The sequence below is a fragment of the Puccinia triticina genome, chromosome 6A (genome assembly GCF_026914185.1).
Source record: "Puccinia triticina chromosome 6A, complete sequence".
NCBI lineage: Eukaryota > Fungi > Basidiomycota > Pucciniomycetes > Pucciniales > Pucciniaceae > Puccinia > Puccinia triticina.
This window is the reverse complement of record NC_070563.1, coordinates 7,867,484-7,938,381: the sequence shown is the minus strand read 5'-3', so window position 1 is coordinate 7,938,381 and position 70,898 is coordinate 7,867,484. Positions and strand designations below refer to the sequence as shown.

At 45.8% G+C, this 70,898-nt stretch overlaps 7 protein-coding genes across 7 annotated transcripts; 5 read left to right on the top strand and 2 right to left on the bottom strand.

The window, feature by feature from the left end:
* Positions 1-15,948: 15,948 nt before the first annotated feature.
* PtA15_6A906 (uncharacterized protein) lies at positions 15,949-16,284 on the top strand (the record flags this gene model as incomplete). Its single annotated transcript, XM_053170660.1, has 1 exon — positions 15,949-16,284. The coding sequence occupies one exon, from the start codon at positions 15,949-15,951 to the stop codon at positions 16,282-16,284; it is 336 nt and encodes a 111-aa protein (XP_053021829.1).
* Positions 16,285-21,744: 5,460 nt separating this feature from the next.
* PtA15_6A905 (uncharacterized protein) lies at positions 21,745-26,648 on the top strand (the record flags this gene model as incomplete). The annotated part of the gene is made up of 16 exons (XM_053170659.1): positions 21,745-21,771; positions 21,889-22,014; positions 22,099-22,488; positions 22,760-22,874; positions 22,944-23,125; positions 23,232-23,720; positions 23,806-24,058; positions 24,201-24,597; positions 24,660-24,751; positions 24,861-25,018; positions 25,091-25,180; positions 25,304-25,425; positions 25,514-25,664; positions 25,745-25,951; positions 26,055-26,303; positions 26,469-26,648. 16 exons carry the CDS (start codon positions 21,745-21,747, stop codon positions 26,646-26,648), a joined length of 3,228 nt encoding a protein of 1,075 aa, XP_053021828.1.
* A 6,498-nt stretch (positions 26,649-33,146) lies between these two features.
* On the bottom strand, positions 33,147-34,657 carry PtA15_6A904 (uncharacterized protein; the record flags this gene model as incomplete). Its single annotated transcript, XM_053170658.1, has 5 exons — positions 33,147-33,316; positions 33,401-33,695; positions 33,781-33,987; positions 34,281-34,458; positions 34,551-34,657. The coding sequence occupies 5 exons, from the start codon at positions 34,655-34,657 to the stop codon at positions 33,147-33,149; spliced, it is 957 nt and encodes a 318-aa protein (XP_053021827.1).
* A 576-nt stretch (positions 34,658-35,233) lies between these two features.
* On the top strand, positions 35,234-36,508 carry PtA15_6A903 (uncharacterized protein; the record flags this gene model as incomplete). Its single annotated transcript, XM_053170657.1, has 5 exons — positions 35,234-35,392; positions 35,465-35,722; positions 35,848-36,097; positions 36,169-36,398; positions 36,482-36,508. 5 exons carry the CDS (start codon positions 35,234-35,236, stop codon positions 36,506-36,508), a joined length of 924 nt encoding a protein of 307 aa, XP_053021826.1.
* Positions 36,509-38,628: 2,120 nt separating this feature from the next.
* On the top strand, positions 38,629-40,661 carry PtA15_6A902 (uncharacterized protein; the record flags this gene model as incomplete). The annotated part of the gene is made up of 3 exons (XM_053170656.1): positions 38,629-39,007; positions 39,061-40,043; positions 40,452-40,661. The coding sequence occupies 3 exons, from the start codon at positions 38,629-38,631 to the stop codon at positions 40,659-40,661; spliced, it is 1,572 nt and encodes a 523-aa protein (XP_053021825.1).
* Positions 40,662-63,156: 22,495 nt separating this feature from the next.
* PtA15_6A901 (uncharacterized protein) lies at positions 63,157-64,018 on the bottom strand (the record flags this gene model as incomplete). The annotated part of the gene is made up of 3 exons (XM_053170655.1): positions 63,157-63,389; positions 63,461-63,563; positions 63,677-64,018. The coding sequence occupies 3 exons, from the start codon at positions 64,016-64,018 to the stop codon at positions 63,157-63,159; spliced, it is 678 nt and encodes a 225-aa protein (XP_053021824.1).
* Positions 64,019-64,367: 349 nt separating this feature from the next.
* PtA15_6A900 (uncharacterized protein) lies at positions 64,368-65,866 on the top strand (the record flags this gene model as incomplete). Its single annotated transcript, XM_053170654.1, has 7 exons — positions 64,368-64,404; positions 64,481-64,505; positions 64,585-64,617; positions 64,710-64,915; positions 65,030-65,304; positions 65,394-65,529; positions 65,607-65,866. The coding sequence occupies 7 exons, from the start codon at positions 64,368-64,370 to the stop codon at positions 65,864-65,866; spliced, it is 972 nt and encodes a 323-aa protein (XP_053021823.1).
* Between the last annotated feature and the right edge of the window lie 5,032 nt (positions 65,867-70,898).

Sequence of the window (70,898 nt, the reverse complement as noted above, 5' to 3'; positions counted from 1 at the left end):
ACCCTAACCCTAACCCTAACCCTAACCCTAACCCTAACCCTAACCCTAACCCTAACCCTAACCCTAACCCTAACCCTAACCCTAACCCTAACCCTAACCCTAACCCTAACCCTAACCCTAACCCTAACCCTAACCCTAACCCTAACCCTAACCCTAACCCTAACCCTAACCCTAACCCTAACCCTAACCCTAACCCTAACCCTAACCCTAACCCTAACCCTAACCCTAACCCTAACCCTAACCCTAACCCTAACCCTAACCCTAACCCTAACCCTAACCCTAACCCTAACCCTAACCCTAACCCTAACCCTAACCCTAACCCTAACCCTAACCCTAACCCAAAAGCCAATCCCCAGAATTCCTTAGGAAGCGTGCTATCAAGGAGTATAGTTTGGCCCATATCCTGGAGAGTGCAATTGAAGCGCTTGATGGTACCATTTTGATAGTGGTGGTACGCTACCGACTGCTCCGTAGTGATACCTTTTGAGGACAAGAAATCGCCAAGAACTTTGATGTTGAATTCACTGCCATTGTTGGAACGTAATATCTTCAAACAACGCCCAGTACGGCGCTCAAGGCGTAAGATGGTGTCTTGTAGAACACCGCAAACTTCACTTTTCTTGATCAGTATTTTGACCTCGGCATATCCAGACCCAATATCTCGGACCGTCAGTACATATAAGCCTCCATTCAGTGCCGGAACCTCGAATGGACCGACAAGGTTGACGTTCCATGCATCCATGGGTTGAAAATCACGTTGATCCAATGTGAGAGTATTCCTGTTAACACTCTTGGAAATCATGCAGGACGGGCATTGAATGTCTCCCCGAGGAAGTGTCTTGGGGAGTCCTAATGCTACGCCGAGTGACATCATCCTGCGGATAGTCGTAAGACTTGCATGTCCAAAACGTCTGTGGACGTGAAGAAGCAGTGATTCATCCGCTGTCAAATGTGGCATTTCAAACGGTTTGGAAGTGGCGACCGGAACAGAGTATTCGAAAGGAACGAAATCTTTCTTTAACGTGACAGCAGATACATTGGCGGGCGGCACAGACAAAGAAGAAACACAGGCTTGGCTTGGGACAGGTCGTGCAACAGACAAAGAAGATAGTACAACCAAGGGACAAACAGAACGAGTAGCGACAGTGGTTTGATTGGGCACAGAAGACAAAGGCACAGGGATAACAGAAGGATAAAAAACAGTAGGAGGAGATGAAATAAGTGAGTGTAACGGAGCCGGGAGTTCCCATTTCCTGGAAACCGGGTTGAGGGATGAGCGCGTCCAGAAGTGACGTCCATGGGAGATGTAAAAGGAATCAGCTTGGTATGAAAGAGAGAAACCGGCTATTCGTAACGCAGCAGGCGAGATCAGAGTATGCGCTGCATCAGGGCAATACAGGACCTCATTGATCAGTGTAGGGGTTGTAGTTGCCCCCGGAAACGTTAGCGTTCCCTTTGCTGTAATGAAACGAGGAGGGCCATTAGTGGCCACCCAAAGAGGAATGGGTTTACTTAATAGGGTGAAGTTGGTGAGGGCTAACCTGTCACCGGTCAGGTGATGAGTAGCTCCAGTGTCAAAAATAGCGGGAGTATTCGCATATGGAGCAGGGGATGCCTCTGAAAAAGATAAACTGCCAAATGAGGGTTGGTCCGGTCCCATATCGCAGTCCATGGCGTACATCTGCGGGGCTGGCTGCATCATGAACATGTGAGGCGTGTCTTGAGGCGGAGCATACATCTGCGGGGCTGGCGCGTCTTGAGGCATCACATACATCTGTGGGACCGGTTGCATGCTGAAGGTTTGGGGCGCCTCTTGAGGGGGCTCAGCAGACGCTTCATGAGCTGCCGGTCGAGGTTGAAAACCTTGAGGATACACTGGTTGATAATTGTCCGCAGGTCGTCCCGTATTCAGTGGTCGAGACGCATTTACCGAGTTGGGCATTGCTTGGTAGAAATGTTGGAAACCATAGCCCGGAACCGGAGGGGCTAGGATTGGGTAATACGCTTGATAATGCGCCGGCTGAGCATGACTCTGTCCCTGATGTACAGTCGGGGTGTTTTTCTGTACTGCATCTGGTGAGACCGGACATGCTCCGATGAGATGTCCGCTGGAGCCGCAACAAAAACAGTTACAAATCTGAGACAACGCTGGTTTGTTGAATTTAGCCGGACGACTCGCGAGGGTGTACACATTGTCGGGATGGCTTTCCACAGAGTTATTTCAAGCCAACGTAGGCTGAGGTTTGGCTTCAAAAGTAGATGGAGGAATGGAACCGCGATGTGCAGCCGCTCGACCGCAAACCTTTTCTTGGCAGTTGTTTAGCAAGTCAATCATCTCAACGAAGAGTAGTGGGATCTGACGGCGCGCTGCAAGCTCTTGGTCGACCCGGTAATCAAATTCCTGTCTTAAAGGGGATCCCTGCGCAATCGAGTCTTGGAGCATCATCCCAAAAATCAAATCTTGAGTAAGAGTAGCGCCAGATTCTTTAAGATCTAATAGCCGTCGGCGATAGGTAGCTGCTATGGTCGTGGCCGGAGTTTCAGTATCACAACCGATTGATTTTAGTGCAGCCCACCGATTGATCTGGGCCGCGCGGCTGAAGGTTGTGAAGCGTTGCCAAATGGATATCATGATGGCATAGCAGGAATCGCAATGGTTGATGTCTTCTTTGATTTCATCGGACAAAGCAATACAAAAGATAACACGAGCAATGTGGTCAACCGGGTGACAAGAGAAATCTTCAAAATAGAAGTTGCGATAGTCCAGAGCGAAATCCGCAAGCTCTTCCATCTTCATGAGCCAAGTACGAAAGTTGGAACCCGACGGGACGAGCTTTTTAGACTCTGGAAAAAGATGGTGAGCATGCTTGATAATCTGATCCTTGTTCCTGGGGTCCAACGCATACGAGAAATCCGGAGGCGCAGGAGCATCGTCCTCTGGGAGATTGACAATAGGAGCGCGTTGGCGTGTCTCCTCTCGAGGTGCCCTGACGGTGTCGATTTCATCGTCCGAGGTTGGAGGTGGACTACGAGCAACTCTCTTGCCGGCCGCGTTGCTGCTGGAAGCGGCCGCTGCCGCATTGGTAGAACGAGTTGCAATGGAGCTCGGAGATTGGTTTACAGGGGCCATGTCGAGAAGAAACGGTTTGGAGAGTAGGACGAGTAGAGAGTTATAAACAAAGTGCTGGGATAACGGAAAAAAGGTTTAAACACTTAAGACGATGAAAGAGCACAACACAAAGATGACCACACTACGAGTTTCACTATACTATTGCACACACACGACACAACTCGGCACAACACTAAAATAGACTTCAAACTAACAATTTATGCGGAGGAAAAACTGATATAAGACTCTTAAAACTTTGTAACCAGGGAAAAGCGAGATTTAAATGCTCATAACAGGACCCTGGCAAGCGCGGCCAGAGGGTACGCATGAAAATCAATTCAAAAATCGTGGGATTCATACATTTTTAAAAGTCATTTTTGGCTTTTCTTGCCAACATTTACCACATTTTGAGGAAAAGTTAGCAGTACATTATTCTCCCTTTAAGCCTACATGTGCCCATCTTTTCAGAATCCATTTATCATGTTTGGTTGTGAGCCAAAGTGGCTTTAAACATTCATACATTTTCATGTGTACCCTCTGGCCGCGCTTGCCAGGGTCCTCTCATAACCTAATAGAACCTGACAGAGAGAGAGAGTATGTATTTCGAGAGAATGAACCAAGAGAATGGAATGAAGAAATACAGGCTATATATATACATGCTATGAAGTATGTATGTAATAGACTAGTGCTGTCAAGTAAAAGCATGGGAAAGTCCCATGTCTACGGTAAGTCATGACAGTATGACTTACCCTGGACAGGTAGGACGTAACGTACACCCGGGGAGTCCGTCCACGGGGAAATCACGCGGAATCCACGAGGACTCCACGTGGTAGCCGCGCGCGAGGTCGGACCAGCGGCTTTTGGTCCAGGGAATCACGGGATCACCACCGGGAGGATCACCCGTGGATTCCACGGCAGATTTCCCAATCGCGTGGAATCCCCGTGGATTCCCTGTGATCCCAACGTGAATGTTGGGCCCACGGGTGGATCACGGGTCCTTCAACCGTGGACTCCTTGAGGACTCGCCGTGATACCCACGCACGGGTCGGGCCCACAAGATGTGGTTTGGTTAGGTAACCCGGGGGGGGGGGGGGCGGAGCGGATCAAAACCGCGGGTAATATTGCAGAATGTGGTACCACCAGGGTACCACAACTGCATTGCATATCAAGTAGCTGTGGAATGTAAATAAACAAAGTAAAAATAAAATAAAAACAATAATATGCCAGACAAAACGAGTCGGGAAAAACAACAAGAAAACAAGTTAAGAGTGTGAGAGCACAAATGATCAGGAAATACAGGCAGAAAGGAATTTCATGGATTTTAGGTGGAGGTCCCGGCGGAAAGCTCTGAGTATGCGTACGATCCTTCTTGATCTTGATCAATTTTTTGTTGATTGGCCAGGCCGGGACCCGCCTAGAATCGGTACTACTAGACAGCAAGAGGCTTCGCGCAAGCTGGAGGATATTGGCGGCCGTCCCAGAGTCAGATTCTGCCAAGCCTTCATCCAGTACTTTGGTCTTCCTCTGTCTCCTTTTCACTTTGAGGTAACAGAACAGAATCCCGCCAAACAGTAGAGCCAAGATGACTCCAACGACAGCCAGGGCTTCGATGAGATTGGGGGGGATCGGATGGTGGGCTGAGGATTGCGACTCGAAATCGCGGCCTGGCAAGTGAGTGATAGGCAGGGGCGGTGCAGACAGTTGGGGCGAGGAGCTGATTGGAGGGTTTGGGGGAAGCGTGCTTCCCGCCAAGATGGTGTGATTGTTTACCCCGGGCACGTCGATGATCGTCTCAGAGCTCGGGGCCTTTTGGGGCGAAGTGGAGGGCAGGGAAGCGGGCGCACGGGTAGCTGGAGCATCGGTTGCCAAGGGTGTCGGAGAGGGGCCGGGGGAGGGAGAGCGGAAGGGACGGCCAGAGCCGTAGGTGTCAAAGGGCGAGCATCGGGGGTGAGTGGAGGAGCAGCCTGGCCGTCCCCCCGTGGAGGAGTTGCAGCCGGACCACTGCCAGTGGGCTCCGCTGGGGATGGAGCAGGCGTGAAGAAGGAGGTGGACGATATGCCGGCAGTGAGCTGAGACACAGTTTGCGGGATCCCTCTCCCAGCTTGCTGTCTGGAATGGCACTGGCTTGCAGCGTGTTGAGACATCTTGGCTATGTTGTTGGCAGTCTTCTGCGGCGCGGAACTAGATAGATGTCGCTATTCGAGCAGCTTTTCTGGTATAATCTGCCCGAGTTTCAGAGCCAATGGTGGGCATGATTTCAGTATTTTGATGAATGAGGGGTCGCCGCTCCAGGCGGCAGTCGATGGCAGCGGGGAATGCAAGAGTAAGGAAAGGAACAACCAGGATGAGCAGGCCAGCTGCGAATGATACTTATAAAGCTAGCGCGTTTAATCAGCGCCCGGGGGGGACTCACATGTTAGCTGAGGACAATGCCGGCCCACTGCCCCAGACGCAGGACGGCGCCGTTTGCCGGCGACTCAATCGTTATTTGCTGCCCGCACGCTTGCCGGATCCAGCTGAGGCCCAGGAGGAGGAGGGGCAAGGGGCGGCCATGGTGGGTGGGAAGAAAGGTGTGGGGTTGATAGTGTGAAGGTGAGCCTCCAGGGGCCGTGAAGAAGTGGGACTGAAGGGTCAGAGGGCGGGGTGGCGGGGCTGGGGATAAAGTCGTCACTTCCCTTGGGAGCCGTTGAGTGTCCTCAAAACGCACACAAGCCAGCCGATATCACTGAAATAACCCTAACACCGGCAATGCAAGGGCATCCGTGGGTTCCTCGTCGTTGAGAACATTGAGGAACTCACGGGGACAGTTTCCACTGGGATCCCTGAGGGAGCCGTGGATTCGTCATGTTTCTCCCCACCGGAATGACGGGAAAATCACAGGCGGGTGGAGACAACGGGAAAGCCCGTCGTCTCCACGCATTTTCCACGGGAGGATGGAGACAACGGGGGGAGCAGTGAAATCCACGTGGATTTCACAGAGCCAGTGATCCCTGTTGTGGCGGGGCTATGGGTTTATGGATTATCACATATTTCTCATCACTTTACTTCATACATACATACTATTTACTTACATATATATACATAGTTCTAGTATTTTCCTTGACATACTTTCTCACCAACCCAATTACATACTTGTAAATACTATAAATACCGTACTCCTATGGCAATATGATTTTCCCCTTTGGGGGAGTTTTCCTATTTTCTATCAGTATTATCACCTCTGCGCTCTACAGGTTATGAGCCCGCGCTGTCACCAGCGGCGGATAGCAAGAATAGATTAGGACTTGGATTTTTCAGAATTTTGCTGATATCCGCACTCTCTGACTCGGGATCTTTCAAGCTTTGAATCTTGATATCCTCGGTTACGATTAAGATTTTTCAATTCTATTGATATCTCAAGAAGGTTCCTATTTTCTTTATGGTTCATACTTGCTCCGAACGCCTGCCAACCATAACGCCGGACTTCACTACTCGAGTAACCCCCACCAAACCCATTCGACCAGAAGAAGAATCGCCGAACATGTCGGAGCACGAAGAATCCAGAAATCCTTTCCTGCCCGGCCTTTATCCTCACCAATCTCCGCCAGCTCAACCCTCCGTTGGTCCTTCCAAGGGCAAGTCACGCGCTCATCCCAACCCGTTTGAAGAACCAACAGTCCACAAGTCGGATCACGACGCTGAGTCGCCTAAGCCAGACGTCATCCCGGAGCCTGATTTCACCGCCATGCTCAATCAAGAGATTATCCGAAACGGTCTCTCCAATTTTGACGGCGATATGCTCAAACTTCTAGTTATCAAGAATCTGACCGTTTCTCAATCGGCCGTCGTTAGAAACCAACTCGAATGGCAGAAACTAGGGAAAGAAATCAACCCTCAACTCTTGATTAACGGATCGAATTACCCTCACTGGGTGGCCTCTGTCAAGGACACCGTGGACACCGTCACCAAGAAGCCCGATTATTTCAGGATCGACCGTTACGAAGAAAATCCGGATGTTTCCTGTGGCGTCCTAGCGGTCATCAAGAATTCAATCGATTCGGCGCTGCGCTCATCGCTCAACGGGATGAATGCGCACGGGGCTTGGACTTCTTTGGAACGGCGATTTGCCACTCCCTCCTGGTCGCTTCTCGTCAGTCAATGGTCTGACATCGCGCTGGCCCCGGATGCCTCAGACTCACCTGCTGCCAGCTATGAGTCTTTGAAGAGGAGCTGGCTCGACTTGGAGAAGTGACTGGGGGGGTTAACAACAGATAAGTTGTTATCCCTCTCTTTCCACGCCAGCTTGAAGCGTTACAATCAGACGCTGACCGATGCGATTGATTCCCGTCTGGCGATTGACCCCAAGCTCAAAATCGAGTCTTCCGAGGTCCTAAACATGGCTTCTCGGCTCCATCAAGTGGGATCGACTTCGTTGCTGATGGGCATGGCGTCCCAACAAGGGTCTGGATCTGCACAAGGTGGAAGAGGTCGGGTGGTTTTGCGTTGAGAGGTTCGCGAGGCCGTACTGGGGGCCAATCATCGTCAAATCACAAATAACACGAGGCCGATTTTTGGGGCAAGAAGTACCTCACGGCCGAATTCCCTTGCAACGTGTGCTGGGAGTGGGGCCACTGGGTGCAAGACTGTCCCAGGGTCAAGAAAGGTTTGCCTCCCCTCAAAGACCCTCAAAAAAAAACTCCAGGTTGGCAACCAAAGAAGTCTTTGGTTCTTTCAAATCGTCTTGTGGTTTCCGACGGCACTCTGGCGTCTGTCTTGGCCAATCCGGAAAATGCTGGGTATATTCTTTGTGATACAGGGGCGACGAACCATGTAACGTCGAGATCTGACTTCTTCACCTCCTTAAGACCCGCTAATATCCGGCTCCGTGTTGCTTCCGAAGAATGCATTCCCATAGAAGGCATTGGGGATGCTCGAATTCCGACGGCAGAAGGCATCTTGTGTCTCAGTAACGTCCTCCTATGCAAACACGTCCGCGGAACAGTTCTTTTGGTTGGTTTTTTTGACAAGTGGGACGGTCAGGTCACTTTTGCTGATGGCGTTTTCCTTTTCAACCAGGATCATCATCAATTTTTGTCATATGTCGATAACTACCGATGGTTCATCTCGACAAAAGTTCCCACCACCCCTGTTTCTTCTCATCTGTCTCCTCATAGTCATGTCTTGTCCTCCCTATCATCTCACGTTTGGCATACTCGTCTCGGTCATCTAGCGATGTGAACCGTAAATAAATCCATTGTCAAGAATGCCACACTGGGTCTGCCTGATAAACCTATCAGTCAACCGCGGAATAAGTGTGACTCCTGCTCCCTTGCGAAGAGCACGCATGCGCCGGTTAAGTCTCCTCCCAGGAACATTGCTGATAAGCCGGGTGCAATCGTGTCAGTAGATTTAGTCGGACCCTTCCCTCCTGCATTAGACGGCAGTTGTTACGGACTTGTGATACACAATATTTTCTCTTGGATGACGTCTGTCGTTGGACTTAAGACCAAAGATCTTGCGGCAAAGGAAGTCATTTCGTGGGTTGAGAAATTCAAGAAACACTGCTCTCACGATGTTCTATGTATCAGGTCGGACTGTGGAGGAGAATTCATCTCAAAGAAGTTCAACGATTTCCTCGCGAAGCACAACATTCGGCATGAGATGTCTGTCCCGTATGAGCATCATCAAAATGGCAGTGTGGAAAGGACCAATCGGGCGCTTCTAGATATGGCCAGGACATTTCTGATTCACGCTAAGCTCCCAAACTCACTATGGTTCCTTGCATTCAAGCAGGCGGCATTCGTTTACAACAGGATCGTTCACAATGATGCCGAGAAGACCCCATATGAGATCTGCATGGGAAAGGTTCCTTCACTGGACATGGTCAAGGTTTTTGGATGTCGGGCGTATCTCCACAACATCAAGTACCCTAAAAAGTTTGTTCCAAGATCAACTCCTCTAATTCACGTAGGAATTTCGGACACGTTGCATGGCTGGATCCTCTGGAATCCGGTTTCCAAGAAACTCAAAGTTGGGGCATCAGTAATATTTCACGAGGACAATCTCCCTTCTCAGATGACTAACTCCGGCACGCTGAACGCTGTGTTAAACTCCATACAGGCTCTTCACCTTGGTGAATTTGCTCAAATCCGGGAATTCAAAATTCAGGACGCTTTTCTCGCTTCAATAGCGTCCCTTTCTCCTTTTCTGTCGGACGCTCCCAAAACGTATCAGCAGGCCCTCAATTCGGATCTCCGGGTGAAATGGATGAAAGCATGTGATGCGGAAATTCATATGATGCTGTCGCTGAACGTCTGGGAAGAAGTCTCAGCCTCGGATGACTTCGAAGTTCTCAATTGTCAATGGGTGTTTGCTCTCAAACGGGATCAGGAGGGAGAAATCACCAAATTTAAAGCAAGAATCGTCGCACAGGGTTTTAGGCAGGTTCATGGCGTAAATGTAGGAGAAACCTTTGCCCCGACTCCCACTTTTCCGTCCCTTAGGTTGCTCTTAACAATGGCATCAAGATTCAACTGGCCTGTGGCGTCATTTGACGTCAAGTCAGCTTTCCTCCACAGTGACATCGATCATGACGTCTACATCAGGCCTCCTCCTGGTGTCAAAGTCTCTCCTGGCTGTGTTCTCAAACTGCACAAGGCGTTATACGGGACAAGGCAGGCCAGTAGGTGCTGGTGGCTTCATCTGAAGACGAAGCTGGAGGCTATTGGTTTCACTCCAAACCTGGAAGATCAATCTACCTATATCTACAAGTCGGCAGACGGCATGGCGTTCCTCTGGGTTCATGTGGACTATGGGCTTTTCACTGCTAGCTCGCAGGCACTGATGGACTGTTTAAAAAAGGCCCTGGACTCGACTCTCGACCTGAAATGGGATGCTCATCTCTCCAGTATCGTGGGCGTTCGAGTTCGAGAAGTCAACGGTGGTTTCACACTCAATCAGCCCATGCTTGTTGAAAAGATTCTCAGCTACAGTCCTTCCAACATCAAGACACAGTCACCACTCCCATCTTCGGATCTAGTCTCAAATCCCTCCTTGGGGATGGATCGTGAATATCTATCTAGAATCGGTTGCATCCTGTATCTGGCGCAAGGCTCGCGGCCTGATCTTTCCTTTGCGGTTAATTATCTTGCTCGTTTTTCCATGGCTCCGGACCACACTCATTGGGATTCTCTCAATCATCTGATATCCTACATCCGTTTCACCTCAAAGTTGTCTCTTCCAATCAAGGCTTCTGGAGACCAGTTGGACTGTATCAAGACCTTCGTGGATGCGAACTGGGGCGGCAAAGGATGGCGCTCGGTACATGGTTTCATAACCACAGTCTGGGGCGCCCCGATCTCTTGGGCTTTGAAACGGCAGTCTTGTGTAGCGCAATCAACGTGTCAGGCTGAGTACATGGCGTTATCATTTGCGTCGAAGGACGCATGTTTCATCCGTTCCCTCTTATCTGGATTTTTCTCGGTTCTCCCTCCGCGCATACTTTCCGACAACAAGGCCGCAGTCTACATAGCAAAGGACTGTGGAACAAGAAAAGAACATTGACACATTGACCGAGAGTTTCATATCATCAATGAACTGCTATACACCAACAAAGTCCGCCTTGAATGGATTTCCACCGACAATCAGCTGGCCGGCATCTTCACCAAGGCCCTTGGCTGGCAAAAAGTTTTGGATTTCTTGTCTCAGACGGGTTTGAGGGCACCGTCTTACACCTTGGCAAGTATTGGGGGGGAAGTATGCGCTGGCTGCGATGATCATACACCCCCCGCGATTGTTCGTCTCTCTCCGGATGCTGTTAAACCTGAAATTGAACCAGGAGGATGATTGGTTCGACAGAATTTAACCTCCATGTTTTTATATTTTGTATGTCGACTCCAGGATTCACTCGTGGCGGTTTCTCACTCATCAATCGGCCGTATTGGATCCATTTCTTTCTTATGTGTTTCTTTTTGTACCTTTAAATCTCAATTCCTTCCGTGGTCATTCCAATACTCTTTTATTTTTGTCTCAATCTTTGAGCTTGTTTACTTTTTTACTTTACTTAATTGTTTTCTTTCAATTTTCTGCTGTTTTTTACTTTATCTTCTTATTTTCACCTTATCCTTTTCTTTGGGGTTGTTGAGGGGGGGAGTGTTGTGGCGGGGCTATGGGTTTATGGATTATCACATATTTCTCATCACTTTACTTCATACATACATACTATTTACTTAAATATATATACATAGTTCTAGTATTTTCCTTGACATACTTTCTCACCAACCCAATTACATACTTGTAAATACTATAAATACCGTACTCCTATGGCAATATGATTTTCCCCTTTGGGGGAGTTTTCCTATTTTCTATCAGTATTATCACCTCTGCGCTCTACAATCCCGTTGTCTCCACAAACGCGCGGGCCAGGAAGCACCCCCGCCGTGTAATGCTAACTTAACTAAGTCCCTCTATTGGAGGGGGGACGCCGTCCCGCAGGGACCCTCCGAAGGAGGGACTTATGCGCTATGTCGACCCCGCGGCAGTAGAGAATTACAAAACTCCAACTTTTTTTTTGATCCGCCATAGCGCCCCGGTCTGTTATTGTACAACTACGAAGTTGCCCAACAATCAAAGGGGCTTATCCAGCAGATTAACACTATCTAATTCTTGAGTCTGTGAGGTCCTTCCCTGCTTTGCTATACAAGGATTTGTGATTTCTTTGCTCCGAAGTGATTTCTCGGCTGAATCTGTACTAGTGCCTCACGTTATGTACAAACAGTTCCGCATGAAATACAGTAAAATTCTATAGAAAAATAATGACACTGCGAACATGATTGTGATAAACCAACATACATAACAACATCTTAGGCATCTGTGATGGCCACGTAAGAAAAACCTCAACTCTGACCGCCTTGTGTTACATACCCGGAAGACTGCTCAAGACCTTCGCCCTATCTGCAAGAGCCATGGAAGTCCTGCAGAAAATACCAGCCAAGCCAAAGGCCAACAAACTCCCTGAGGCCCTGGCACAGATGACAAACAACTTGCTTTCCAAACATATCACCGCTCAATCAATCCAGTTGTATCATGATCAGCCAAAAGATCTTCAAGTCAAAGCAGTATCTTCGCTCGTTCGTGGCAAACATACTTTTGTGCACGCTGGGACTGGGTTTGGGAAAACTAGGATGTCAGAGATGTTTTTTGGGCTATTCAAAAAGAAGGTTGTTGTTCTGGTGTTAAACCCGCTGGATTCCTTAGGAGATGACCAGGTTGATAGATTTTCCAGATCCTTTTGAGACATTTCCAACACTGAGATGGCAATTGTATTATTCATATAGGTCCGAGAGAAAAAACTTCTAAACATAACTGCGATAAACCTCAATAAGATGACTTTGAACTATGACACTGTCACTAAGATAAAGAAGGGGGCATTCAGCTTTGTTTATCTGGTAAGTCCTGATAGTACATTTCCAAGATGCCCGCAATTGGCTGACTCTGCATCATGGCAACAGAGCCCGGAGGTTTTTCTCAATAACTCACTTTTCACCGAGCTGTTCTTTAGTCAAGAGTTTCAAGACATATTATTGTTGATTGTTGTGGACAAAGCTCACATGATTTACTTGTGGGGGCTTGTGGCGTCCAAACGAAGCAAGTCGCTAATCATATTTGCCCGCATTGAAGATTGAGCACTTTTCCGGCCGACTTATGGACACATCGGGACCCGCCTCATGGCTACAGACAATATACCCGTTCTCCTACTCTCAGCAACCTGCCGCCCTGTTGCTGTGTCAGCAATAACAACCAGTTTGATGCTTCGACCTACAGATATCAACATGATTGATGGGGAACTCACGCGGCCTGAGATTTGGTTCATTCGAATCACAATGAATTTGACTCTGAGTTCCTGCGATGATCTGTTAAGGATATTTGCACCTCACACTATTACCTCACAGGCTTGTTGAAATTACTCAGGTGTAAAGAATTGTGTGTTGTGTGATTTGAACCCACAACCTTCTACGTTCATGAGAGCTGCTCTTATACCACTGAGCTAAACACACAGTTGGTCTTACTGGTGATATTTGGATATTAGATCATATAGCTTGGCCCCTCAAATGGAGCTTGAAGCATATATTCCAACAAGGCTGAATCAGTTCCAATGATAATCTACTCAGGAACCCGGAATCGCACCTTCCAGGTTATGAAGGTTGTTAACGAAGCCCGTAATACTAAGAAGCACGAGTACAACCCTCAGGATCCTTTCATCCGGCGGTATCACTCAGTTACAAGCAATGAAGACAAGTTGCGTACCATGGAAGACTTTGGGAATGGGAAGGTCCCAGTGATTTCTGCCACAATGGCGTTGGGACTAGGTCAGAATCTCAAACGCGTGCGGTGTGTAGTCCACATGGGACGGGGAGACCCTTCGGCCATTGTGCAAATGGTGGGGAGATGCGGTCGAGATGGGAATTCTGGGTTTGGTTTGTTGTTCATGGAGCCAACACGCAAGAATGGCAAGAATGCTGCGGCCAATTTTGAAGAGGGTGCCATCCAGAATGACAATGATAGGATGGATGCACTAGCGGTCACAAATCTGTGTTTGAGGATAGTCCTCAATATAGATAACACGTATGTCTTTTCACCCTATGAGTTGAACCTTCATTTGCCTTACTGAAATTTCTCATTAGGCTTGGGTACATTCCTCTATCAGCTGACGACCCAAACTTCTTGGCGGAGAAGGCGCGGGAAGAAAGCCAATTATTTCGCAAATGTGATTGCTCAAACTGTTCCCCAGAGGATGCCGATGCTCTTGTGAATGTCATCCAGCAGATGACTATCTCCAACTTTGATCAACTTCTCAATGACCCATCCTCTATCCCAAAAGATCTCTCAATAGTCACGATGACTCGGCAAAGAAAGAAGGGGGCGCCCAAGGGGACATGCAGATATCCACCACATGTGGCTGAAGACCTTGAACAACACTTGCTGCACAGCTTTCAAATTTTCTACATTGACTTCTTGGGGACTCCGAAGCCAGAATTCCCACCGTCCACCTTCTTTGGGATTCAACATGCAAAAGCAATTGTTGGTTCTATTGATCAGCTTTGCAATGGCAAAAATCACAACACATATCTTCTAGAGAAACTGATAGGTGGACGTTGTTTTGATGGGCAGATTGAGTGTTTGGACCTGGCCATAACGGATGGGATGGATAGTGAATTCTATAAACTTCACTTAGATACGGTTGCCAAGCTGGATGGTTTCATAGAAGCCGAGGGAATTTGTGTCCGTGCCCAGATGGCTGCTGGGCTTGCCCAGCTTCAAATGAACGCAGCGGCCCGTTGAACAGCGGAGAAGGAGGCTAAGGTAGCCGCCAAGGACACGGAAAAGGCATGGGTTTCTGCTGAAAGGGTTGCCGAGCGACTGCGCAAGGCAGAAGACCGGGAAGCAGAGAATGAAAGGCTTAAGGAAGAGAAAGCGGCAGATAAATTGCGCAGAGACAAAGAAAAACAGGCAAAAAAGATCCGCAAGGCACAAGAACGAGCAGAAATAAAGGCGGCAAAAAAGGCTGACGCGGCAAAAGAGAAAGTAGAAAAAGCAAGACTCTTGCAGATAGGCAAAGACCAGGCCCCGGTGTAAGACTCAAAAGTGGTTGCGAAACCCTTTTGCTGAATGGAGAAGGGGATGATGGAGGTGCAAACTCTGCCCTTCTATACTATCAGATAACAAGACCCACCAAGCTAAGCTTGGCAAGTTTTAATCAAGTGATAGGTCTGGTCTAGTTCCAGATGAAGTTGTCCAATGACAGGTATGTGAGATTCGAGAGGTTTTATGATGATGGAAAGGGTGAAAGTTGACTTGATGTTTCCGGTGGGGTTTGAACACAGGTCCTCGAGCGGGTGATATAAAAAGTTGAGAAGAGTGTCTAGACTGAGAAGGGTATATGTCTCAGTCAGGAGTTGAACCAGGAACCAGGTAACTTGTGACAGGCACGTGATATGTTAAGCAAGAGATATGAGAGATATGAGAGTGAGCTCAGTGGTTATTTGCAAAGTAAGGGCTGTTATGAGGTGTTATAAGGGTATTTATAAGGGTAAAGGTAAAGCTATGGGTGGTATGTAAATAACTGGGGAATACTGAGCTGAGGGAAAAACAACTGGGGGGGAGAGAGCTCCTTATATAGACAAATGTGAGGGATTTTAGCTACAAGGGGGACCCTGGATGAGGGATTTTAGCTGGTGGGCTGCGTACAAGTGGTGTCAGAAGATACTAAATACAGGCAAAAAGTGGGGTGAGAAATGAAAGATGATGTCATACTAATGCAAGGAGTGCATAAATGAAGCGGGGAAATGTCAAATACAGGGGTACTTCATGCAAGGGGTGCATGAGTGGTGTCAGACTAATGCAAGGAGTGCAGAAATGGGGTCAGAAGACTGCATTGGCTGCAAAGGGGTGCATAAATGAGGCGGGGACATGTCAAATACAGAAGAAATGGGGTTGGTCCCCTGCATAAGCAGTGGAGATAAGAGGGATAGAAAAGATTATGTGTTTGTCTGGGTCTGAGTATGTGTATACCTGGGAAAGGTGACTTGAGGGTTGTGACAGGTTGATGACTGGGGCTGGCCGTGTCCATGAGGGTCCCAGAGGGTGTAACTTCCAATCCAGCGGGGTTCCAGTGACGCTTCCAGTGGTGAATAAGGGTAAAATTGGCCGTAGAATCCATTTCTGAGGTCCATTTGGTAGTATCTTGAGGCGTATTGTGAGTAAATATGTAGTATAGAAAAAACTTTTGATTTTTCACTTTTCCGTCTACCACACCGGCAATACAACCTCTTCAAAATTATTCAGACGTACATGCTCTGCAAATGGCCGTGCAGAATGAGCTATCTCGGGCGCGGGTCTCAGAAGAACAAGCCCTGGTGCGCAAGAGGATGGCGGAAGAAAACAGGTTGGATGATGAGGAGAGGGAGGCCAATCGACAAGCACGACGGGCAGCCGCAGAGGCGTCCAGGGTGGCGATCAAGGCGAAAGAAGATGAAGAAAAACGGCTGCGTCGAGCGGACATAGAGGCCAAGAAGGTGGGAGCTCAGGCTAAACGAGTACAGCGGAACCGGCAGCAGATGACCAAGTTAAAACATGACTTTCAGAATCAGACAGCTTTTGACGAGATGCGGGATCAATTGGCCAGGGGTGGAGGATGAAGGAATGATGTAATTGATAATAACTCACATGTTTATATGTCGAGTGAATCTAAACTTTCAGCATCTGTTGCTTCATCACTGAGATCTTGATGCTCAAGGCCTGTTGCAATGTCTTTTTCCATTGCTACGTCCTGCTGAACATCATCTTCATCATAAATTGACATGATGCCTTGAGAGTATGGCTTGAATCGGTCAAGTCCGCTCTGCAAGAATTCCTTCTGCATTTTGACAATCCCCGTCAAGTAGAAATCATTGATGGCCTTGTCAGTAGCTCCATCTGGCGGAGTTTGCCCCAATCTCTCGCTCTCGGCCATGCAACGGAAGTTGTTGATTGAGTCTAAAGTCAACACATTCTTGTGTGACTGGTGTATCACTTTGGAGCCGGATTCCATTTTGATGAGCTGTAAAAGATATTGAAGCTGAGTGGCAATGAAAATGTGGGTTAATAGCCAAGCAAATGCGCAGGGCAGACTGATTGAGCTCACCAAAGATATATTACTAGAGAATACTTCTTTCAACCTTTCAATGTCGGTCCCAATACCCGAGTGGTTGAAGAAATATTTCAACCAATAATTTTGCACCTCGAGGTAGAAGTCAGTGGCCACAAAGTGTCCTGGCCTCCCAGTTGGTGAAAAAAGCAGGGTATTGAACACTAATTGCAATAAAGATTCTGGCAGGATGTGATTCAACAGGACAATAAGTTTGGGCAGGTGTTTAGAATAATGGGGCATTCCTCCAATGCCTTGGCTCATCACAGCCCATCTCTGCCACATAAACATGAGGCGACCATAATCACCATCCTTCATCGCCCGATTGGCCTCCACAATGGTTGCAAAGTCTTGTATACGCAGGAGGAAGTTCTTGTGAGCCGGGCAGGTTTGGGCCAGTTTGGATTGATGGGCTTTGCCAGAGCAGAATCTCTCATATGTGCACTCAACCCAATCATGTATAGTTTCACTAGAGAGCTTGAGGCGGTCAGCTGATAATGGCACGTGGGCTCGGTTTGCCACGAGTCTATGGACCCCAAGAAAAGTATTCATCAGCTGGTTTGTCCATGTTCAACATGAAAGATTGTCAAGACACTCACAGTACACAATACAGCAGGGCGACCTCATGAATTTTCTCTATGTGCGAGAGCATCAGGTTGAAGTCTTTCTTTGTCACCGGCTTCTCAGTAGGAATTCCTAGTGCATGAAGCGTCCGCCAGGCCCCGGTATCACGGGCACACTTTTCATTTCCCCAGTGGCCGAGAAAAATGGCTTGAGAGAGGTTCCACAGGGTGTGTGCGGCACCCGGAATAGGTAGAATATTATCAAGGCTATTGTGATTTCCCACCGCAGGCATCCTCTGCTTCCTGAGACTATCAAAGATGTTGCATGATCCTAGGTCGCCTTCTATGATCTGGAGCCGAGAGTGGAATTCCTCCACAGTTAAACCACTCTGCTGAATCACCCCAGTAAATACTTTGCCCACCCCAAGAGCAGAATTATCTGAAGCAAGCATCAGTTTCAGCATTGAAATGTTTGGGTCAACAGGTGCAATTGGATTGACTTCAGGAGGCGATTTTTCTAGCTTGACTCTTGCATCCACGGGTGTGGCTATGTACGTAAGAATGACATGGGTAATCTGAGATTTAAGTGTTTTTTCAAAGTGGTTGGTGGTCTCGGCGGTCGGTGTAAACATGTCTGGTCGTATAATGAGTTTGGTGCCAGCGTGTAATGCTTCATTTAGGGCATCAATGGTGAGCTCAGTGGGATCCAGTGTGGGTAATAAGCTGGGAGGAATAGAGTGTATGTATCCCCAAGTGCCGTGAAACATTGTGCTAGTGTGGCCAATGGACTTCATATGTACTTTTTCCTGAAAATCCAAGTTGTTGTAGCATAAGAATTGCCAGGAAAAAAAAATAGTCACTTGATGACAAGTGACATCATGCCAGCTCCAGCAGGCTACCCACCATCTACCCATCATCTACCCATCATCTACCCACCATCTACCCACCATCTAACCACTTTCAGAATTTCCACAGGAGATCCTCAGTTTTCACTGGGCACCACTGATCCCCATTTATGGTCAGCTGATACTCAGCTTTCGCTCCAAGCTTATGCTCAGCTTTGTTGCCCAGCTCATGCTCAGCTTTGTTGCCCAGATCAGAACCAGTCCTGGCCCAGCTGCGTTTCAGCTTTATTCCACTCATGGCTCATCTTAGACTCATACTAGGACTATCATTGGCCCAGCCAATGCTCAGCTTTGGACCAGTATTGGCTCAGCTGATTTTCAGCTTTGGATAAATCTTGGCCCAGCCAATGCTCAGATTCTGAGTCTGACCATCCCTGTAACAGCTTATGCTCATCTGTGGACCAGCCTTGGCTCAGCTGATGCTGAGCTGTGGACCAACCTTGGCTAAGACAATGCTCAGCTGTGGACCAGCCTTGTCCCAGCTGATGCTCAGCTGTGGACCAGCCTTGGCTCAGCTGATGCTCAGCTGTGGACCAGCCTTGGCTCAGCTGATGCTCAGCTGTGGACCAGCCTTGGCTCAGCTGATGCTCAGCTGTGGACCAGCCTTAGCTCAGCTGATTCTCAGCTGTGGACCAGCCTTGGCTCAGCTGATGCTCAGCTGTGGACCAGCCTTGGCTCAGCTGATGCTCAGCTGTGGACCAGCCTTGGCTCAGCTGATGCTCAGCTGTGGACCAGCCTTGGCTCAGCTGATGCTCAGCTGTGGACCAGCCATGGCTCAGCTGATGCTCAGCTGTGGAACAGCCTTGGCTCAGGTGATATTAATCTTTTTAATAGTCTCAAAACATCTGATACTCAGCTTTAGAACAGCCTTGGCTCAGCCAATGCTCAGCTTTGTACCAGCATTGGCTCAGCTGATGCTCAGCTTTTGAAAAGTTTTGGGCCAGCTGGTGTTAATATTTGGAACAGTATTGTGCCAGCTGATCCTAAGCTCTGCACAAGCCTTTTCCAAGATGATGCTCAGCTTTGGACCATTGTTGGCTAAGCTGATGCTCAGATTTGGAATATTCTTGGTCCAGCTGACACTTGGATTTGTATCAGGCTTGGAATATCCAATGCTCAGCTGTGGCCCAGGCTCAGCCAATGCTCAGCTTTGGCCCAGGCTCAGTCAATGCCTACTGCTCAGCTTATGATGAGCATCAGCTGTTCCTGGGAAAAAATTAGGATCAGCTGACTGTGCCACATTGAGTGCTCTGGTGCAGTCCTGCAAGCTCTACAAATGCTGGTGGAGCAGACTTGGAGCAGCGCTGGAGTAGCTCTGGAGCAGAAAACAAAGCTGCATCATGTCACTTGCCATCAAGTGACTATTTTTTCTTCCTGGTGAATGGGGCAATAACTGGGGATTCATCAAGTTTGAATCTATTTTTCAATTTTTCTTCAGCCTCCCGACCCAGGCTCTTGAGGGCAGCATGAGCAGTCCTTCGTGATGAGCTTACACCTATATAATTTAGGTACGCGCTCACCCGCTTGGTAACTCCTGCGGCGATGAATACCAGAGCATTACTCAATTGAAAACCATTTTGTCGGCGGTTTCCTCCAAAGGCAACCATAGCACAGATGGTACAAGCAATCTAGTTTTCAAAGGAAGCTCTTGTAAACAATCTGTATTGTAACTGATTGAAAAACACTTACTGTCTCAACACGGTTTTTTCTCCTGGTTCCCGGGTCACGTGCTTTTTTAAGGAATGACCCATCAAAATCGGGTATATCATCTGATGGATCAGATATATCCTCTTCATCGGAGGCTTCCTCAACTGGATCTGCCATTGGATCCACCGGCGACTTGCTGATTGGGTAAGGTTTATTCCCCTGGATTTTAGCACATAGGAGCTGATATAGAAAGGGCATCTGTTCTATGAGCTCCTTGTTGCGAGCTGCGTGTTTGTCCTTGGAGAAAAACTTTGCAGACGAAGTTGAAGAGTTGTGATAGGATCCATTTGGTGCGATACCACTGCGAAGATTTTGGGACCTGACAATCTCAATAGCCTGCATACACGTAAAGGTTTTTTCAACAAACAAGGATGATCAGTGAACAATGTAGTAGCAAATATTGCGCACTTGAGACAATATAAACTGCTCCCAGAATGCACGCCCCTCCATGTGAGCAGAGATGTGTTGCTTGAGTTTTAAGAGCAAATCTTCTGTAGTGTCCCAGCCAACGTTGGCTCCCCACAGGCGGCGTCTGAATATCACATAGTCGCTTTCATGCGTGAGGAATGCCACCATAAATTGCTTGGGTGTTAAATTAAGGCTTTCCATCAGAGCGCAGATTTGCTCGAGCTTCTCATTCATAGCAACCCGAGGAGCTCTAGTGGACGGTTCGGGAGCGTCGGCGGTTTGTATATCCATGAAACGGGTAATTTCTCTCAGTGACTGGCAGGATAGATCTTGTTGGTAAGCTTCACGATTTCATTGGCACTCGTGAACTGTAACAACTCGGTGAATATTTATGATGAATTACGCTGATAATTGTGCTTCATTATATAAGCTTTATTCAGGCTTATCGGGATCGGAGTTCTGTTGTCGTCATTATGGGGAAATCCGATCTGCATGATTGATGACGTATTTCTGAAATCTTGTGTCGTCATCGGAAGTTGTTCGATTTCTCATTATATGTTGTGCTCCTCTGAGTTTATTCTTCTCCTCTCTTTCCTTCTTTTTCCCATCGGGATATTCCATGTTATAGTTTCCTCATCATTTATATACTACTATCAAAAACCGAGTAATTCATCCTCGGAAAGAAGTCTATCAAAAACCTTATTACCAACGGAGACTATCTAAATCTTAACCTTACTATTCAAGCATACGGCAAACTACCCTCTCGGGTAAGTTTCAGAGCCACATAGTGAACTGAGTAGTAGGCAGATCCTCACATGAACGACTTTACTACAAGTTCCTTACTCGTTGGGTGATATCGAACTGTTATCCAGCACACATAACATGTTATAAGATGCCATGGGATACAGTAGGCAAGACTGCATACTATAGAGTACATATGCATACATAAACTGATGCGTCGAAGACATTGGAAGGTGGTTTTATGCCAGATGACGGACTCAAAATTTCATGAATGTTACAATTTGGATTGGAGGGCAACAAGAGAGGTTGAGGGTATGAAAAAACAGTAGAAAGATGGGGACAGCTTGGGCCATCCGAGAAATGAAAACTAGAACAAAAAAGGTTCAGACAGTCAGACGTAAGAACCGTTTTAAAAAAGTCCCCACCAAAAGGGCTAATTCTCTACTGCCGCGGGGTCGACATAGCCCGTAAGTCCCTCCTTCGGAGGTCGCTTCGCTCCCCCGATGAGGAGGGAATTAGCTAAGTTAGCGTGTAATGGCACATTACGTAACGGACTACAACAACTTTGACTGTCCCTGCGCCCACGGGCGCCGGCTAGAGGCGGCTGCCCAATTTTATGAAATTGAGCTGCAACAACCCATTACCAAGATGTCAACCAACTTCTTAACTCGGATTGTCCAACATTCATCCAAATTTATTATCTATCAACCACCTCTTCGCTCCCTATTTGCGACGACGACGGCGACGATCAACAGCGACGAGACAAAACAAGCAGTTCCAACCCAACCCCAGCCTATCGGAACTATCGAAAAGATCATCAATCAGTCATTTTTTCGCTCCCTATTCGGCACGATTACTAGTCACACACCAGATCCTGAAGCTCCAACCGAATCCAAGTCCATCCCAAATTTGAAGCAGGTGAGTGAGATTTGTTCCACTCAACTGCAAATTATCAGAGTCTAATTATCGTAGTGGCTGGAAAAAATCTAAACAATTTTGAAGGTTACAAAACCAATCGAACAAAAATTACAGAAGCCTAACGCCAGCAAAGCGAAGAAAAAGGCTACGGCTACGAAAACTAGTGAAAAGAAAACCAAAAACTCTCAGCGTAAAGCGGACTCCAAAGAAGACGTGACCAGTCCCGAAGAAAAGGCCGCGGATACAAAAACTAGTAAACAGAAAATCGAGAAACTTCAGCGTGAAGTGGATTCCAAAAGGACCGTGAGCAGTCCCAAAGAAAAGGGCGCGGATGCAAAAACTAGTAAAAAGAAAACCGAGAAACCTCACCGTGAAGCGGATTCAAAAGAGGCCGTGACCAGTCCCAAAGATGGTGGTGATAAGGCGGCGACTCAGAGTCAACAGAAGGTGGAAGCTAAGAGCCCGAAGGCTAAGGTGTGCAGAGACTCCCCCCTTTCTTTTGCTTACATCCACCCTCACAACCATCGATCGGTTGGCTCTCTACGTCAAAGAATTGATAATTTGTAGCGAGAGATATACTAAGCTTACGCTACCGCGACTTTTGAAGCCCTTGTATCCAACTACTTCCTCATTTTTGAGAATATGATCCGCTTCTTCTCCATTGTCTGATTTGCATCTGCGCACTATTTAGCGGAATGGTTCAGAGTACTGACCGCCTTTTTCTTTTCGAGAAATCAAATGAAAGGCCAGTAGCACTCCTACAAAAACCAAGAAAACAGCCTCCCAAGCTCCAAAACCTACAGTCGCCAAGAGTCTGGAACCACTACCCCTCCCAAAGACAAAAACGACAGGAAGCCAAGGTAAATGAGTGGTATTCGTATTATCGACTGTATCTATTCCATGGACCTAACGCATCACTAATTCTTTAGTAGGAAAGAAGACCCCTACAATCGATTCTAGTCTGGTTCAATTCGATAAATTTGTCACCATTGGTTCTCCGCCTTCTCAAAATCCAGGACTCTATACAAAGAAGATTGCAAAATTTATTCTAGATAGTCGACTGAGATTTCCCGATGCAATCTTGCTGACATGTGTGGGATCATTTTATGAAGTTGAGCAATCAAGTTCCTCCGGATGATATGCCAACCAAACTTGAAAGTAATTTAATTTTGGGACGTTTGATAGCTGACTAATTCATAATTTCTCATGAACCAAAGGCTTACTTCGATCAGGCTGTAGAGGTGGCCCAGCTTTTGAACATTAAAGAAGCCAAATATCAATTTTCTGGACAAGCATACCCCTTTTCGGGATTTCCAATAGCATCGCTTCAAAAACATCTCAAAACTCTCGTCAATGAGCACAATCGGATTGTGGCAATTGCGGAACAAATTCCCACTGATGAAGACCTCGAAAGAAGGATTGTTCGCATCATTACACCTGGTACAATCACCGACGAGAATTTGATCGAGGACGAGTCGTATAACTACTTGCTCGGAATCCACGAAAATCAGCTAGCTTGGTTGGATGTATCTACAGGCAGTTATTTCGTTACAACCTGCGAGGGCGGAGAAAGTGAATTAATAGATCAAATCTGTCGAATCTCACCTAAGGAAATCATAATCTCCGCCAACAGCTCGTTTTGTGTTCCTCCTAATTCCAAGGCTGCCAAACTCTCCATATTGATTACGAAAATCAAGCCAGATAATGTACAACTTTCCTGTTTATCATAGAATCATTTGAAGAGCCATTGACGACGGATTTATTCATCATTCCTGCTCATCCAATCTGTAGTCAATCACCGCTGAACAATTAACAGCTGAAAAAATAATCGGAATTTATATCAGGCAAAACCTCCTGCCTTCGCGAGCAGCGACTCAACCATTATGTGTCGACGTTTCCCGAAACCTCAAATTGGATGCCGAGGCCATTGACAGCTTGGAGATCATCCGCACTCAAAACGGGAAGAGTTCAGCTGGCAGTTTACTCTCAACTATTTCACGGACACTTACCTCACCTGGAAAAAGATTACTCCGCGATCGAATCAGTTGAGTAATAAACAATCGAAACCATCAATGTTTCGAATTTAAATCCTCTAACGATCTCCGCTTTTATAATTTGATTCTACGGAGGTATCATATATACTGATGTTTGTTGTGATCGCTGATCTGGATTTGATCCGAATATAGTGAGTCCTAGTAGAGTTCCAGCCGAAATTCAAGCTCGATTAGATCTCGTAGGACAACTTGTGATAAATCATATCTCGAGAGAAGACATACAAGACACATTGAAAGATATTGAAGAGGTTGATTATGTCAGGCTATTACAAAGATTCAACCTGGGGCAAGGAACAATCCAAGATTTGATTTCGATCGTCAGAATTTTAAAGGCCATTAACACAATCAGCCCAATTCTTAGTGATTTAGGTATCCCGTCTCGATTAGGATGTCACTTTGGCCTTGAAGAAAGTCTATGCAAATCCGTAGGTGATTCTCCGCAAGCATGCGCTGAGATCGCATCCGAAGAGTCCTCGATTGAGGAAGCCAAAGACTTCTTTTCTCCTGTTATTTGGAATGTACGTTCCGAGTAAGACCATTTGACTCCTGTTTACAGTAGCGCGAGCGACATTGACCGATTCGTTCCATCAGTCTTAACGAAGAATTAAGCTCTATGCACCAGAGGATGAAAGCTCTTATGGACAAAGGAAAACAGCTCCAGACCGAATATCGTACTGATTTTGGTAAGCTTCCATAGTGGCAACACATAGTAATCAAGTTCACTCTGCTAAATTAGTCCGAATCGTATTCCTTTGGCCATAACGGATGCTTTCTCCAACAAATCACATCCAGAATCGAAGGATTTGAGGCTGCAAGTCGTAGCTAAATTGGGCGCGGTGCTGATTATCAACAAAGCCCGTAAGCCGACCATTGAGTTGAAAAGCAAGGTGGACAAACTCAAGGGCCAAATACTTGTGGATAACGGATCGCGTTTAATGGTTGCCATTCCGGTGGGCTCCGAAGAAAGAACAGTCAATTTGAGCTCAGTCTTGCTGATCGGAGAGTATTGACCTTAATTCTAGGAATGGACAAAGATGCACGCTTTGATTGAAAGGCTGCGACAGGAAATAACACGGGCGGAACAGCGAGTCTTAAAAGGTCTATTTGAACAGGTGAGTTCTTGCTGGTCCCTAAAAATGAGTACATTGAAAGTTGCATCCATCCTGCAAATCAATTCTTGTCGTTTAGATGATTAAAACTAAAGTGGTTGAACAATTGCGAGTTTAAACTCTTAGGTTGCATCGAATCATGACACTTTAAACCCATCGTTCCAGGGCCTTGCGGAACTGGATGTTGCTCAGAGCTTCGCAACGTTTGCAGTGGAAACAAATTGCGTAAGGCCGTCCATCGATTCGAAGTAAGAACGGTATCGCTATTAATATCATCATCCAGTCGCAACTGCCAGGGAAGCTCTAAACTCGATAACTTTAAACTCCCTTAAACAGTAGAAGCACATGTATCGTCAATGGCCGACATCCAATTGCTGAGCGGGCTCTATCTTCAAGTGCAAATGGGAATTTCATCCCAAATTCGATCGTGATGGATGATAACGATGGCCTGGTTCAGATCATCACTGGCCCGAATAATGGGGGGAAGGTGCGGACTGACCTTCAATTTTCAAATTGAATAAAACTTATACACTTCAGCTAACGAAGCAAACTTGACACTGTGACCAGTCAACCTATCTGCGACAACTCGCGATCATCCATATCCTGGCTCAAGCTGGAAGTTTTGTACCTGCCGAGAAGGCTAAATTGGGACTCGTTCATCAAATCTTTACTCGATTTGGATCGTTTGATAACGTCGTACTTGGAAAAGGTACCTTTTTAATCGAAATGGAAGAAACTTGTAAAATTTTGAAATCTGCGGATGAAATGTCTCTGGTAACCACTTTCCAAACCCAAGATATGAAAAACAAGACACCAGAATAATTTGGCTAACTAATATTTAATTTCCCTCGTTGTTTCTCATTGTGAAAACATCAAGGTTTTAATGGATGAAGTAGGTAGAGGCACTGGGGTTGAAGATGGGCTATCGATTGCATATGGAGTGCTTAAGTATTTAATCGAGAAAAATAAGTGCAGAACGCTGTTCTCAACACATCTACCCCACGTGGGATCGCTATTACTTAGGGAGCAGATGACTACAGATAGTAATAATACCCGTGGACTTAAAGCCGCAGACTATCTGAAAGTTGCCAGACTGGGATTCTTCTGTTTCGGCTCTTCCAAGATTGTAAGTGGTGGTGTTGTGCCTCAGCTTCTCTATCTAGCTTGTCATCATCAATTGGAAAAGTGGACAATGTTGCGCCGGGCGCAAAAAAAGTACTGATGATTCTCCTCCTTGCTGTGAATACCGACACGATCGTGCAATAAAACAATGGCCATAACCGTTATTCAGAGTGGCGAGGGGAAGGAGGAGATTCTGAATTTTCCTTACCAAATCCAACGAGGCTTGAATCCAGATTCAAGTGGGATAGATATTGCTAAACTGGTTGGTCTACCTCAAGAAGTCATCTCACATGCCACAACGATTAAGCGCCAGTTGGGGAATTACAGCCTAAGATTTGAGCAACATTGACACACTCAATGAGTGTAAAAAAACAAAGTGATACAGGCTTTTCCATGTTATTCTTCAGTTGTTGACTGTTTATTCTTAGATTTGATCCAAACTCAGATGGAAATGAAGTTGTTCCAATTAGTACACAACTGCAATAGGGGTGTTCAAAGTTGACTTGCATAAAATCATAAAATTTTAATTTAAAAAAAATATATGCAACACCCAATCACCCCAAACAGAGCAATAATTCTAAAATGATATGTACATAAAGAATTATCACTCAGAAGTGTTATGATTTTATGATTTGAAAAGTGTATCATTTCAACTTTGCCCACCCTTAACAGCGGTGGGTAGTTACTTTACTTTACAATATCTGCATGATTTCTGTAAAGTAACTACCCTGCCGTTACTTTTCCCACCGTTATTGTTAGCAGTAAGGTGCAAAAAGCAACATGACAAGTAATGTAACAAGCCTCTTTTTTGAGGCTGTTACTAGTAGACAAACGCGTTATCCAGGGGATAACATGTTATTGAGCAATAAAAGGCCAGATTGGCTCTATTTTGGCCTTTTATTGCTTGTTATCTTGCCCGATATCTGACGCTCTGCGCAAAGATATTGTAACGGCTGTTGCAAAAAATTATCCCCTTGGTGTGATATAGTTATTACACAGCCGTTACCAGTAACAATAACAATAACAATGAAAACTCATTACTTTATTGTTATGTTAAACTTATGTGTTACTGTAGTGATAACTGTGGGTAGTGTTGCCCTTAATACTGAAATTAGTTGCAGTATTTTCTGCCAGGTATTTGTTGGAGCAGGGGCAGTCTGGCCTAAAACAATGGGTTAAGCTAGAGGTGCAGTGGTTGCTAGATCCTTTGGCATACAAATTGTATTCATTAATATGACCACACTTTTGACCTCCACAGAAGGCTATCAGGGTGGTTAAGAGGCTATTTTTATGCCGCAGAAGACTCAACTCACTCTAAGCCTACCTCAGGGATTGAAAGTAGGGTCATGCTTCCCGCACTACCAAAAAATACCACACGCACCCCAAAAGGTGGTGCATTTCACGCACTCCAAGAATCTTGGAGTGCACAGTGCAAAAATCCAAAAATGATGGAGTGATCCTTTTCACACTCCAAAGGCAGTCTATCCTTGGAGTTCCCAAAAGATTAATACAGCAATTTCAAAATGTTGTGTTGAAACTGCAACTGACCAGGTTTACATTTCTCTCCCTGTCACACATCTTTCACTCATTTCTCCTCCCTCCAGATGAATATGTTTGATGGTACAAGAACTAGGAACTGTGAGAGTACCTAGGTCCATGAGCGCAAGGAGCGGACTGTTCTGGGGCAGACCAGGAGGTCAGTCAAAGAAGAGAGAGGTCCGAGTGTCTGCCACAGACTAAGAACAAGTGGATGGTTATATGAAGTCAGCACGGCCTACTTTGCCTTTCCTCCACATTCCAGCTCGACAAGAATTTTCTCCACCTCACTATGATTCATTTGCGCAACAAACACGCTCAGCAAATCAATCCGTTTCAAAACCGTCCCACCCTCCCTTCTTTAAAAAATATGTTTTTGACACAAAGAGAGGGGGAGAAATTGGTTTGGCGGAACATAACAAGGAGGTTTTGCCTTGCTTACCTTCCTCATTTATGTTCAAAAATAATGCAATCTGCGTATACACTTCTAGCCTGATTGAGTTTATAAATCTACAAACTTAATTTGTCCCTAGACTCAGGGGGACTGAGAAAACTACCAGTTTTCCTATACACCCTAGAGGAAATGGTGTTTGAAGTTTACTGATCTAAATCAACACAATTCTACACATTTCCTTGACACCAGTACTAGAATTTTAGTACCGCGCGCAGAATGGATTCTGCCCACAACGTGTCCCCCAGTTGTAATAGTTTATAAAATCTGCTTTACAGAAGAAATAAACCCTATCTGCTTCTGCGCGCATTTCCCTGAGGTCTCTACAGGATACAAACTCTTGTAGCGTGTGCGCTTTTCTGCCACGCAAGCTAGCAGCTTTTTGCCCTCCTAGAGGGCTCCCTTGGCCCCTTTTATTGGCTCACTCAGATGATCTCTGAGCTTGTTGTTCCTCAGGCCCCTCTGTCCTTGCTCTCAGCCTTGACCTCAGTTCTCATCTTCAACATGTTGTGCTGTGCACTGCTTCCTTGGGACCCCTGGTCTTCTGAAGAGGTAGTGTGGCAATGGGTACTACCATAAGTTTAGGATTACACACCTCACCTCCAATCTGCATACCCACAATTCTCACCAAGTCCTCCCTTGCACTACCCAACATCAAACTCCTGCTGTACTCAGCAACCACACAAACCTGCAAACCCACCACCCTCCCCAGAACACCAGACCATGTTGACACATCTGGAGACCATCCCGGGCCACAGCTTACAACACACTGCAACCAACTGCAGCAGACCCTCAGGCACTGCAAACCACCGTATTGGCCCCTGTGCAATTGGATCTGTATCTCCTTAACCCACCCCCCAGAGTTCCTTCAACTAACATCAACACTAGGCCAGTACCATTCCTGTGACATATTGATTTTGGCCGCCTTACTGTTGCCATTACCAGTAAATGCAGTGTGCTACGTCCGTTAGTAAAAATGTCTCATATTGGTTTTTGGGTGCTGTTACAATATTTTATTTTTATTTAGATTATGTTACGGTCCCGTTACTCATTACTGGTAACAAAACACATGTCCATAATGGTGCTTTACCCCTATTCTCTTTCTACATACTTAATATGTAGCAAAACAAATAGGGGTAAAACCAACACCACAACAGCTGCGCTGAGCACAGCGGGAAGCATAGCAAAAGCGCAGCTCTTCTTGCGGCGCTACACTACGCTTTTAGCAGCAGGCGGCCTGCTGCGCTTTTTGCTGATTCATCTTCAAGGAAAAATGTGAAGATTTCAGCAGTATTTTGCTGCGCTGGCTGCTGTGGTGATCAATTCTGGAACACGTGTCAAATTTTCCATGGTGTGGTACTTGAAAATGTGAAAAATCAGAATTTTTTCTCATGTACATATGGAAGGCCTCAAGATACCATCCATCAGACCCCATAAATGGAATCTAAGACTAAATTCACCCCTATTCCCCACTGGAAGCATAACTGGAGCCCTGCTACACTGGAAGTTAGACCCTTTGGACAACCTGCAGCACCCAGTCAACCACCTGTCAGGCGCCTCAAGTCACATTTCCCCTCACCATTCTATCCCCACTACATATATTGGTTTGTATTTGTTTGCTATGTATATGAAATCATGCAGCACTGCCCCTGCAGGCTGTGCCCCTTCACACATGCTCATGAGTTTTCTGTGTGGTTCAAGGGACTCTCTTCCGGGAACCACTGAGCCGCTTACCTCCGTTCCAAAGCCCTTGCTTGGCGTATCCCCATCCACAGGGGCCAAGCCCATGATATGAACTGGATGACAGCCTGCTCAGATTTAGTTTATACCAAAGCAAGCCCTGGTTAAAGCTCTGTAACATATGGGTTAAACTTCTGTAACCACTGGGTTAAGCTTCTGTAACACCTAGGTTCAACTTGTGTGAAGAATGGATTATCCATGTGTAATAACACTGTTTTAATCATGGCAATGTGGACATATTGCCTTGCTTTTTGGGGTGGTGATAGTGGAGCGCTGAAGAGATACATACATTGCAGAAGCCCAGCGCCGGTAATTATTCAAACCAGGAGTTCATCTAGAAAATAGGTGGAGAGCCTTATCTTATCAGGTGGCACACTTTTATTTTGACACCTGTCACAAGTCATTGAGAAGTTTTAGAGCCCCCCTTGATGACCTGTCAAACAGTCATTGAGAGGCTGTAGAACCCTTCTCAATAACCAGTCAACCGGTCATCAATAGGGTGTAGACCCCTTCTTGATAACCGGTCAACCGGTCATCAAGGAGGTGTACAGCCCCTCTCAATGACCATTCAACTGGTCCAGGTATGTAAATACTGGCCAACCCCATCTATCTTTGGCCTGGTAAACCCCACCTGGGAGCCTATGTACTGTGGGGCTGCGCAAGAGTGGAGCGGCTTATGTCCGCTGAGCATTTGCCTTAGGGCTCAGTCTAGGGCATTGTGCGCTGGAATTAAGCTGAAAAACTTCCAAATGTTCCAGGGTATACCACCCTGAAATTTATTTGTCTGAGCCTGGTATTAACTGGGAATGAAGTTGAGTATCCTGCATGTCAACTGAAAGCAGTTTCTTGAGTTTTTGTTTTCATAGTTCAAAGCATGGATTTTTGAGCTGCACTTGCACTTTTTTCCCTGTGTAAAAAGCACCTGTGAGCTAAATTTAGCCTTAGCGCAGCGCTTTATGGCTGCGCTAAAGCTTTTTGGGAGTTGCACGTAGCGGGCACCCGCTGCGCTGCGCTAAAACAGGCTCTTTTTGTAGTGCAGTTTAGCCTTTCACCGTTGCTATCCTTGGCACTATTTCAATTTTTGCTGTCAAGAAATGCATTGAGCAATATGATTGTCTAAAATATCTTGACCCAACCAAACTGCGCTCCCAAAAGCTGACCAAAGGGGTGGGAATACCTTGTGCTCATAGGCTTGCTGAAATTAAGGAGATGGGGCACGTATTATTGGCAGTGGACTTCCACCTGCATTGGAACTTGATGTACAATTCGGAGACCGCAGTAAGTGCCATGACCATGAATCTTGACTCCACTTTTTCTTCTCATATAATTTATGTTCTTTTCTTATGCATGTTAGATATCAGAGGCAAGTGAGACCAATTTGGACAATTAAATGAAGAAGCTTGCCATGTGCCTTGCAACCAAACAGCCAGAAAAGCTTGCCGCAATTTTTGAGCAATTTCATCAAATGGTTTCAGGAACTCATGCAGCAGTGCCCATTCAATCCCCAATTGTCAAGAAAAACCCCAAAGGGCGGCTGCAGTTGGAAAAGAAAGCTCAAGCCAAATCAACATCAAAATCAACATCTACAAAAAGAGACCCTAATTCAGCCTTTGAGGTGCAGTTGAACTCACAGAACATAGCCAAAAAGCAAGGGGCCAAGGCTTCTTTCCAGACAACAACTGGTGAGACAGTCCAAGATACTTAAGAAAGAGGAACAGAAAGAAGAAGAAGAAGAAAAACAATGACAAAGAGGACTTTTGACAACCAATTATTTTCCATCCAACCATTCTTCCTAACTTCCATCCATTGCAGAACAGGCTCTGCTAGATTATGAAACAGCACAAGCACATTGGGTGAATTTTTCCTCCTAATTTTGTGTGTAGTTCAAATGGATATATAGCTCATAGTTCCTTTCTGGTAGAACCACAACTATCCTAACCAGGTTCCGCAGCACCTGCAATGTTGGGTGAGCAGCATATATGATCCACACGGCAATGGGCACTGTGGGTTTTGGTGTGTTGCAAGAGCTAGGCTACAATGAAGATAGGGGCGGCAGGGTTTTCAGGTTCAGGCAGGATATGATTAACAAAATAGAAAAAATTGGCTGATTTATGTTATACTTCAGGGTAGTGAACAAGAAATCAGTGGACCAATCAAAAGGTATTTTTCCTCCAAAAAAATGGCTGAACAAACTTGCCCACTGTCAAGTTCTTGCAGGTGTATATGTGATACCATTTATCTTCCTTTCATCTACATCCTCAGATAGTTATCTCCCAATCATGACAGGTCCCAAAAACTCTGCAGCCTGCAATCCGGTTTACCTTTTTTTTGTGAATGGTAATCACTGGGTTTTACCTCAGGTGGTTGGGAAAAATGGGATCAAACCCATCCTGGCAAGGGAGTTGACCTCCGAAGACGCCAAAGGGTGGTTTTTGTCTATACAGAAGGGCATAGCTCTATACAACCAGGCCTTTACTTCCAGGATGATCTGATTCTTGAAATTGTTTTCAATAGTAATGATAAACTGTCTTTTATTGCTCTGCACTCCAAACAGTGCTTTATTGTTGTTGTTTCTGTACACCAGCATTTTTGGAGTGAAACTCCCTGCACTCCATGATTTTTTGGAGTGTCATAAAATGCACTCCCAATTTGGATTTGTGTAAAATACAATTTGTATTTGTCCCTTGTTATGCACTCCAAGAATTATTGGTGTGCGTGGTATTTTTTGGTAGTGCATGAAGCATGCCCCTAAAAGTACATGGTTATATGCTGCCATTCTTTTGTATATGTAGGGAGTGAAAGGAAGCAATATCTATCCTCTTAAACTTGCTCTTGAGTGTCAGCAGGGCTGAGCTTGTTAACCAGGAAAGGCAGGGAGAACGCCATTCTAATGTAGATTTCATATATAGCCATACGCAAGTTATATGAACATGTAAAAATAACTTAGAAAAACAATCAGAATGATGTGAGACTACCATCATTCACATCACAACTGCAGAATGTGTTCTTGTATTAAATGAAGAACCAGCTGCTATACGAATGAGAGACAAGCAAAAGAAGATCGAAGAAATCCTTTCCCCAGCCTCGGATGCAACGGTGAAAAAAAGAACAAGTCGATGGCTAATTTGTTCGTTGAGCCTTTCTCTTCCCGATTTGGGCGGAGAAACCGGTCTTGATGGCTGACACTGATCGCTTGGAGCCACATGATTCGCAGGTTACGAAATACAGACGGTTGTCTTTCTCCAACAACGTATCCGGTGATTTGCATGTCTTACACGTCACATACTCGACTACCACATACAATGGTCATGTTAGCTCCACGTCTTGTGGCCGAACGGGAAGGAAGGCGAATAAATTGAAGGCAGGATGCGTACCAATGTAACGACGCAGAACGTTTTCGATCTGTTTTTGTTGAAAGCGACCTTTAATGACCAAGTTGCCGTTACCGTCAACACTTCCACTGGTACCCAATTCAGCAAACAAGAACTGGATGACATGCTCCGGTTGTCGATGCATTTTTTTGCAAATCTCGGCCACGTTCGCCCAAATCGAGCGTTTGTTACCCTCTCGGTGAACCGAAGGCGGTGCAAGTGTGTAACGCTTCTTGGCTCCGCCACCGGACAAGGAAGGATGAGAGAGGTAGAGCGCTTGGTAAAAACGACCCAGAAGCTGTGGCAGAGAGATTGGAAACAGGTCAGCGTTTCCGGGATCTTTTTCTGTCACAAGCAAGATGTCTAGTAGAAGGATGGTTAACCTCGTCATAAGTGTAATCACGATCGGGCTCTTTCAACCAGGCCTTTTTCTCCGCAGCCGCCTGAGCTTTACTCTTTTCGCTCTCGCCGATCGCCTCGTCATCTGCTTGGCCAAAGAGGCCATCCTCAGGCGGCTCGTCTCCCTCCGCACCAGAGGGATCGCCATCCTTGGCTTCGGATTTATTGATCCCACCTTCGACTTCTGCCAGCTCACGTTCGAAAGCTTCCAGATCGAATGCTTTCTTCTGGGTCTTCTTCTTCTTTTTCAAATCTGGTTTGGTGATCGGAACGATTAGATGGCGTCAGCTAAGCAGATCGGTTCGCATGTCTGCTTTGAAATCCATCAAGGTTTGGTTGAGGATTTCTTATTTGATGACCATCAAAGACACCGACCAGCGAATTCCTCAGCAGCAGCGGCATCTTCAGCGGCAGTCGTCGTGCCAGCCGGTTTATCTTTCTCGTCGATCGCATTCAGTTCGTCTTCATCGAGATCTAAATTGACTGTTTTCTTCTTCTTTTTCCGCTTGAGATCGCTGAATTCCAAGTCGCCAGTCGAAGCAGGTTCGGGAGCTTTCGAACTTGGCTCGGTTTCGGTCGTCTTCAAGATCGAGACAGGCTCTTCGGTCTTAGAAGTGGCGATTGAGGCGGGCTGTTCGGCCGTACTTTCTAACTGCGAATCCCTGTATACAAGAATGTATATGTACGTGTCTGGCTTCTAAGCCAACGGTCTATAAGGAAATGAGACGGGAGCCGAGAGAGAAGAAGTACTAACAGTTCATCGAATGCGACGGCTTTCTTCTTCTTCTTCTTCTTGAGAGTTGCGTCGAAGAGGGGTTCCTCTGCCTGTTCGACGGGTGGATTCTTCAGCTCTTCGGCCATCCTGAGTGTTATCGCAGTCTTCCGTGGATGTTGGTGGGATGCCAGAAGGGTGAAGCTTGGGTGGCAGAGTGGCGATGGTTGCTGTGCCCGCTGGCTCCCACAGCCCCCTGGGTGGAGCCCCGCAGCCACATCGCCCCAGTTCAACCCTATAATGCGCACACCTGCAGAAAAACCCATCTCATGCCACGTCACTAGTGACTACATCAACACTTAAGAATTGGTTTTTGTTACAGCAGTTCTCAACTTATACCCACCGGAGGCGTTTGAAATTCCGGAAAGAGTTTTTTCTTTTTTTCTTTTTTCCAAAAAATAGTGAATGATGACATTCCTCCCAATTCTGCCCCATGATATTCATGAGACCTCGTGCCCCTGGTAAACATCCAGTCCTCCTCTTGTGCACGGTTTGGAAAGTCTTGAGAAATAAATTAATAAGCCATATTTGCTGAGATGTGAGCCCCCGAGCGCTTCCGGGGACTCCGAACTCCGAGGTTCACCTGACCCGGTGCTCCGCCTCTCCGGTTGCCTCCAGTGCCACCCGCCGGAGCCCAGACAAGAACCCCAGCTCGTCCATCCACGATGTCATCGACCCTCATCACTCGACCTTTGCTTTCCCAGAGGGCTGCTCGCTTGATCGCCAGTCCCAACGCTGCTCGATCGTTTAGTGCTACTCCGACCGCCAATGAAACTCTCAAGGAGATCGAAACTCGACTCAAGTCAGTTCGAAACATTGGCAAGGTGAGCAATGACCTTCCTACGGATATCTGGTATCACCATCGAAGTACTAATCAGCCGACTCTTCCACTTCAGATCACCAAATCGATGAAGATGATCGCGACCACTAAACTAAACAAGGCCCAACGAGCCATGAACGATGCCAAGGCGTATGGAGAAGCCAACGCTGTAGTCTTTAAGGAGTCGTCACTCTCCGAGGAACTGGCATCAGGAGCAGACTCCAAAAAGACCCTGTTTGTCGTCATCAGCAGTGACAAGGGTTTATGTGGTGGAATTCATTCCAGCGTCTCTAAACGTACCCGAGCTGAGCTCGGTGAGAATAGCGAGACGCAGGTTGAGTTTCTTTCTTTTCCCGGTCTTGTCTCAATCCGCTTCTCTTTTCTATCATCCGCTCAAGCTTATGCTGATCCTTGCATTCCCACCACCTTGTTCATTTTATCTTTCTTATACACCCACAGATCGTCGTGGTTGGGGATAAACCAAAAACTCAGCTCAGTCGAATTGTGCCGAAGAACATCGTGCTCTCATTCAATCAGATCGGCAAACAAGTTCCAAACTTTGCCGATGCTTGCGTTATTGCCGATTTGATTGAGGAGAAAAAGCTTGACTTTGACAAAGTCAAGTTGATCCACAACAAATGGATCAGTGCGTTGAGCTATGAATCTACGGTAGTCGAGGTTTACAACGCGGATACCCTCAAATTGGCTCGTTAGTTATCATCACCTATTGAATAAGATTCTCCTGGGTGATTTCTGACTGATCTACTTTGCTTCAAACAGCCAAGTTTGCCGCTTACGAAGTGGAGGATGACCAATTGATCAAAGATTTGTCCTCGTTTGCCATGACCAATGCTATCTACACTGCCCTTGTCGAGGGCTATGCTACCGAGATCTCGGCTCGTCGAAATGCAATGGACAATGCGACCACGAACTCGCAAACGGTCATCGGCGGATTACAAATGAAGTTCAACCGAATGAGACAATCGCAAATCACTAACGATCTTGTCGATGTATGTTTTTCTTTACTTTCGATATTTTCTAAGCTGTGTCATCTATCGGCTTATCGACTCCATGTTTCTGATTCCGTTTGCAGATTATCACTGGAGCCAACGCATTGTAAACGAAAATAACAAAAACAAACTTCAGCTTAATAGAGTCGAGGAAACACTCAGTAAGATCCTAATCGATCGTCACTGAGCTCGCTGAACAACCAAAAGCCGCTGCCCCTTGTAGAAGAATTGTCATTGCTCTATCCAGTTGGGCTTCCTTTTTAAATACAAACATATATACATAAGAATGCGACTTTTTCTGCTTGCTTTTTTAGTCAGCCTCGACTGAATTGTCCAGTTGTCTAGGTCTGATCTCACACTTGTCCTGCTCATGGCTTTGCTTAGACTGCGAATAAACCCTGCAATTCCATGAATGCGCCCATGAGCTATTGATGATTGATTTGAGCTGCCATCAAGCCAAACGTGACTTGTCTATGCGGGTGAGGTTAATTGTTGCAGGTGAAGGAACTGCAACGGAAGATGAAGGTGGTCCACTTGATGATATCCCTGGCAGTGGCAAGCTTTGTTTCACAGCTCAGGCCTACAGGAAGAACACACGAGTCCTGGCCGCACATGTCCGAATTTCGCAACTCATCTTTCATCATAAAAGACCCGGGCTGAGGGTGAAAACAGATCTTCCCAAAAGGATCCCCAAAAAGAATAAAATAGAACAAACCTGCGTTTAAAGAAGGCCTGATAAAAATATACCGCGCGCTCAGGCGGCTCAATGTTGCCCAATGTGCAGAGCCAACTTCATTTTACTTTTTTTGAGTGACGATGCCGATGCTCCTCACCCGTCTCTGTCGGCAGCACGAAGTAGTCACTTCTCGACCGGTGCGGCCTTCCCCCCACAGAAGCTGCGACTTTACAAATTTGCTTCTCACCCCGCATAGTTAAACTTAAACGTACAAATCGCGACAATGCATATTCGTCATATATATATCTGTTTCCCTCAGGAAAATTAAATCAAAATTATTGAATCCTACCCATTACTTGGAATTAATTTTGTCGAGTCGTTTGCGAATCATTCAGCTACTCGAAATTTGGAAGACCCAATTAAAATCGGCAACTTTGTTGGTTGGTTGGAACCTCTGTTTAGGCAGAATCCGTTTGTTTTGCTCTTTAGGGCAACCCAAACGACATGCAAGTGCAACCACAGCAACGGACATGAAGCCAGGATGCCTTATTCTCGACGCTATCAACGTTTGATTGTGCCACTGCCAGGGACGCCCGGCTGGGCTGCCAGCCAGTCATGCCGAATCCGTATGGTTGACAACCCCACTCAGTCACCAAGTGTTTGACAGAACACAAAGACACACTCTGCTGTACTCGTCCGCTAGTACAACAAACGTACTCGGCCGTTCGAGGACGTGGCCGAAACTGTCGATGGGGGATCGAAAATGGCGGTGAGGGTGCTACAGTGATCGGCTATGGAGCTGAGCCTGCATGCGCCGTTCAGCGCCCTTCAACCGAGTGTAACAGCGCAATGGACCCACAGCCGCATAGAATTGCTAAGATTGAGTATTCCCCAACGTTGGTCGTGTTGCCACTCGTGTTGGTGGTCGTGTTGGTGATGAACTGTTCATTTTGTCCTGATGCCCTCGATCTCCAGAACTAGTTGCGAAGAAGTCTTTAGGTTTACATCAATCCCCTCAGAGTCAGGCTAAGAGTGGTCTGACGCCCTCGGCTGATGCGAGATTCAACTTGGTCCATGACGAAGTCCATCTTACCTACATCCACGGCCGGCGACGAAACATACCTCCCTTTCGCCGTAGCTTTTTGGATCTCCTGTCATGTGAGAAGGCACTATACTTCTAAATCGCTGTACCATATCTTGTTCCGGAAACAATTCTGTCCCAGCTGCCTATTTCTCGACAGGAGCAGGTTCGCCATCCCCTACAAATTTTGATAGCTTGATATCATTCTTCTTTTCTGGAAATCCGCCATTGATCAAGTTCGATTAATGATTCTCGAGATTCCGTCAGTCACCCAGCAAGTTTCTTCGGTTAACTTGATTAACATATCGCGAAACATTATTTTCCATGCCAATTTTGGAATTACTTCTGAATCAGGTAAAAATAAATTAGCTTGCTTCACATGAGTCGCAGACATTTCACTAACGTTTATCCGATCCTAGAAAATCATTAATAGGCTACGCTCCTCATCCAAGATTCGGGCTTAGTTTCTCCCAATGTGGTTAAAAAAGCAGACTACAGAAACCTCGGTGGCACTCAAATACGGCTGGATGCTTAAATATCTTGAAAGCACCCCTAATCATTTAGCTGCCTTGGACAACGAGGAACAATCCGTACCCTGGCAAACGCACCTTGCTCAAAAAGTTACCAACAGAGACAGTCAGAATGCCAAATCCCCTCCCCTTGTGAAGCGTGAATTTTTTGGAAACGATGTTGAGCAAGGTGTGATAACCCTTCGATCGCAGCACTACAACAGGCCGTCGGCGGAACTTAACGACCCTAATATCCCGCCCCTGGTCATCTTACCTGCCGAATCACTCACGTCACCCTCTGGGTCTGCCATAAAGGGCCAGGCCGACTTCAACTTTGAAAATGGTGAGGAAAGATGAAAAATCGAACTTTGGTTAGGTTTATTATTGAGTTTACAGAGTTACTTGCCAAATTTCTAGGCGATGTCAACTTGTCGACTGAAAAACAGACAACGGGAAATCCGGAATCTGTCTCAGATGGGAGCACATCAAAGATATCCACACCGACAACATTAGGATCGCAACTCCTACCACCATCAATTCGGAATAAAGGCAGCTCTGATTCACCCTCAATCAAAAGTCCCACCCCTGAGAACCAGAGAAGTGTTGCGACTGATTTGAAAGAGTTTGACGCACAAGGATCTCGCTCCTTGCCTCAAGATTCTGGTTCGACATCGAAGAATCAGAATGGTTCGACATCGAAGAATCAGAATGATTCGACAAAAATCATTCCTCAACCATGGCTGATCGGGACCTCTTGCGTCTTGTTGGTTGCTGCAATCATCCTGTGTATAGCTCTCAAGAAAAGGCTTTATCAAGTTTCTTTCAAGCCATTCAAGATTCATAAAGCGCCCAAATCGGCTGGAAGTGGGAAATCGGGAAAGTCAGGACAAAAGCCAAAGATTTCTCAGCCATCCAGGCCGTATAGCAGTCCCCAGATAGCCAACAGTCCTACGGAGGAAAGATTGATAAGCCCATGTAATCAGAATCGCGAGACTTTTGGAAGCATAGTGGCTGAACTCAGTCCAAATCCCGCTTTAAGTGTCAAAAGAAATCCTCAGAGCTCTTCCAATCGTGGTATTATTGATCGGCTGAGAAGACTCTTCAGATTTCAGGACGCAAAAGGCACAAAATCAACGAGTTCTTCCACTCAGGCTTCCATCTCGAGGCCTGATGCAGAGAAATTGGATAACTCACAACCACCCTTGCCAGAGATATACCTTTCGCATCCGGATCCTGTCCACCAAAAGAGCAACACACCTAGTGACTATCACAAGTTGATGGATGGCACACAACAGGAAAACCACGGCCTAAGTGTCTCGGCAATGTCACCACTCAAAAGCTCACCAATAATCCAGTTTAACGAAATTCATCCAGAGACTGTTGAGCTTCATTGCATACGGACAGATCAAATTGAAATAGTTTACTAGTTTCAAGAAAAAATGAAATTTTCATCTTCATTTCATCCAATCCTATTTTTGTAACTGCCGGGGAGCGTGGTGTCTTCTGATGCAAGATTCTTGCATTAGAATTTTTCTTTCTCTTTTTCCTGACTAGATGGTGGTGATATGTTGTTGTTCATAATTATTCTTTGTCTCCACATCCATTTCCTCACCATATACTTAAGTTGATTTGTCTTTTCTCATCTAGATTTCTTTTCAAAGAAGGTCCTTGTTATCAGTGACAGACAGACTGAAAAGGATTATTTCATCAAATAAAAACTCTATCTCCTATTTATCTATTTTTTTTTTCTTGCTTAATCCTTACTAATGCTACTTAGTAAATAAAAGCAAAAATCAAACATTGTGCTCTCATTCAATCAGATCGGCAAACAAGTTCCAAACTTTGCCAATGCTTGCGTTATTGCCAATTTGATTGAGGAGAAAAAGCTTGGCTTTGACAAATTCAAGTTTATCCACAACAAATGGATCAGTGCATTGAGCTATGAAGCTACAGTAGTTGATGTTTACAACATGGATAACCTCAAATTGGCTCTTTAGTTATCATCACCTATTGAATAATATTCTCCTGGGTGATTTCTGACTGATCTACTTTGCTTCAAACAGCCAAGTTTGTTGCTTACAAAGTGGAGGATGATCAATTGATCAAAGTAAATAAAAGCAAAAATTTCCTGACTTTTATACTGAAAATCAGGTAAATTTCTCATCAGCATGCAACAAGTCAAAACAGAAATTAATTATTTGGTACAGATTTGTTTTTCTAAAAGCTGATTGAAACCTTTGTTATGATTGATTAAATAATTCATGAAGAGCAATATTATACCTTGGCATCTGCATGGAAACTGACCCAAATCAAGAGAAATGAGGAGTTTCTCAATCTTGAACTCTTGCTGTCAGGACTGGAGTAAAAATCAATATAAGTGTAGACTAAAATCAGAGCTTGATACTGCAAAAGGGGTGGTATCAACAACCCTGTGGTAAGGTTGGCCAATGTGGAACTCCTACCATGCCAGGTGGTAGTCAGTTGGTGGAGGGGAATGGGGTAGTTGATGAGCAGTGCCCTCTGGTGATGGTTGGATAAGCGGCTGAGGATTGTGTAGCAATGAGGTCAGGGGGTATTTCACAACGGCATTGAGTGCACGTTGGCGGTTGGGTTGATTCAGAAGAAGCTGGGGTACTGCTGGTGAGTGTGATCAAAGAAAAGGATCTGGGATAAGAGGAAAGGATTTTGATAGACTCAGAAGGCACTGTTGAGGGTGCCAAAGATCAGTAGCAATAGAGTTGATGAATTTCTGACTTGGATCAGTGCAGGAGTCATGTGCCCCAAAGTCTGAGTTTGAACTGAACTCAAACTCAGGGGTTTGTGACATCTAGGAGACAGCTCATCACAACCTTGAGCACACGCGCGTGCTACAGCAACCACAACAAAAGAGACAAAACAGGAACAAGACAAAACAAAAAGAAACAAAAGACCAACCCTCCTCATCTGGAACCTAACCAACGTGCGCAAACTGAAAGAATAAGAAACAAGAGTCAAAGAAAAACAAAAACAACATGAACAACAACAACAACAAAAAAATAACAAGGAAAAGGAAAAGGGATCCTGAAACACCTTGATAATCTTGAGGACTGACTTCTTGAGACTGGGAGGATGCCAGCTGAATATCTTGAGGACTAGATATGTGCCATGCACTGTTGGTTTGATGTGAATCACTGCCTGTACCATTTTTTATTATTTTAGGGGCAGGCTAAATCCACACCAAAAAAATTACTACATCCACTCCAAAAATGGAGTGAACAATAGTCCACTCCAACTTTCATTGGAGTGAACCATAGTCTACTCCAAATTTTGTTGGAGTGAACAAAAGTACACTCCAAAAAAGGGCCTGTTTTTTGGAGTGTACCCATGATGCACTACAAAAAGTTTGGAGTAAACCCAATTCCACTCCAAAAAATGTTTTTTCCAAGTGAGATTTTTTCATTTTTTTCAAGTGCACAGATGTTCACTCCAAATTTAGGGGGTTGAGAAATTGACTCCCACAAATTAAAGAATTGACTCCCAAACGCAATTTACGCTGCACGGACCGCCTTGGGACGTCTTTCCCGGGTCCTTGCGACCACATTTTGACCCGGGGGCGTTTTGGGAGTTGTAATTGTAATTCCACAATCCCAAACAGGAGCCGGGATTTTAATTTTACAAAAAATCCCAGAAAATAGAGAAATATTTATATCTCCTCACTGGAGCACCCAAACGCTCCCAAAATTTTACAGCAATCTAGATACACTGTCTAGAAAATATTTTGAGATTTACAGCAGTAGAAACCATCATGAAGGCCTTGTGGAACAGGGGGGTTAATTTGGCGGATTTCCTACTAAGGGAAACCCCTGAAACCTTACCTATGGTTCTCCAAATGGCCCCAATTTCTTTATGCAACAATAATACACTCTTTAAAACATATGCTGAGCTTCACAGCATTAGCACACCTCAGGGAGACCTTGTGTAGCCGGGGGCTGATTTGGCGGATTTCTTACTAAGGCAAACCCCCAAAACCTTATCTACAGTACTGTGCTCCAAAGGCCCCAATTTTTTTCTGCCTGAAGAATACACTCTTTAAAAAATATTTTAAGCTTCACGGCATTATCACTCCTCAGGGAGACCCTGTGTAGCCGGGGGGCGGATTTGGCCTACTAAGGCAAACCCCCAAAACCTTATCTACAGTGCTCCAAACAGCCCCAAATTTTTTTCTGCCATAAGAATACACTCTCTAGAAAATATTTCAAGCTCCAAGGAGGTATTACTAATGGTGTATCCGCTACGCTACGCTACAAAAAGCGGCAAAATAGCGTAGCGTAGCGGTGGATCACTACATGATCAGACCAAGTAGCGATAGCGCAGCGGTCTCGCCGCTGCGCTACCCGCTACGTGCAGTGATTTTCCGCTACCCTCCCCGGGGGGGAAGCGGTAGCGCAGCGGAATATCATCCGCTATCGCTGCCAAAAAGCGAAGCGATAGCAAAAAACCGCTCAATCACCGCTACGCGGCCGCTACCCGCTACTGTAGCGGAAAGCGGCCGCGCAGCGCAGCAGCTACGTGGCCGCTATCCGCTATATCAGCGGATAGCGGCTGCGTAGCGCCTTTTTGCTGCGGCTGCGCGCTTGCTGGCAGCGGCTAGCAGCGCACCGACCTCCTATCTCCGCTCGGACGCTGATCCTCCGCCAGCCGTTGCCCTTTCAGCCGCCCAACTGTCCTCCCGCCGGCCGATCGTCCTCCAGCCGCACAAGCGTCCTATCATGGGGTCGAAATGGAATAACCCGGAAGAAGATACACCCTCCACCCCTCCCAACAACCCCGATATTGATAACCCTCCCAATCTCACCCAATCCATACGTCGGAAATCAAGTCGCCTTCGCACCCCCAGCACACGCCCTGGTTTCATCCCCACTCAAAACAATTCTCGCCGGGCACTGGGATCCAACGGCGGGCCGGCACCGGCCAAGTCAAAATCCAAAACAACCGTAATTCCCGATCTGGATGAAGAACCCAATCAATCAGCCTGCAATGAAAAGGTTAGTCTGTTTTTAAGATTGCCTTGTCACCGTGGCCTGTTGATACTATCAGATTGCTCCTAATCTGTTATTTTTTCCTAATCTTATATCTCACAGGTTGATTTGGGTTTGAAACAGGTAAATCGTTGGGGCAAGGAAGTCCACGTCAATACCACGCAAGACTCTGATGAGGACAACCAGAAAGCTGTCGATCATTCTCGTAAGACCAAAAAGAATCCTGACCAAGACCGGGACGGTTTCGATCACGTGAGGCTCTACTTTTACATACCAGGCGAAGGTCCAAAGCAGGTCAGATACTCCCTCCGGTGCTATTTCCTTTGAATATGATACATTACAGAGACTTGCAGTCAGACTAACCTCATTTCCGCATAGGATCCAAACAACACATCATATGCATGTCAATAGTGCGATAAAGAATTTAAAGCCAACAACGGCTCCTACTGCAACCTCAAAACCCATTGAGACGGTGCAAGCATCAAGGGTGCGATACGGGCAGCTTGTCGTGGACGCGCAAAAGCCATTGATGATGGAGCCAACCTTCCCTTGACCGCAGTGGAGGCAATTGCAGCAAAGGCGAATGACGTGTCATCCGGATCAGGATTGGGATCGGGGACTCTCATCAGCTATTTGACGAAAGGTTGTTTTGATAATCAAACCCTCAACAAGCTTCTAGTCATATGGATTGTGCGCCAATCTCTTCCTTGGTTACGTATTGAGGACTTCCTCCTCCGGGTATGCTTCGACTACGCTATCAATTCCTCACAACTTCTATCTTGGGGGTGGGCTGCCTGGCAAGCTCATCTACTCTACATTGAACAGCGCAACCAGTTTATCAAAGCAATCAAGGTAATCTCTCTCATCCTCATCATCATACCGGTGTTAATACATTGACCTGATACTTTGTCATCCTACCGCTTGTCTTCTAGGATTCCGACTCGCAAATTTTGGTTGTCTCTGATGTTTGGACTACTAAGGGTAGTCACAAGGCGTACATCGGCTTAACCGTCTGTTACATATCCCCTGAATGGAAATACATCTGTCGACATCTTTCCCTCAAGTACGTCTCCTGGCATCATAACGGGAAATATCTTGTGGATCCCTTTGCCAACATCTTGATCAAACATGGGCTACACAATAAGATAAGTAATTTTGAGTTATTTTGTATGTTGCTCAAGTTTTTTAATGAGCTAACCAGTACCTTGAAACATTACATTATCTCACAGACTACTGACTCGGGCAGCAACAACTTTACCATGGCGAAGGGCGTGGCGAAGATCTTTGCAGATCATGATTCAACTTCCTGGGAAGTCGCCAATAACCACCACCGCTGCATCTGCCACGTCATTGCCCTAATTTTGGGTGCGGGTTTGAAGGCTCTCAAAATCTCAAAAACAATGGTCTGACCAGAAAAATCAGACATCTACTTCCCGATTTTGGATACAATCATTGAGGTAACGGAACCAACAGAGGACAATTTGATTGTAGACGCAGTGGAAGCGATCAGTTTAAAGCCAAGCTTCAATGTCGATCCTGACAATGCAGAGAAAGACATACCAGAACCGGGCTGGGAAGACCATACCAGAGATGATGACGATGGTACGGAAGCCGAGGGACAACACCAATCGCGCCATTGCGCCAAATCACTGTGTTGCGAGTTGCAACACAGTGATTTTGGGGGATCAGTCGCAACTTGCGACTGATCCCCCAGAAAATCTCCCACACTATGTGCACATCACCCCCTAGAAAAACATCCAGAAGGAATGATACATCACTTGTATCAATACAGGTGTATTGATACAGGTGTATCGATACATCGCGTGTATTGATACATTGGTACACTGATACATTTGTATCGCTATCATACGTATTGGCATATTGGTACATCAATACATATGTATTGGTAATTTGATACATCCATACTTTTGTATCGGTAATTCGATACAGATGTATTGGCACACAGATGTATTGGTACATTGATACAGATGCATCGATACATCGATATCGAATAATTTAGAGCTGGAACCCGCGGGGTACGGGGCGGATTTATTCCCGCCTGTCAAAATCCCAGCAGGTATACCCGCCCGCGGGTACCGACTTGGGGATACCCCTTGGGGCCTTCCGGGACATGGATACCTGCCAACCCGCGGGATACGGGTATATGTACCCCGCTGACCTGTGGCCCCCGGGGGATACAACACACCTCCCTGTGGGATACGATACACCTTCCCGCGGGATACAATAGGATAATCATACAATTCACGCAAGCTCCATACTCCCGCGGGGCGGCACTGCCCTGCGGGAACGTGCACCGCAGGAGTCATCCCAAAACCCCGTCCCGCGGGTATGCCCCGGTGCCTCGGGTACGGGTTCCAGCGCAAATCAATACCTCAATACACAAGTATCGCTACATTGATACAGATGTATCGAGTTGCCGATACGTCTGTATTGATGGAGCGATAGTTCCCGATACATCTCTATCGATTTAGCAATAGTTATGTATTGATACATCTGTATCGACTTACCAATACATCTGTATCAATGTACCAATACATCTGTATTGAATTCCTGATACAAATGTATGGATGTATTGAATTACCAATACATATGTATTGATGTACCGATATGCCAATACGTATGGTAGCGATACAAATGTATCAGTGTACCGATGTGTCGATACACGCGATGTATCGATACACCTGTATTAATACACCTGTATTAATACACGCGATGTATTGATACAAGTGATGTATTGTTCCTTCTGGATGTTTTTCTAGGGGGTGATGTGCACATAGTGTGGGAGATTTTCTGGGGGATCAGTCGCAAGTTGCGACTGATCCCCCAAAATCACTGTGTTGCGACTCGCAACACAGTGATTTGGCACAATGGCGCAATGGCGCGATTGGTGTCGTCCCTTGGCTTCCATACAATGGTGAATGCAATGAGGATAGCGGCATTGGTTTCACCCTAAAGAAGGTTAGTCAGGTGTTTGAATTCTGTCCCAAAGATATAAACATCTGAGAGAATCATCTGAATTCTCATTGATATAGATTGACTATATCTGTCGCTGGATTGCTTCATCCCCGCAAAAGCAAGCCAAGTGGAAACTTTGGGCCAAAAAGCTTGATTACGACGGACGCGGACTCATTGCCGGTTATGGTATCAGATGGAATATTGCATATGAAAGCAGACAGCGTGCTTACGAGGGGCGAAGGGTACTTTTTTCTTATTTATTATTTCAAATTTACTATTACCAAAGCTAAACATCCTATATTTTGAAACACAGGTCATCAAACAGTTGCTTGAGAATGAGTCGGACTTGTATGTTGGTAAATCAGCTGAAAAACACTTTTTCAAGTCATACGAATTACGCCCATCGGAGTGGGAGGATGTTCACTGCTTGAACAATGTGTTGAAGGTCAGATTCTTTTGAATTTCATGACTAACTCGGGCCCGGCCCTATATTGAACTTTATAAATCTCAATATGTAGGATTTTCTTGATATGACTAAGCGGATGGAAGGTGATGGTCCAAAACTGGCAATGGTGCTGTATGAGTATGTCCGGGTCATCGACAATCTGGAAAAACGACAGGAAAAAGCAAGTGCGACTTCGAGTCCATTGGAGCCAATGTTCGATCCCATGCTTGACGTAACAAGAAAATATCTGACACATGCTCTCAACTGCAACACTGTTATCATGGCCACCTTCTTGCATCCGGCATGGCGCATGCAACTTTTCTCTAAAATGTTCCAGCCACACGTGAAACGTATCAGAAAACTAGTTCAGACTTTCTTCGACAATCGCAAGGCTCTCCTCAAGTCACTCGAGCCGGAAGAGTCCTCGCCAAAACAATCTCAATGCACAAATGGCGACCCATCTGAAGACAATTCTGAACCCGAATCCGATAGCGACGAGTTCAACTTTTATCCACAAGTTAATAAAACCGCCGAGGTGGATCAGAACACCGAGCTTGACCGTTACAATAAAGGCGACTTCCCAATGGACAAAAAGGGAGATCTGCTTGGATGGTGGAAGGTCAGTCCCTTTCGATCTTACTCTTGAGTTTCCATTTATTTTCCAACTCATTCTGCTTCCCCTTGAAGATTCATTGCAAGGATTTCCCGGTCATGGCATCACTCGCCAGGGATTATCTTTCAACCCCAGCCAGCTCAGCCAGTGTGGAGCGTACGTTCTCAGCAGCGGCAAGAATATGTTCGTTGGAACGATCGGGCCTTGCAATACGAACGATTGAACGTTGTATCAACAGCCACATGTGGCTACGTGACGGTGTCAGGATAGGTGGACCCTTCGAGGACTGCCAACAAGTCATTGACGCTGCAAAGAAGCACCCAAAATTTGATAAGTACAGACCAAATCCAAAACAAAAACCATCAAAAAAAAAACAAGCAAGTAATCCACCCAAGTAAGCTATTGGATCTGGTAACCTCTCTGTCATCATTTTTTCTACTATCTTTCTTCCATCTTCATTTTTTCTACTCCTTCCATCCATCTAGTCCCCTACTTTTTCCCGGGTTTTTTGTCCCCCTTGTATGTAGAAAAGCGGCGCTACTCCGCTGCGCTACCCGCTATTGCAGCGGAATTCCGCTGCGCTACTGCTGAAAATCAGCGGTTCATCGCTACATGACCGCTGATGTAGCGCGCTACAATACTAAATTTTTTACCGGGAAATCAAAAAGCGAGTAGCGTAGCGCTCCACCCGCTGCGCGTAGCGATTAGCGCAGCGACCCAAAAAACCGCTGCGCTACTCGCTGCGCTACGCTAAACGCAGCGCAGCGGATACACCATTGGTATTACACATCAGGAACACCTTCTATTGACCGTGGTGTAGTGTAGCGCAGCGCAAATGCACTATTTTTTAGCGTAGCGTTAGTGCAATTGCGCGTATCTTCCCTAACGCTACGCTAAAAGCTGAAATTGCTTTTCACCCTGTGCACGTAACTTTAGCGCAGATGCGCGCAATTGCGCTAACGCTACGCTAAAAAATAGCGCATCTGCGCTGCGCTACGCTACACCACGGTCAATAGAAGGTGTTCCTGATGTGTAATACCTCCTTGGAGCTTGAAATATTTTCTAGAGAGTGTATTCTTATGGCAGAAAAAATTGGGGCCGTTTGGAGCACCATAGATAACGTTTTGGGGGTTTGCCTTAGTAGGCCAAATCCGCCAAATCGGCCCCCCGGCTACACAGGGTCTCCCTGAGGAGTGCTAATGCCGCGAAGCTTAACATATGTTTCAAAGATTGTATTTTGCTGGCAGAAAAAATTTGGGGCTGTTTGGAGCACTGTAGATAAGGTTTTGGGGGTTTGCCTTAGTAGGAATTCCGCCAAATCACCCCCCGGCTACACAAGGTGTCCCTGATGTGTGCTAATTCTGTGAAGCTCACAATATCTTTGAAAGAGTGTATTCCTGTTGCAGAAAAAAATTGGGGCCATTTGGAGCACCTTAGATAATGTTTTGGGGGTTTGCCTTAGTAGGAAATCCGCCAAATCAGCCCCCAGCTACACAAGGTTTCCCTGAGGTGTGATAATGCCGTGAAGCTCAGAATATGTTTCAAAGAGTTTATTCTTGTGGCAGAAGAAAATTGGGACCATTTGGAGCACCATAGATAAGGTTTTGGGGGTTTGCCTTAGTAGGAAATCCGCCAAATTAACCCCCCTGTTCCACAAGGCCTTCATGATGGTTTCTACTGCTGTAAATCTCAAAATATTTTCTAGACAGTGTATCTAGATTGCTGTAAAATTTTGGGAGCGTTTGGGTGCTCCAGTGAGGAGATATAAATATTTCTCTATTTTCTGGGATTTTTTGTAAAATTAAAATCCCGGCTCCTGTTTGGGATTGCGGAATTACAATTCCAACTCCCAAAACGGGGAAAGACATCCCGAGGCGGTCCGTGCGACGTAAATTGTGTTTGGGAGTCGATTTTTTAATTTGTGGGAGTTGATTTCTCAACCCCCCAAATTTATTGGGGTAAATTAAGGTTTCTCAAATTGAAAAAAATGCAATTTTAAATCTGCACAACTGAAAAATGTATATTCCAAGTTCTTGGGGTAGAGTACCAGGAAAGCTTTAGGGCAGTAGGAGGCAGGTGACATGAATCAACCAAATTGAATCCCCTTGAATTTGTTTCTTGTGCAGGTTTTAGCACCAGGGGGGGGATGGTTGCACTCTCCAGAGAGTGCCAGACTGTACTTTGGTTGTTGGAGTTGTCTGATTTCAGTCCAATTCCAGTACTGATTTCAACTGCAACTCATGCTTATCTCATGCTCAAGTCATCCTGAGGTCTGCAGGAGAAGTTTACTGAATTTATTTGTATTCCAGTCTGAACTCATGAGTGACTCCTCCTGATGTGAGTTTTACCCTTGGTCCATCATCATTTTATTTGCAGGAGGTCTGTTCAATCTCAATACAGTGACCCCGCCATGTAAGCATAAGAATGGTGGACAAAAATCCTATGCTTACATCACGGTATACTTCTTATTGAGGTAAAATCCCAGCAAAGCCAAGAGGATGGTTGTGGGAAATCTACATTTACACTATGCTTACATCGTGATTATGCTTACATCGTGGATGCTTACATGGCGGGGTCACTGTATGACCATAGATGAGCCTGTGGTCAAGTAAGCTATAAACATGTTACAAGGTCATCCCTCTTCCCAAATTAAATCAAATTCCAATCTACTTTTCTTCAGTTCCTGTTTTTTTGAGGGATTGTGGTGTTGAAGTGATTCCAAGCCAAGCTCCAGCAAGATTCTATATTCACTCTCTGATACCCACATGATTATATTTATCATCTGATTATAAGCCTCCAAACTGAACCAATCAAAAACGCGCAACAAAGAAAATGAAACAAAAGATCCAGGATGAGGAAATTGAAGAGAAGTGAACAAACATAGGGAAAAATAATAATGAGGAAGAAATAGAAGGAAAAAAAGAAATCCTGAAATATCTTGAGGATGCAAGTGCCGCCGTCCCTTGACATCTTGCATTCATTCTGTGCACCGCACCCTGATTTGAACTGGGAAGTTGCCTGTACCATGCCGTCCACCACACTGGTCAAAGAAGCAAGTCCACCCAGCAAGCTGGATATGTGTCCAGCTTGCTGGGTGGACATCCCTTGCCAAGATGGATACACAATATCCGCTGGGCTAGGGAGGTCTCATGGCAAGCTGGACACATCCAGCTCCCTTTGAAGATTCCTCTTGGCAATGTGGTATACGGAAAAGTGAAAAATCAAAAGTGACTTGTATACTACATATTTACTCACATTACACCTCAAGATACCATCAAAAAGAGCTCATAAATGGACTCTACGGCCAATTTCACCCCTAGTCCCCACCGGAAGCATCACTGGAACCCCTCTGGATTGGAAGTTACACCCTCATGGACACCTATCACACGTCCAACCCCAGTTATCAACATTTCACAACCCTCAAAACCCCTGTTCCCAAGTATACATTTACCAAGCCCCATCCAAACAGATACTCTTTTCTATCCCTCTTATCTACACTGCATATGCAGGGGTTGCACCCCATTTTCCCTGTATTTGACATTGTCCCACTTCATTTATGCACCCCTTGCAGCTGCATGCAGTCTTCTGACCCCATTTCTGCACTCCTTGCATTAGTATTACATCATCTCTCATTTCTCACCCCACTTTTTGCCTATATTTAGTATCTTCTGACACCACTTGTACGCAGACCACCAGCTAAAATCCCTTGTCCAGGGTTCCCCTTGTAGCTAAAATCCCTCACATTTGTCTATATAAGGAGCTTTCTCACCCAGTTGTTTTTCCCTCAGCTCAGTATTCCCCAGTTATTTACATACCACCTTCACACTTACCATCACATCCATACATCACCACAACCCTCATATTTGCAAATAACCACTGAACTCACTCTCAACTCTCACATACCTGTCATCAAACAAACTTCATCTGGAACTAGACCAGAACTATCACTTGATTAAAACTTTCCAAGCTTAGCTTGATGGGTCTTGTTATCTGATAGTATAGAAGGGCAGAGTTTGCACCTCCATCATCCCCTTCTCTATTCAGCAAAAGGGTTTTGCAACCACTTTTGAGTCTTACAGCAAGCTGGATACATATTTATCCAGCTCGCCAAGGGGACTCCCCTCCAGCTCACCAAGAGGTTCCTTGGCGGCTGCAAGCTGGATACAATATATGTATCCAGCTCCCCAGGAGGAGTCCACTGGCAAGCTGGATATGCCAAGAGGAATTCTCCCAGCTTGCTGGGAGACCTTTGCCAAGCTTGATCTACCGGGTCAAGGCCCTCAATCCCCCGGGGTGTGGGAGGTACTTGTAGGCGGCACCTGGGTACCACACTGCTTTCCGGCCAAAACCCAGTACCTAGCACCCCACCTGGCACTGCTGCGCAGGTGCAAGGGGTACCTGCCAAGCAGTACTAGGTACCCGCCGCGGGTAACATATGACTATCTCTAAAATGGTCCAGCTCCCAACCTGTAAATCTCTAATGGTCCACATCCCAACCTATGAATTGGCTAATTGACTGGTTTCTAATTGTTGATTTCTTATATTTGATACCCCGTATTGTTCAGGTTGCAATTTTTCCCTCGAATGGCTGCAGCCATACCAGGTTCACTATGAAAGAAACTCAAGAAAGTTCTGTCAGTTGACATGCAGCATACCTGAGTTCATTCCTAGTTGAGACCAGGCCCATACAAATGAATCCCAGGTGGTACACCCTGAAAAGTTTGGAATTTCCTCAGCTTAAGTCCATAGTGCAAAATTAGAGATTGTCATTTGGCACCTGTTGGGGGGTACCTGCCACACTTCAGAAAAAGCGCTGCACACTTTTAGCCACCAGCCAAGCAGGTGAAGGTTCCAGGACTTAACCTTGAGGATTATTGCACCCTCTGCCTGCATTGCTGGTGCCTGGTTGTGTGGATAGCATGGTTTGAAGTGTGACAGGTACCCCCCAACAGGTGCCAAATGACAATCTCTATGCAAAATGCACTAGACTGAGGTACAGAAAGCTTGGTCTGAGGTGCACAGACTGTCCTGAGGCAAATGCTCAGCTGCCCCTGACTCATCCAAAGTCCCTTGCATTGGAGGTCACGGGTACATGCTTGACCTCCACATCCCTCCGGGTCAACAAGAGTAAGTGCCCTTGTTGAAAAAGAGGAATCCCACCCGGTCAAAAGCTATATACAATGGATTCAACTGGGAGGAATCCCTCCCGGTCAATAACATTACCAGGAGGAGTTCCCAGTTGACTGCCATACACAGCAGTCCACCGGGAGGAGTCCCTCCTGGTCAGCTGCGATATACAGCAGTCAACTGGGAGGAATCCCTCCTGGTTGATAACATTACCGGGAAGAGTCCCTCCCCGTTGTGGTGAGATCAATCAACCATCAACAGCGTTAAAATAGTATAGTTTTAAACATCATAGTACATTACAAATTACATATTAAATATCTTTAGTACAAATCCTTTACATTAAATCTTTTCTCTCAGATTTCACGTCTTTTTTATCACCCAGAAAACCTGTGAAAGTCCACTCAGCAGGAATCAATCACGCCACAAGTTAGCACAGTTAATCATTAGTTTCACGCGTAGATTCAAGCTCATACTAGGCGCACAGCCACTTCAGCCTGTTTTGTTTTCACACATACTTCCCCTCAAATATTTGCATTCACATGTTGGTAAATCTCATCTTAGACGTGATCATTTTTCCCAAAATAGTCATTTTATTTCACATTATATTAATTCCTTTTTCACACTAGATTAATTCCTTTTCACACTATATTAATTTCTTTTTCACACTCTGATATTTTATTGGGGGTTAATTAATCGACTCCCATAAATTCAAGTTCCGACTCCCAAATGTCGCGGACGTCCGGGGGACCGCCGCAAGACGTCCCCTGCGGGTCAACCAGACCTCAATTTGACCCGGCCGACTTTTGGGAGTCGGAACTCGAATTCCTCCCGAAAGTTTGGGAGTCGGAAATTTATTTCCAAAATATTCCCATCAAATCAAATAAATTCAATAAATCCTCAATGGGGCATCCAAATGCCCCCAAAATTTTACAGCCATCTGGGGAAACACCTTTGAGCATATTGTGAGCTTCACGGCGGGATTACACATCAGCAACACCTCATATGAGTGTGGGGTGGATTTTGCGGATTTCCTACTAAGGCAAACCACCAAATCCTGAGCTACGGTGCTCCAGAAGCCTGCAGATTTTTTCTGCCACATAAATACACTCTCTAGAGCATTTGGTGAGCCTCACGGCATTAGCACACCTCAGGGAGACCCTGTTTTGCGGGGGGGCGGATTTGGCGGATTTCCTACTACCGCAATGCGCCATATCCTGAGATACGGTGATCCAAATGCCCCCAAAATTTTTCTGCCACGTAAATACACTCTCTAGAGCATTTGGTGAGCCTCACGGCATTAGCACACCTCAGGGAGACCCTGTTTTGCGGGGGGGGCGGATTTGGCGAATTTCCTACTACTTATCCTCACTTTAACCCTCTATATCTTCTGATCAAGAAGAGATAAAAAAAATCGGAGGCCGCTCAAAAGATTCTTTGCCCTCTTATCTACAATTACCGACACAGACCGAAACAAAATTCCTAACGGCGTAGGACAGCGCAGAGGAAGAAAACTACGACAATTGCCTTAGTAGGAAATCCGCCTAATCCGCTCCCGGCTACACAGGATTTCCCTGATGTGTAATACCTCACATATGTCTTTCATGTTATGTTAGACATGGAATAAATTGGCCCAATTTTGAAACTTGAATTGAATGAAAAGGAAAATAAATGTATTGATGGGAAAAAACAAGACAACACAAAATAAAAATGATAAACTAATAATGCTAAACTAAGAAAGAGAAAAGAAAATACAACTAGTAATGGGTTGCTTGAGTCAAGAGCTTCCTCCCAGATGTACATTTGAAACATTCAGAGAATCTTTTCTCCCAAGGGAGAGCTTCAGGAGAAGCCTTGGAAACCCAATCCTTGCGAAGAAGCTGGGGAGCAGGGAATAAGAAAGGAACTTTGAGGACTAGGGGAACAAAGTGATCTTTGACAAGACCAAGGAAGATGGGGGGATTTTGGTTGGGGGGGCAGAAATATGGGAGGAAAGTCTGAGACCAGTTTTTGGAGAAGAAAAAAATTGGCCGCTGGAAGGCATTGGCCATGACTTCACCCGTTGTTGGCATAGACATCCACTTACTCCTACCCACAAAGCCTGGTGTTGCGCTCAGTCGGTCCAAGAAAGAGTCGATATTGTGGAAGATTTGTTGCTCGACATACCATTCGCGGTGGTTGTTGATTTCGTCAATCAATTTGTCACGGATCCACTTGTAATCGTTGTAGGGACTCTTGTGGGACACTAAATGTTTATTTGGTGAAAATATCCTCTGAGGGGGAAATAAATTGCTAATAGGTTGAAAGGCTATTACAACTTACGGGTGGTTTGAAAGACCTGCCCCTCTAATGGTACTATGCAAATAACTAAGAGTCTTGTAATCAATATTTATAAAGATGTGGCTGATTCCAAGATAGATCTTACTTTTGTCTAGTAATCTCTATCAGACCTAGATTCCTCAAATCACTATTCTTGCAGATCTGTTACAACTTCTGATGCTGGAGGGATAATGTAATCCAGTGGGATCAATTATGTAAAATACAATTGTTGTTGATGTTGGGTTGTTGATGAGAAGGTTGGTAATGATCTCTTCCTTAAGCAATCTCTTGATAAGGCACTTTAATCAATACTAGAGCTCCTGGTTGCTACTACACTACTACTACTTGTTGTAATTGTTGTTGATGAAGTTGGTAATAATCTCTTCCTTAACAATCTCTTGATAAGGCACTTTAATTACTACTAGAGCTCCTGACTACTACTACTACTACTGACTCAAACTTAACACTACCACTACCACTACCACTACCACTAAAATACCACTAAACTACCACTGTAACTAAACTAACCACTGTGACCAAACCTTTGTAGGCTGATGGGGAAAAGATCTGATGAGGGGGGGAAAGAGGCCTCCTTATATATTGAAGGGTGAGGGAATTTAGCTCCAGGGGAACTCCTTGTGAGGGCTATTTTCTGCAGGGGATATCAGTTGCACAGCAAGATATGCATGTGTTGCACTGCCTGCCAAACAATTAGGTAATGGATTCTGCAGGAGGGGATATCAGTTGCACAGCAATATATGCATGTGTTGCACTGCCTGCCAAAGAATGATGTAATTGATTCTGCAGGCAGGCTCCTTGAACACCTTATCTGCCTGCATATGCTGCACTGCATGATATCATGTGTTGCTAGGTGACCCAAACAACCTTCCGTAACCTACCATATGCCTGCATGTCCAGCTGTTGCCTTCTTCCATCCAGAATATTGGGGGTCAAAGCCTCTCCTCCCACCTTGCTCCATCCTTCCTTCTTCCTCCTCCCTAATTAATACTTACATCCATATCCCATCATACTGAATCCTAGACCCTTATAAAGTAATATACCACCCTTATAAAGATAATATACCCTTACAACACTGCCTTACTTGATACACCACACCATCCTCCCTTCCATTCCTGGTTGAGACATGTGCTCCCAATACCTTCCACCTCTTCTATTGATAACATCCTTCCACCTCCCTGCCATCCTACCTAGTCATGGTCCTCCATTCCATCCCTGATCACGCCGTCCATCCTACATGATCCTAGTCTGCCGTTCCGTCCGTGCTAACACTATCCCTCATCCATCTGTCTGTATCTGTAATGAATCCATTCCTCCCATCAACACATACACTGCTTGTATTATATATAACTTCCTCCTCTTATAATGAATGATAGCTGTATCTATGCTGTCTCAATACCTCTGCAATGTGCTTTTGGCATTGTCACACCAATGGAGCACCACATCGTCCTGTCCGCGTCCCAAAGCCCAGGCCACTGCTCGGAATCCACAATGTCCATCTGCATCGACGTCCAAGACCTTGGAGACGCTATCCTGAATGATGAAGGGGAGGGAGCGAATGAGAGAATTGTCTTCAGGGGGTTCATTTTCAGGAATGGGAGCGTCTGGTGGCAGAGGAGATGGAGAAGGAGGGAGTTGATTTTTTCGGATTGGGCGCCATTTCTTTGCGGGGCTGGCTTTTCTAGAGCTTTTTTTGTCGGAGGGGGCCGCGCTGGCTTGTCTAGAGCTTTTTCAGGCGGAGGGGGGGTTGAATCAGGCTCTTTCGGCGGGGCTGATCTTCCTTTGCGCGCTGGGAGGAGTCTCTTCTTTGCTGGTTCTTCTTTAACCGGTTTTTTGACCTCTGAAACGGATTTTTTCGTGGGCGGGCGTCCTCTCTTGGGTTTCTGGTCTTCATTCTTCTTTTCTTGATCTTCTTGTTTCTTCTGTTCAAATTTTTTCTTCTCAGCGGCGTCAAATTTCACTTTCTTCGTCTTCTGAGTTTCTTTTTGTTCATTCTTGCGCTTTTTTTCGACGTGTTCGAATTCTGACGGCTCCCGGCGAGTAGATTTCGATTTATTAGGCGGTCCTTTGGGTCTTCCACGGGTCTTCTGGGCTTCGGTTGGCAGCTTGACGTCAATCACGGTCCCTGTGCCCTCTAGAAGGCGGTTGATGGCGGCCAATTGTATGTCGAGCTGCGCAGGGGTCATGGCGAGGAGTTTCTGTTTGATTTGGTCAATGGTGGAAAGGGCTTCGTCTTTTTGGTGTTTGTGGACGGGGCGCATGCTCTGTGAGGAGAGGAGAGGGAAAGGAAAACGTGATCAGTCACCGTAATACTCCGACTCCCAGTTCTATTTGTCCGACTCCCAAAATTTAATTCCCGACTCCCAGAAATTATTTCCCGACTTCCAAAATTCAATTCCGTCTCCCAAATAAAAATCCCCCCCCCATATTGGAAAAAATACAGGGAAATCAATAATCAAAAAAAATTCAGCCGGCTCACCTTGATATGCCATTGGGCATGAAACATCCCTGGACTGATCAAGTCCCCGGCCGCGACGACTTCGGCGAGCTGGTGCTTACATGGAATCCCCATATGTCTGTGGTAGTCCCCGCGGCAATGCTGGTCCTCATCCAATTCTTTGGCTTCCACGAGGTTGTTGTAGGCCTTGCGCAGCGCATAATTCGTGATAACACCGCGGCAATCACAAAAGATCTTACCAAGATAGCGCAGACTAGTAATCTTCTGCTGGTGGAATTTGGCCGTGATTTCGTGGTACTGAGACTCGAGGGCGTTGCTAATAAGCGTGATGACGGAGGTGAAGCTGTGCTGGGGGCCAAGAAGATGGGACTTGATGAAAGCGTGTGCTGATTCCATTCGAGAGGTTGTGCGATTGTTGAAATGGGGGAGATTTCGAGTCCAAGCATTGGAATAATGCTCCGCAACCGGCAGCCAAGTTTTGGTGACGTATTTCTCGAAGGCAGGGCCGTATTTCGTTGAAAATCGCGCAAAGGAGGACCTGAAATCGGCCTGAGTTTGTAACTTGACCAAATTCGCCCAATATCCAAGCATTTCCTTCTCTTGCTCTTGATTCTTGATGTATTTTGAAGCTTTGGCGAGGAGGTTCTTCTGGATATGCCAAACACAGAGCATTCGATTAGCGTCGGGGAAAGTGGTGGCTAGAGAATTCATGAGGGCCTGTTCACGATTGGTGATAACAACGGCCGGAAGAGGAATATTGTGTGATCTGAAAACCGTGAGCAAGGAATCGAGGGCCCAGTCGTAGAAAGGCTTAGTTTCTTCCGCCATGAAACAGAAGGCAACACTGAAAGTTTTGTTGGCGCCGGTGATTCCAGAGATGTGAAGTAAAGGCATTCGGTATTTATTTGTCTTGTACGTGCAGTCAAGGAGGATGATGTGGGGGTAGGCGGTGAGCAACTTGACCGATCGAGCGTGACAAAAGAATAATGCTTGGAGAGTTCCTTCATTGTTGACTTTGGTGGCGGTGGTGAAATCAGTGTTCAGTAAGGTCTTGTTGAGATGGCTAACCGGGCTGAGACCTTGAAGGGATTCCAATTGAATAGATCGTACTGATGGTAGCTAGAATTTGTTCATCTGGGTGAGTCTTCTTCATTGCCTTGAGGATCGCCGCAGGTTTTAAGCCGGCATCACCTAGTTGCTTCATTTCTTCGTAGAGGGACGGAGTGAGCTTTCGATTTGTTGTGTGGGCGGCGGCATACAAGGATGGAGGGTGATTGTGGGCTGGATTTTTGATTGTGAATTTCCAGACATTCTTCTTTTTTTGAAAGTAGGCGGCGGCGGAGGAGGGACAGTTGATCAATCTTGTTGATGCTGTGTTTGCTTTTTCTTCGCCTGGGCGCCGGTTTTGGTTGGGATCCCTGCCCCTGGATGCCAAAGGCAAAAATTATGTATCAGTAAAACAAATTCGAAATGGGAGTCGGGATTTAAAATTTGGGAGTCGGGAATTAAAACATGGGAGTCGGGGAAATGAAAATCGGAGTCGGACAAAATGAGGAATAATACATTGGGGCGGCGGAGATTTTGGGAGTTGGAAATCAAAAAATGGGAGTCAGGAATAACAATATGGGAGTCGGATAACAATAAATGGGAGTCGGGGTTTTTCAAGCGGGATTATGACCCCCAAATGGGAGAAAAAGAACATGTACTTACCTATCACACTTCCAGGTCCTGCTTTTTCCCGCAACACTCCTCCTAGTGGCAATGGCGTACCCGTGACGGAGCGCAAAATCCCTTAACGCGGCGTGAATCTCTTCATGCGTAGTGTATTCGCCGGCGGGCGGGACAGGGAACTCGTATAGCGGATTTCCAGAGTCAGGATCCACGTCAAAGACCTCAGGATCAAAATTGGCGACATATTTGGCGGCAGGGTTCTCAGCGTCGTCGTCGTCTTCTTCTGATTCATATTCATCACCATCATTCTCAAATTGTCTGGCCGCTCTCCTCTTAGATTTCTCACGAGTGGTTTCTGGGGAGTTTTCAGCTAAGTTTTCGGTTTTTTTTGGTGAGTTTTCTTCATTTCTTTTGTTTTTTTTCGGTTTTTCTTGAATTTTTGGTGTTTTTTCTACATTTTCAGATTTATTGTCTTCTAACATACAATGATCAGTTGAGGAATCTAGAAAACTTAAGCAGGAATCTAACATAATTTCGGCCTTGAGGTCGTTGTAGATCTCGTTGGGATTTTTCTCGGGTCTTTCAATACTTTCATCGTCATCATCTTCATCTTCTTTTTCATCTTCTTTTTCTTCTTTTTTTTGGGCTTGAATCATCTCCTGGGTCAACTTGAGGATCTCAGGATCGACAGCATCGTCCGATCGCGCGGGGGAAGCAATCTGGGTGAGAGGGAGGGCGTTCTGGGACATCTCGGCGGTTTGGACGTTCGGCAGAGCGTGGATGCGGGCTACGGGAAGCTGGATCGATCGATTGGATCGGGTTCGGCGGTTGGAGAGCGTTTGGACGGGGTCGTTGGCGGTCGCGGTGGGAGTCGGAAGGCCTGGTGTTGCCTAGGAGTGGGAGTCGAGGAGGGATATGTATCTCAATTCCCACGGGGGTGATTTTTGGGGGTCGACTCCCGGGCAAGGACGGGGAATTGGGGGCCCGACTCCCCCGCGGGACATGAGGAAATAATGAAAAATAATATGTGGAAATAAATTTCCGACTCCCAAACTTTCGGGAGGAATTTGAGTTCCGACTCCCAAAAGTCGGCCGGGTCAAATTGAGGTCTGGTTGACCCGCAGGGGACGTCTTGCGGCGGTCCCCCGGACGTCCGCGACATTTGGAGTCAGAACTCGAATTTATGGGAGTCAATTAATTATAAACCCCCTATTTTATTTCACACTACATACATTATTTTACATCACAAAAAACACTCTCAGACAAGTTTTCATCTATAAAAGGAGGCCTTCCTTGCCCCTTCCTGTTTTCTTTTTCCCCATGCTTGCACTAAATAGTAATATTGAGAGATTACTTCTGCATTCATCACATCACTATAGTATAATAATGCCTGCATAAATAGTAATATTAAGAAATTACTTCCGCATCCATCACATCATTATAGTATTATAACATTAGATCTTAAATTTAGAACTTGATAATTATAAACATAACTTACTTTTGATAACAAACTTGATCACATCAAATTATAACATCTCTCTTATCACGCACAAAACCTGGTTCTTAGGTTCTGAAAAAGCTAGATAATAGAATAATTCAGTAGATTGCGCCACACTAAAATTGTTAGTGTAAAATTCTTCCAGAGCTTATTTAGGAAGGCAGCCCTTCAAGTACCTTTAGCCCAAACCTTCCTGGTTTTTGCTATATTCCCTTCCAAGCTCAGATCACGCCCTGCGTAGAAGTTCCACACCGTTGACTGCCATAAACAGCAGTCCACCGGGAGGAGTCCCTCCCGGTCAATAACATTACTGGGAGGAGTCCCTCCTGGTCGACTGCCATACACAGCAGTCCACCGGGAGGGACTCCTCCCAGTCGACTGCTGTGTATGGCAGTTGACCGTGAGGGACTCCTCCCAGTAATGTTATTGACTGGGAGGGACTCTTCCCGGTGGACTGCTGTGTATGGCAGTCAACCGGGAGGGACTCCTCCCAGCAATTTTATCAACTGGGAGGGACTCTTCCCGGTGGACTGCTGTGTATGGCAGTCGACCGGGAGGGACTCCTCCCAGTCGACTGCTTGATATGGCAGTCAAATGGGAGGGACTCCTCCCAGTTGACTGCTCAATATGGCAGTTGACCGGGAGGGACTCCTCCCAGCCGACTTCTTGATATGGCAGTCAAACGGGAGGGACTCCTCCCAGTTGACTGCTCAATATGGCAGTTGACCGGGAGGGACTCCTCCCAGTCGACTGCTGTCTATGGCAGGTGACCGGGAGGGACTCCTCCCAGTCGACTGCTGTGTAAGTTGACCGGGAGGGACTCCTCCCAGTAATTTTATCAAACAGGAGGGATTCCTCCCGGTCAAAGTTGTTGTATAGGAGTCAACTGCGAGGGATTACTCCCAGTCAACTGTTGTATCATGTTGTGGACTGGTCTCCCTCCCAGTCAAAATGGGCCCCAAGTATGCCCTTGTTGGCCACAAGGCATTCCTCCTAGTTGACATGGGCACTTATTCTTGTTGATGGGGAGGAATCCTTCCCAAGGCTGGTCAACAAGGAGTAAACACCCTTGCTGATGATCAATGAGCACCAGTACTGTGCAGTTGTTGAGGCAGATGGCTTGGGACCCTAGGCAGATGCAAAGACTGTGCGCCAAGTCCAACACTGAGCTACAGTCTTAAACCATACTCACTATCTTCTTTTGATGCTGAGCTACTCCATGATATATCATGGAATGAACATGGATGAACTTAAAGTCTCACCCTGGATTGCGCATGTCAACTGACAGCAATTGCTTGATTTTTTTTCATAGTGGTTGAATACAGGGGGGGGGGGGGGGGGGGACAGGCGTACAAATTTGGAGGCATAATTTTTATTTTTATTAAAATTTGACTGGTCTATCAAAACAAGAATTTTTGGGAAGTGCCCTACAGCTCAAAAGTTTGGTTTGTTAATATGTGAAGATCCATACACTCCAAGAAAGGGTCAGGCAAGTGACAGCAGTTGACATGAGGCATTCTCCTGTGTAACTTCCATTCTAGCTCCACTCAACCAGACATCAGTTTTTTTGGCAGCGTCACTGTGCATCATGCACAGTGACTGTGCATTGAAGCTTGGTCAAAGGCAAACTATGACAAAGGCTGAAGTTCCATCACCAGATTCCTTAGAGCTCTCACATGTTAACTGGTGGCACTTGCTTGACTTTTTCTTGTAGTGATAGGAGCTATCAAATTCCTACGGTGCACCTGATACAGATCCAAGTCTGCCCAAAATGTCTGGAGTTTGATAAATAACACATAGGACGCCAATTGGATCCATTTTCATTTGATTGGCTGTTGTTTTACACAAGGTGCTACCATATTTCTCTGACTCCCATAGGCAGGTAGGCTGGATACTGAATCATGCTGCATGAAACATATTAATTTCTTTGTAAGACAAGTCTCTTGTTGAGAAAAGAAAAGGAAAAGGATGCAGTGAGAGGCAATTTAAATGAATAAAAATATTGATTAAAAGAGAGGAGAAAGAACGCCAAGGTAGACGGGATGAAAGGGCCGGATACAGACGATAGGTGAGTTGAGAGCTACTAGACATCCTACATACGCCGATATATATGTTTCGAACTGTTAATATGCGTAACTGTCACGTGAAAGATAGTCGTGTATATAAATATATGTATAAGTGCGGGTGGATATTATAAACAACGAAGGAGACAGTCTGTGCTTGTTAGAGCGATTGCGTGCTTAAGCGGAAGGGGGAGTATTACAAGGAAGGAAAGCAGCGAGTATGTATGTATAGTATGTAGTAGTTCAAGGGTGATTGAGGTTGGTGGTTTCGAGCAACACAATCAGTCAATTACGGATCATTGAGCGAAGAGACAGAATGTTCCAAAGTCAAAGCAGGCATCAAAGCAGACAAGGGATGATCGGATTGAGTCTGCTCCATGGCTCGTTCCTCGTCTTCGCCATTCGAGGGGAGATGATCCTGATCGAGTGCGAATGATTTGAATGGCTTGGCTAGACGGCAGGCCAAAGCATCCAATTCAGCATGGCGGGGAAGGGGGTTATGACATCTCGAGATAGGGGAGGCTGTTTGGAGTAAGGAGAGAAGCATATCAGCCATGATGAGCAGAAGAGAGGAAGACAGAGGTACTACTGACAGACAATCGAGCTGAGATGATTAGGGGCGACGGCCAAGCCGAACTGAGGCTGGCTGTGCTCGGGATGGTCGGTAGGTTGGGGGTGATTAGGTTGAGCGGTGGGCTTGTTGGAATGATTATGAATCGGTTTGCACGATGAGGATGGCGGGGGAGATGAGGATGATGAGGATGATAAAGGAGTGGAGGTGGTGGTTCGGATGGGCGAGGTAGGCTGACTGGAGTGGTTGGACTGATCCTGGGGTTGGATTGAGGAATCGAGATGGTTGTTGTAGATGAGGATCGATTGCCGATTCGGTTCCGAGGGAGGGGTGAAGAGCGAGAGAAATTCGGACAAGCTGTGTTGGTGTGTGTGTGGTTTGGGTGAGTCAGAGTGGATTTGTTCATGGTTTGGATTGAGGGCTGGGGTACGAACACATCATCTGAGGAAGCGAGCTCTTGGCCGAGTTTCTTCTGGTTGTTCCTCGGCGGGATGGATGGCTTGGTGGTATTGTAGATCGGATTGGAGTGAGTTCGCCTTGGGAGTGGACAGAGTATCGAGGGCTGGGTTGAGTTTGACATGGCTGGAAGTAAAGGAAGTATTGAAGTAGCAGGCTGTGGCAGTCGTGGTGGATGGTGGTGGTTATTGGCGCGGAGTGCCAGCCAGGGAGGCCCAAGTGGAGGGCGATATATGTGGGTCCCCCGGGGACCCCCGACCACGGACCGACGACTGTCAGCCTGGTGTCACTCGAAACCGCCCCGGCCCAGCCCCCTTCTTTTATGTAGCCTGGTGCAGGGAGCTTCGACCGGCACGACGTCATGGGTTCGGGGGGTTGGCCCGCTGCGAGACTGGGCAAGTTGGCCGCGAACAATCACAACAACACCGACATCATTCATCTCAATTTTGGACTTTTCTGCGAGCAAGATCAAGATGATCCTCTTGGAAGACCACAATAAAATTATTCAGGGTTAGCTATCCTCAGTCTAGGAAACCATCAATCAACTCCCATCTCCGTAGCTAATCCTGCCTGCTATCCTCGACAGATGTATTGACCGACAAGTTTAGCAAGTGAGCTCGCCTATCAAATATTCTTTACCAGTTGATGTTCGATTTACTAACCTCCCCTCGTCTTAATCCCCTTATCCAGGCCAGGTTCATTGGATCAAGCTTTTGTCGATTTGTGAGCATATACGTTTCGAATAACGATCTCATCTACACCTCACACAAATCGGTAAACTGGATTCTAATCACTGTGTAACCTGTATTCGATAGCGATGGCGTCAGATATCATCTCTCAACTCCTACTAAGAAGACGATTGTCATGTTGTCAATGGGCGTGAGATGCTGGCACGAGCTGGTCGAATACGGTGTGTGGGATATCATGAAACGCGAATACGCCAATTGGATTTCTCAGGAGATCGAGCCAGACTACGATATCAGTTTGATATTCGAGGTGGAGAAGCTGCCGACTGATCCAGGTAAATTTCATTGATTGCGTATCTGAAAACACGAACCTGATGGGGCATTCATCGAGATGTTTGTGTTGTGTTGAGGGCTGACCGGTCTGAACCCACTCTTCTCCGTGGACTTAGAGGAACGTTCGGCTTTGATCCGATCGGTTGCACTCCTCAAGCGCAATGCACTGGCGGCACCCTTTGAACGCGCATTTGAAATCCAAAAGGCACTCGAAGCTAATCCTCCCAATCCTGACGCGGCGCCCAGAGATCCCAATCAGGACCTGATGGCCCTCAACTATCGCCCAGAGGAAGCGATCTATGTGATTCCTAACATCGACCGGGTCACCGTCGTGTTCAGTACGATTTTTCGAGAGGATACTGACATGGTTTATGGCAAAGTGTTCTTGCAGGTCAGAATGATCCCCAGCATTATCTAACCGGGTTGCAGAGAAACAATAAAAAGCTAACAAAATACACTTCACACAAATGATCGTTCCAGGAATTCGTTGATGCTAGGAGACGTCCTGCTATCCAAACTGCACCCCAAATCCTTTATTCGAACCGAGAGCCTCCGCGTGAAATAAATCATATTCCGGGACTTGCAGCCACAGAAAACATGGGGTATGTGACCTTCGGTAAGTCATGTAGAATAGCGTCGCTTGCTCAACGTACAAAAGTTGGTGGCTGACGCAAAGGACTCGATTATTTACAGTCTTGTTTCCGAGACATTTCTCTACGCCTGAAGTCGCCTTCAGCACAATCTCTCGAATCCAACTGTTCAGAGATTACCTGCACTATCACATCAAAGCTTCAAAAGCTTATCTCCACTCTAGAATGAGAGCCAGAACCAATGAGTTCCTGAAGATATTAAATCGGGCCAAACCTGAAGTGCTTGATAAAGAACGAAAGACTGCGAGGTACGCATCCCTGACCTTGTTTCTTTCTAATATCTTCGTACACTTGACCGACTGACAACCATTCTTCCTTCTATCAATCCCCTTTGATTTATGACGCGGATTTTACAGTGGAAGGACATTTGTCAGAAATTGAAAACATTATTACTGCGCTATTGCAGGCGTGCGTGGTGGAGAAAGTCTTCTTTGTAAACGCTTGTCATCAAAATTCAGGCCTTATTTTTACATCCCAACAGGTGTGTGTGTGCGTGTGGTGCAAAAAGTCTTTGTTGTACATATAAGCTTGTTTCTAAACTCAAGCCCAATTCTTAAATCTCAATAGATATTAGGATCACATTGCCAGTTATATATCCCCTTCACAGCTATCTGTAAGGGTTCAATCCCTTCACTAGAGCCGACGACAAAGGAGCAGGGACACGGAGCGCGGAGAGAGACTTCTAGGACCAAATTCATGGTTTTGATTGCAACTGATCCAGAGAGAAGTCAGTTCTCTGTGTGAGGGACAAAGAGAGAACAAGAAGAGAGAATGACAAGTCGAGGGAGTGAGCTTACCTGATCCAGAGAGAAGTCAGTTCTCTACTGAATCAGGGAAGGGGAAGAGCTCAGACTACACCACGGGTGCAACAAAATATTTTGAAAACCAGTTTGATTGGTTTTCAGAATATTTTTTTTAATTGAGTCCGGACGTCCTGAAGAACGAGTCGGACTAACCATTTTCAGATATTTTTAAAATATTTCTAGAACCACCTGAGGTGGTTTTGAAAATATTTTGGAAACCAATTTGGTTTGAAAAATATTTCCAGAACCATTTGAAATGGTTTTTGAAACCATTTGGATGCTCCTTCTCTCACGGCACGGTTTTTGGGACCTTTTTGGCAACAGAATTTGTCCACAAACCAGATTCAGACCAATTTGGTTCTGACAACCACTATCCAATCAATTTGGTTTTGACAACCATCCCAAAAACTTTTGGTGCACCCATGGTGTAAGTACAAGCTTGTGACAGGGCTTGGTAACCTCTTGTGAACCCCAAGGGAGGAGGGGGGTTTACACTATCTCTATCCCATGGAGTAGTCACCACAGCGGGGTCAACATAGCCTGTAAGTTCCTCCTTTGGAGATTGCTTTGCTCCCCCAAGGAGGGATGAATTAGCTAAGTTAGGTGAATTGGTGACCAAGAACACCACCCTCATTTGCCCTCACCTCCCTTGGAAGTAAAACTCCAAAAAGAAGATAAACATTTAAGTTGAGGTAAAACCCTGACCTGGCCCTAACTTAACAAAGCCCCTGTTGGGAGTTAGGGTAACCAAGATTACCAACTTACACAATGTAGTCTACACCCTGGGAGCACCCAAGCTTAACATTACACCACGGGTGAGGTTTTAAAGTTTCCATCCAGTAAATTTACTGGATGGTACAAAAAACCAAAAACCAATTGGAATCATTCTGGTATGGTCAAAGGACCAAAAACCAATCGGAATGCTTCCAATATGGTGGGAGGACAAAAAAGCAATTGGAATGCTTCCAGTATAGTCAAAGCTTCCAGTATATTCAAAGGACCAGAATCATTCCGATCGCAATTCAGGTTAAAACCAAACCCAAAAAAAAAGCTTTGCACCAGAACAAAGTCAAAAAATGTTTGACTTCATTCCAGGAAGTACAGACTGGAATCTCATTCCGGTATTTTTCCTGGATTTTTCCCAGAAAATTTTTGTATATGACCAATCAAGCCTTGCAGATGCAGGCTCATACACACAAATCACACAATGCAATGTATGGCTTGTCTAGCATAGTGGTCAAGAAGCTCCAGTGGGGGTGGATCAGCAACATGGTGCTGTTCAAGCCCGTCTTTTGGCTGGGTGATTTGTTTGGTCCTCATTTTGAGCAAATCACCACCTGCCACAGCCCAGAACCATTCTGAATAGCATTTGAAAGCAATTTTGGAAAGGGTTTGGCAATCTGTGATATTTTTGGATTGCCCTCCAGTGAAATTCCAGTGGAAACACCAACCGTCTGACCACGGTCCCCGTTTGCAGGCAGACACCTCAAAATGATATTGGTTGCCAACCAAAATCATTTTGAGAAACTTCACCTGTGGTGTAGTACAACACATCTAAATCAATATTGGGAAAAACCAGATTTGCATACATATCCAAAACTCAGATTTCCCAAAATTACATATGGTGGCTTGGTAGGGGCTCTCTGGGGTCATATGAGGACTAGGGTTGAGAATTGAGCCGGCCCAAACCAGCCCACTTGGTTTTTGTTTGGCCCAACAAGGGTCCAAACACAAATGGATGGGCCAAGATCCATGGGACTCTTGGAATGGCCCAACTCAAAACAGTCAGGTTGGGCTGGGTTACTGATTTCATTGGGTCAGACCCACAAAAAAGCCCTTAACTCAGCAAAGATCAAGGATTCCAACTTCAAATCAACTCAACCTGACAGTGACCATTCTACAAAACCCAAAAAGACCATCCAATGAACTTTTTGGGTTTATTTGAGACCATTTCATGATTGAGTGAACTTGGTACCTTTCTTTGCTTGCTCTCTCAACCAATCTTGGGCACAGATCAAGGCTTCAACCATGGTTATATTAAGCTGACTTCTATACTCATTCAGAATGTGACCACCAGTTGCAAAGGCCGATTCCGAAGCTACAGATGTCATTGGTGCTATCAGCACTGTCTTGGCAAGTTTGGAAAACGGTTGAGAAGGCCAATTCCAAAGCTACAGCTGTCATTGGTGCTGTCAGCACTGTCTTGGCAAGAGACAGGGTAGCCACAGGAGTAAGATTGGGGGTGATAGACTTGGCCATAGCTTTTTGAAGCTTAGGTGTTGACTTGTTGAGTGTTGATTCAACAATGAAGCACCGCGCTGGCCACACTGAAATTCAATGGGTGCCCACAGGCTCCCCAAAACCTGCTATCCAAACTCAGGTGCCCATTTAGGTGTGGGACTTAAAAAATCACAACCTGCACCAACCAAAGAGCTCTGGCACGGGTTGCCCATGGGCCAACCTGGCCCAATTCTCAACCCTAATGAGGACCCTGGAAATCCTCTAGAAATGTGGGTAATGTAAAATCCAGATTCATACAATTTTGAAGTCCATTCATATATGTTGCATGCCTATGCTCAGAGAAATTCCAATTTTTTCATACACTTTTCATGCCTAAGGCCCCGTTTGGCTGCCGTGTTATACGTCATATATGGTCAAATTTATGACGCACAACCCCCGGGGGTTTCAAAGTTTTGGTGGCAATGGGGAGTGAACTTTGGGTCGCGGCGTCATAAATTCAACCATTTATGACGTATAACGCGGCAGCCAAACACAGCCTAACATTTTTTTCACCTGGAAGGTAGAAAACCTGCTTTTTTGTGAAGCTAGCTGGTTTTGATAGCTTCTGCAGTACTAGGGCACACCCAAAACACAACTAAACCCCCAAAAGTGAAGAAGTATGGAATTTTTGTGTGTTAGAGTTACGTACAAATGAACCTTTTTTTCCTTCTGAAAGAGATTTGATAGATTTGATACACAAAAATTCTTCTTCCAATTGATGTAAGAATGGGGCTTGAGACATTGCAATGAGGAGAGGCTTAAATGTTAGAGGATTAATACATGATCCCCCCAAAATCAGTAATATTTGTAGAAATACCTGATCAGACCACCCGCAGCAACTGCCAAGGAAGCTAGCGTGGTTAGACATAAACCCAGAACCCCCAGCTGCACAAATAGATAAGCCCCCCTCTAGCAGTCCAGACCCACAACCCTAAACCAAACTCTAGCTGCTCACTTGCAGATACAGAAACCGCAATGGGAAAAGGAAGGTTAGACTCAGCCTGCATGTATGTACGAAGACAACATTAGAAATCAGATAAAGCTGACTAATTGTATGATCACAGATCCCTTGCAGACCGCATTGGAAACAAGAACCAAGTCTCTCTAATTGCTAGGATCACAGCCAGCACCCAACGATGTGAGTAGTCTCATCCCTTACAACCAGGAGAGGCATAGTAGTAACAAAGGGTAGTTATATTACATTGTGTTATCCGCGCAATTTTGGTAAAGTAACTACCCCTGTTATCCAGGGCCCCCGTTAGTTTACTAGTAACGGGGTCATTTCAGGCCCTGCGCGTAACGTAACGGGCCTCATTTTTGAGGCCTGTTATCGCTTTATCTGGGGGATAACGCAATAACAGACCATTTAAGGCTTTTTTAGCCTCATTTTTTGCCCGTTCTCAAGGGCTCTGCGCGCCTGGATAACGCAACAAGCATAAAAAAAACGGCTTAATGTGGTGCAATAATGTAATCGCACTGCCGTCACGCGTAACGCGTAGATAAGGACAAAAATTCTGTTACGTTACCGTTATCTACGCGTTACGTTTAGCGTAACTACCCTTGGTTAATAGTAGGTGACTTGACACAAACTGTGTTTGGCAAGCAGACTCAGAACTAGATCACCCGTATAGGCAGGAAAAGAACAGGCTACATATTTAGCTAACTGTCCCCTGCATTGGTGAGTCCAAAGCACAGACTAAGATCAGAAACAAAGAAGGAAGGGAAGCAATGGAGATGAATCTTATAGAAACACAAACATCTCCATCAGAACCAACTGACCCCCGCAGGCACTCTAGCCTCAGAATAGCAACCAGATAGACTCAGACCTGAGCCAAGCACACACTTGTGCTGCTTTCAGGTAAAATAATATTTTATATTATTCTTATTTTAATCTAAAATTGTAACTACAAGTAGATTAAAATAACGGACTTACTTCGCGCACTGCAAAAAGCTCTTCGCGCACTGTGCAGTGCGCGAAGTTTGCAAACACTTCGCGCACTGCGCGTGAAGGGCGCACCTTTTTCAAATTATTTTTTGACCAATCAATAGAAGAGCTTATTATTGTCCTCTGTGAATTTATTTGGAGTTTTTTGAAGCTTCCTTGTATGCTTAAAAATCCCACCAATAAATAAAACAAGTACAGCCATTTGGGGACCTGGAATTCATATTCCCACAGGCCAAAAAATCCAAATAATTCAGTGAATCATATTAAATATGTATTTAAAAGTTTGAGAACTTTTTGGCCACTTTGT